At 32.7% G+C, this 52,442-nt stretch overlaps 4 protein-coding genes and 1 pseudogene across 8 annotated transcripts; 1 reads left to right on the top strand and 4 right to left on the bottom strand.

The window, feature by feature from the left end:
- Positions 1–4,329: 4,329 nt before the first annotated feature.
- Positions 4,330–8,842, bottom strand: LOC126694488 (indole-3-acetate O-methyltransferase 1). Its single transcript, XM_050390809.1, has 4 exons — positions 8,594–8,842; positions 7,640–8,059; positions 6,281–6,556; positions 4,330–4,932 (listed from the first exon to the last, which is right to left on the bottom strand). Exons 1-4 carry the CDS (start codon positions 8,702–8,704, stop codon positions 4,579–4,581), a joined length of 1,161 nt encoding a protein of 386 aa, XP_050246766.1. The 5' UTR covers positions 8,705–8,842; the 3' UTR covers positions 4,330–4,578.
- Positions 8,843–21,287: 12,445 nt separating this feature from the next.
- LOC126695818 (probable dolichyl-diphosphooligosaccharide--protein glycosyltransferase subunit 3B) lies at positions 21,288–21,920 on the bottom strand (annotated as a pseudogene).
- A 4,112-nt stretch (positions 21,921–26,032) lies between these two features.
- On the bottom strand, positions 26,033–35,479 carry LOC126694487 (uncharacterized). Of its 2 annotated transcripts, none has more exons than XM_050390808.1 (7): positions 34,770–35,479; positions 32,587–32,941; positions 30,376–31,790; positions 30,016–30,129; positions 29,525–29,679; positions 27,864–27,986; positions 26,033–26,252 (listed from the first exon to the last, which is right to left on the bottom strand). In XM_050390808.1, the coding sequence occupies exons 1-6, from the start codon at positions 35,154–35,156 to the stop codon at positions 27,938–27,940; spliced, it is 2,475 nt and encodes an 824-aa protein (XP_050246765.1). In that variant the 5' UTR covers positions 35,157–35,479; the 3' UTR covers positions 26,033–26,252; positions 27,864–27,937. The 2 variants fall into 2 exon arrangements, with proteins under 2 accessions (XP_050246765.1, XP_050246764.1); XM_050390807.1 differs by having other exon boundaries at positions 26,033–26,247.
- A 6,540-nt stretch (positions 35,480–42,019) lies between these two features.
- LOC126694486 (F-box/LRR-repeat protein At3g48880-like) lies at positions 42,020–45,323 on the top strand. Of its 4 annotated transcripts, none has more exons than XM_050390805.1 (3): positions 42,020–42,321; positions 43,749–43,951; positions 44,528–45,323. In XM_050390805.1, exons 1-3 carry the CDS (start codon positions 42,130–42,132, stop codon positions 45,021–45,023), a joined length of 891 nt encoding a protein of 296 aa, XP_050246762.1. In that variant the 5' UTR covers positions 42,020–42,129; the 3' UTR covers positions 45,024–45,323. The 4 variants fall into 4 exon arrangements, with proteins under 4 accessions (XP_050246762.1, XP_050246761.1, XP_050246760.1 ...); XM_050390804.1 differs by having other exon boundaries at positions 43,647–43,951; XM_050390803.1 differs by having other exon boundaries at positions 42,021–42,321; positions 43,644–43,951.
- Positions 45,324–46,752: 1,429 nt separating this feature from the next.
- Positions 46,753–51,706, bottom strand: LOC126694485 (putative BPI/LBP family protein At1g04970). Its single transcript, XM_050390802.1, has 6 exons — positions 51,039–51,706; positions 50,174–50,313; positions 48,850–49,201; positions 48,276–48,524; positions 47,928–48,053; positions 46,753–47,164 (listed from the first exon to the last, which is right to left on the bottom strand). Exons 1-6 carry the CDS (start codon positions 51,444–51,446, stop codon positions 46,976–46,978), a joined length of 1,464 nt encoding a protein of 487 aa, XP_050246759.1. The 5' UTR covers positions 51,447–51,706; the 3' UTR covers positions 46,753–46,975.
- Between the last annotated feature and the right edge of the window lie 736 nt (positions 51,707–52,442).

Below are 52,442 nucleotides of genomic sequence, written 5' to 3'. Positions count from 1 at the left end.
AAATTTTAATTAGATTTTCTCTAAGTTTTGCCTATTAATAGGCAAAGTTTAGAGAAAGTCCAATTACAATTTCAAATTATAGTCTAATTTTGCGCCATGTGTCCTAAATTATTTATTTTTAGAGAGAAAAATCAAATGTGAGATCACATCATAAATTAATCTCTCTCTCTCTCTCTCTCTCTCTCTCTCTCTCTCTCTCTCTCTCTCTCTCTCTCTCTCTCTATATATATATATATATATTAATAGGTAAAGTTTAGAGAAAGTCCAATTACAATTTCAAATTATAGTCTAATTTTGCGCCATATGTCCTAAATTATTTATTTTTAGAGATGGAAATCAAATGTAAGACCACATCATAAATATTCATCCAAGTGAGTTATTGAGTACAAATATTAAAGAGTCTAGAATAAATGAATCGTAAAAAAAAAAGTGCTTCACAATAACAAAAATTAAGAAGTAATAAAAATAAAGTAAACATAGACAATTTACATTTTATACCTAATAATATTCTTACAAAACTTTTTATCTATATATATATATATATATACACACACTAGCACGTAACCTCATGCATATGCACGAATATAATTAAAAATAATCACAATTATACTATTCAAATTATAAATTTTTTTAGAAGAGGTTAAAATTATACTTAGTATTAGCTTACACTTTTTTTAAACCATAGATTTTTAAAATATGTAATGCTTTCTAATTTTAAACATATAATATATATATATATATGTGTGTGTGTGTGTGTGTGTGTGTGTGTGTGTGGGGGGGGGGGGGGGATGAGTGGCTCGGATAAGGGTATTGGGCCGTGGGCCGTGCCCGAGGATGTCGGAGAGCCCGAGGACAAACTAGTGTTAGTAAAGGTAAGTAGGTTATCGGGCCGAGGATGGGAGCTGGTCATGACAAGCAGGCGATATTGTCCGAGGAGATAAAACTCCCCAGGAAGCAGAGCGGAAACCTAAAGCTCGACCACCCAACAAGTACTAGGAAGTGGACAACCATGCTTGGAAGGAGGATAAGCCTTGGAGAGAAAAGAGTCAGCAGAGAATTGAGAAATATCTAGGAAGAAAGCTGCTACCACCACATTGAATGCTCTGCATCTAACCAACTGACCGCATTAATGTGGTAGTGATACCTACGCAGTGACTTCTAGCCTTACAGCTACCCACAAAGATTTCAAGAAGGTGTTGATGGGACAAGTATCAAGGAGAGTAGAATCTGACCTACATGTGGAAGGCTAAGATGAAAGAAGGGAATGGAGTATAAAAGGAAAATGATTCCATTACAGAAGGGATCATCAGAAAACCAGAAAAGAAACCACTTTGTAACCAAAAACTTGAAATATTTGTATAAGTCTGAAAATATCTATAAGAACATACCATCCTTGGGCATGGCCAATGAGTCTTTTTCTTTTCAACTTGTTCATCTTAGCCATTCCAACACTAATTAACCTATTGTGAGTTACTTTTAACTTATTGAATGTTCAGTAACAAACTCACTCTCTAATAAATCTATTGTTGTGGGCTTATTGGTCATTGTCCGAATCTTTTGAGTTGTGGATCAAATTGCATCCATACAATATATATATATAGACTCTTCGGTTTTTACACCTAATAATTCACTTGTCACAAAAATTAAAAAATTACATGGATTCATGGAGCAAAATTGGACTCCAATTGAAATACAATTTAAAATCTAATTGAATTTAGAATTTTTTATACTCAATAATTCACTTGGAACAAAAATTAAAAATTAAATAAGACACATGACACAATTGGACTCCAATTCATATTCAATTTAGATTCTAATTTGATTTTTTTTTTTAAAAGCTTTGACTTTATATATATATATATATATATATATACAAGAGATAGAGAGAGTTATTAAGTAGTCATACGTGATTTGAGGACCTCTGTACATATATTTATAGTGTGGTCCCACTTGACACGCAAAATTAGAAATTTTTTGACACATATCACGCAAAATTAGACTCCAAACATAAATTTTAATTAGACTTTCTCTGAGTTTTGCCTATTAATAAGCAAAACTTATAGAAAGTCCAATTACAATTTTAAATTATAGTCCAATTTTGCGTCATGTGTCTTAAATTATTTATTTTTAGAGAGAGAGAAATCAAATGTGAGAGCACATCATAAATATTTATCCAAGTAAGTTATTAAATACAAAAACCAATGAGTCTAGAATAAATTAATCGTAAAAAAAAAAAAAAAAAGTTTCTTCACATTAACAAAAATTAAGAAGTAATAAAAAAAATAAATAAACATAGACAGTTTACATTTTATACCAAATAATATTCTTATAAGACTTTTTAAAAAGTTAACAAAATATAAGAATGGTTATCAATAGTATTTAAATTATATATATAAGAATTATATTATGCATCTTATTGTATATCTTTAAGTGTATCTATGCATATGCATGGGATTACAAGCTAGTATATAGGATGAGAAACTATTACATGTTTTAGAAATATATGGTTTAAAAAAAGTGTAAGTTAATACCGTGCATAATTTGAACCTCTTCTAAAAAAAAGTTTAATTTGAATCATATAATTGTAACATATTTTTTTAATTGTACCTGTGCATATGCACATGGCTACATGCTAGTTTAAATAAAAATATAAAGGGAATTTGAGGATTTAATGAGAAGTAATTTTAGCACTAAAATTTATAATCATAGCCACTTTTCGTTTGAATGTAAAGTTACTCCATGAAATTTTAAGATGAAAAACTATGGCCCTTAATTTTATATTGCTGAGCGACAACTGCAACTATGTGAATTTGTATTATATTGTTACACCTCGTTTACTCTTAACCATACTTTTGACAATTTGGTAATAACTAAGCTATTGCACAATGAAATTCTCACTCTTGGAAACCCCGTCAAGTATCCTAACATATAGCCTCATTTATCCTATTATATATAGACTCATTATACACGTTAAGTGCAATATAAAATAGTTACATTTGGTCCTTCATTTATACAAATAGTTACATATTACATTTGATAAGAAAAAAAATGAGGTGTTTTTGTTTCTCTCTTTCTTAAACAACGATTATTGAGTTTATGAAGCCAAAGTGCTTACGGGCCAAGCTCAAGAAGAGGAGGCAAGTACACGCAAAAGAGAAGCAACAGCTGAAAACGATTGGGGAGTACTTTAGCCTAGAGGAGTGCCTGAAAAATTCACCAGGCTATTTTTATGAACAAGATTCTAAATTTGAAGGTGAATACCATGTTCTTAAACAGTTTTCTCACATGGTTTATCCAGACTTAGCTGTAGAAGATGGAGATAAAACTAATACTAGCAGGGACGGTTATTCTTTGGAAAGGCTGTTGAAAGTTGAAGAGATTGGTAGAAGAGAAATGTGTGTTTCTTCATCAATGAGAAGAAGCGATAGTTTAAAGACAAGAGTAAGCTTTAGACTACCTGAAGAGGCTGATACCATCATATTCTATTCACCAAAAGATTAGTTTGAACAGTGAGCTAGGGACGCTTGCCATTGATTTAATTTCTAATACAATCTATGCTTTCTATTGTTGTTGAGGCACCTTTAGTTCTAGATTTTCTTAATGGTTTTATCTATATAAAACCTTGAGTAATACCAATAATTATTTTATTTATCCAGCATATGTATTATCTCTATCAAATATATACTTTACATGTGTTTAGATTTCACACAATAATAGAATTCATATATTGTAAGAGAGACACGATTATATAATTCACATATTGTGAGAAAGAGAATGCATATGTTGAATACACAAAGTACCTTATTGTAATACAGTGGATTACTTGATAAGATAATATTGCAGGTACAATTATGTTTTGTTCTTATCAAGACCTTTTCAAATTCTCAGTTAAGTGAAATAGAAACTCTATATGTAAGGGGACCTAAGTAAGCATTTTCTTTTTCGTTTGAACTTTCTATATGGCAATGATAATTAGCTTAATTAAAAAATAGTAAATAAGAAAGAAAAAAATGAAAAGAGCCAGAATCCTATGGTTGAAGAAAAGAAAGGAGTACCAAAAAGGATGGAAAAATAATAGATATAAGTATAACTTTTGAAAAGAAGGGAGCAAATAAGTCAGTAATAACTGAAATAACTGTCACTGCCCTAGTCAATCCCACCCTCCTACATTTATTGAAAACAAAAAAGTAAAGGAAAATAAAAGTTGAATTCAAATGGAATTTTCACAACTTTTTTTTTACGGCATTTTCACAACTTGTTAGGTAAAAGAAGGGGACCTTTCATTGATACAACAGAAAGACATAATAATGAGCTATAAAGAAAGCAGAATGAAATAGGATTACTAGCTTTTTTTACTCAGTTTGGATTCAAGGGAACACAAAGTCACAAAAGCCATCAAGTAGCTACATTAACACACAGAAACACACAAAAGAGAGAGGGAAAAGAAAAATAATAGGAGATCAAAATTAAAGCCTTTCCTGCTTCTCTCTTTTGTGTGATTGACTTTTTCTTCAATAGAATGACACGCCTAAATAAATAAATAAAAAAGAAAAAAAAAGCTATTTTTTTTTCTTTGCTCTAAGCCAAAGAAAGGGATGCCACTATATGAAAGAACTGTAATTGCTCTAGAAGCACTTTAGCATGACTCGTGCCTCGGCGTTCTACTCTTGAAAACAACTCCTCACTAAGTTTGTCACCAATGTGAGCATCAACTAGGACCCCAGACACACTCCTACAGCTGTTGGCTAAGGCTCGGCCGACTTCTGCCGCGTCATCAGGCTGGTTAACCACAAGGGGGCTTCCTCCTTTGAAAACCTGAAGCTTGTTAATGGCAAATGAACCATCAGCTTCAACTACCTCCTTGAAGTCTTGTAGGCTTGGTGCATACACAGGAATGTTGAAGTTGTCACGTTTCTCAGCACTTATAAGGCCCTATATTGATTTCATGCATAGGAATAGTTAGGGACAATTAATGCAACAATATCAAAACAATGAGTCTTTGTTGTACCAAATTTTCAAGTGTGGTAGGTATATGAAAAATGATGTTACTACAATTATAATGTACAATCTTAACTAGTTGAATAAATTATGTTTTCAGCATCACTTATATCAAAATCATGCTAAATCTAATTTCTCAAATCATGGAGTGGCACTATTGATAATGTATAAACCACCATTTCATTTAAAAAATGAATAGCATAGCCTCATTTATGTTTCTTGAATGGTTGCGAACCTTTTAAAGGCTGAAAGAGTGTTATTTTATTTATTTTTTACTTCATTAAGATTTCCAATTATGAAGTTGAGATTTAGATTTTTTTTTTTTTTTTCCCTCTGAATATGGATAAAATTTATTAACAAAACAAAGAAAGATATAATTCACAAGGGGCAGGATGATCCTGAACCCTCTTTATATCACATGCTATAAATTGGCGTGGACTAAACCTAATAAAACCCTTGTGTTACCAAAGTCAACTTGTAAGTACATGCAGCCCATCTAAAGGATGATTTACTTTTAATCAATTACATGGGCTGGCCTAATGGTAATGGGCTATGTATACTATTTTGTGTGATTTTACTATTAAACTTCATCAACATTTAATGATGCATACTATCCTAGAGCAGTTGATTAAAAGACAGGATCTTACCTTTGTTTATAAAGGCAGTAAATGTTGGGCCCTCGAATAAATCATTTTCTGATCAACAATGATCAGATGGATCCAAATGGCCCTATTGCCATGCTACAAGGTATGATTATGTTGTGCCACAACACTCAAATCCAATTCCCTGGTCAAAAATGTGGACTGCCCACCTGCCAAACAGTACTTATGCTGCCGAGTGCCGACACAAGAAATGGATTCCAGTTTTTCAGAGACTATCGGACGGCCATAATTGATTATTTTTAATCATGACTAGGTGAAATTCACAAGGCATTGAAACCCAACACCACCACTTAATCATTTCCCCTTTTATGGTGTTTTTTTTTTTTTTTTTTTTTTTTTTTTTTTTTTTTTTTTTTTTTGAGTTTGCCAATGATAAAAGAACCTATAGTGTGCACTATTCAGCGTCCACAAGAAGCATGAATTTATGGGCATGGGTATATTTTTGTCTGTTCAGCTTGACATTTTTTTTCCCTTACTTTATTTATATATTTGTTTATTTTTATGTACAATACTAACATTTTCTAGGTTAATATGTTTTAAAATTTTAGATTCTCTTTAAGAAAGAAAATAAGTAAAACTAAAATGTGCTTAATTATATGTTTGAAATTTTTTTTTTTTACCTCTTGGACAAGATCATCCCAAGCATCCTGAAAGTGGGTCCCAAAGAGGAGGCCGGCCCCACCGTGGTCAGTGGGGTCCACAGAAGTTCTCCCTAAGCAAACAAGAAACATGGACCCACCTCTCTTCATCTCCTGTGATCTTGATCTCAGGAACACTGCCAAATCAGTCTGGAACTGTTTCTTGTATGCATTTGCTGTGCTCTCACTTGCACCGTGGATGAACACCCTTCCTTTGTTATACGCCGTTGATCTCTTGTCTAGCACACTCTCAGGCACCTGAAGTTATTTCTCAAAGTGTCATGCACATGAAGATATTTTATAATCCTCAAATTCTAAGATTCCAAAGTATTTCTTTATTTTAAAGTATTTATGAATTCAATTGTGTGTTTAAATCAAAGTTAATGAACTCTCTTTCCTAAAAATGTACTCAAAAGTATCCCTTAGTTGAGGAGCCAAGTAATAATAGGGTGCTCTACCTACGTTAAAAAATATACACAAGTTTTCTTTTCTTGTTCCTTCTTTTTTTGGCCCTCATTCTTAGTAGGATTGAGAGCAACCCTACTAACTTTTTGAGTTAAGAGCACTAATAACCCAATAAGCTTATAATAATGTTTTAAAATTTGATGAGCTCCAAAGAAGTATTCATAAGGTATTCATAAGATATCATTGAATTTAGCTTTGTTCATGATCCCAACAACTGTTGTTAATTACTTAGCTACAATAGTTTCTCCCTAAAGTTTTCAATTAATTTCCCTTTCCCAAACAAATCAAATCATATTTTTTTTCAAGGCTTAAAAGTTAAGAGTGCAACACTAAAGAATTCATTGGAAAGAAACTATATAATTAAAATATGTTGGGACACAATAATATGATCCACAGTTTGTTTACTAAAAGCTAGAAGCATTTTTATGGTTTGTCTTCTTTTGATAGGATAAAATTTCAAAACATGTCATTTTCTTTTTGAAAACAGGTTCAGTTCATTTCGACCCTAAGGACCATAATTAATTGACTTGTTGCATTAACCCTTTTGACCTTTTAAAAGCCAGCAATTAATCTGACGGCTAAGATCTTTTACTATCTAGGGCTGCATATATTATTGTACCAAACAACCTATGTACCATATTAAATGTCAGCATAGAATATATATCATGTACCTATAATATGGTATTAAAGTGCACACCAAAAGAAAATGAATGCTATAGGTCTAAACCTTCTACCTATTTTATTACTTATAAATGCACATATTAACTGAGGTAATTACTATCACATCAATAATATAATAAATAAATAATTGAATTACTTTTTTTGAGATCAGTGATATCAATTTTTAAGATTAATGGAGTCAAATTTATAATTAACCTGAGATAGCCAATGCAAAGAAAATGCGGAGTGAAAGACATCAATGGACTTAGCCGGAAAAAGTCTCCGGTAGAAAGAGCCAGGCACCCCAGCCGCAAAGTAAGACCGATGATTATCGGCAGCTAGGCACTCCTCCATGCTACCACCACCATAATTGGCTAGAGGAGGTAGGAGCTGAAATAGGGTGTTGAAGTCATTGCTAGGGAGGTCTGAGAAAAAAGCTGAGAACTCTGGTGGTTCTTGTCCCAAGGCCTCATAGCGCTTGGTCATGTGCTTGATGATCACATTAACTATGTAGATGGTGTTATCGCCACTTGAGCATCCAAGGTCCACGACCACAAAGGGAACTTCTGGTGAGTTTAGTTGAACCCCATCTAGGGTTTCTTCAAGAAGGTGAAGCATGGATCTAGCATGTCTAGCCTGCATGGATAACAACCATATATGAGAACATGAATATAATGAACATGAGGAACAACTTTTTCTTTTCTTTTTTGATTGGTGGTATTTTAAGTGCTAATATGATAGACAACTTAAATATATAGGATATTTAAGATGGTGTTTTTATCAAGATAAAAAAAATAAATAAATAAATAAAAGAGGGTGTTTTATCATAAAGTTTCTCAGAGAAATTCAAGAATATACTAAGGACAAAACATGAATATATATATATATATTGACAACACAAAACATGAATATTTGATTAGGAAATAAAGGTTATTGTATTTTTTAAGTGACATTAAGGTAAAAGCTTTGGAAGGAATGATGACTTTTTTTTTCTTTTGAGAGAATTAAACTACTATAAAGATGGTAAATTTCAGATCAAGAGGAAAAAGGGGTAGAGAGAGAGAGAGGTCGAGAGAAGAGGAACAAGCTGACAAGAGCTTTTTAAAAGAAATATGGAGGTGAAAAAAAAAACAAATAGAAGAAAGTCAAGATAGCAGGGAAAAGGCAAACCTGGGCTTGGGAATTGTTGGCATAGCTGGTCTCTCCTTTGCCTCCTTTCATGCTAAAAATCCTCTCAAGCTTCATATTAGAAACCACAACATTGTCTCCTTTGAGAGCCATAGTGCAATAGTGCTATATGTGTTTGATATGATATAGCTAGAAATGAGAAATTTTTATGGCTTGTGGGGTAGTAAAATGAGGCTAGCTAGAGTGGAATATATAGAGCTTGAGAGGAAGAGATAGGACTAAGGAAGTTTGTGTTTGTACTCTGGTTGGGATACAAAAGGTAAGCTATTATCCAATCTAATCAATACCACGATAATAAATTGTAAAAAAAAAAGCTGACTAGTTTACCTATGATCTTTTGTGGGTCCTCTGTAACTCTTTTCTTTTTGGTCGGGGATCTTTTATTTCTTTTTCTCTCTAAAATGAAACCTCTTTTCTTTTTCTTTTCTTTTTTTTGATAGGAGAATGAAACCCTTTTCGAAAAAAGTACATATTAACCATGGAATTATACACCCCCAAAAAAAATAAAAAATAAAAGGGATAAATTGGTTGGTGGGCTTGATGACTTGTACGATATAGATACTCTCCTTTATTTTCATTATTTTGTTTGTTAAAGGATGCTTTTAAAGCAATTGAATGGTGCTTTTGTTTTTTAGAGAATTGAATGGTATTTAAAAGTTCAAAAATACACAACTACCCAACTGGAATCATGGTCTGAATTGCCACCTTTGTATTTATTTTACTCTTCATTGGATTTATTTATTTCTTTTTCTCTTTTTTTTTTTTTGGGCTAAATAAAGAGGATCTAAATAAAAAGGATAGGGGCAATTCCATTCACCAGTAATAATTTAGGGTACGTTTGGTACACTGAATGTGGATTACAACATGAATGGTAATTTTTATTACCATGAATAATATATGTTGTAATGGAATAACTAAACCTATTCATTAGTTTGGTTGTGAGTTGTAACATTAGAATAAAACTTATGATCTATTTTAGGAAATATCTCATTCATACAATTATATTTCCTAGAAAATAATATATTTTAAATTTTAGAGAGATGAGTTTTTTTTAATGATTTTTTATTTCCATAATTGTTAGGTGAATATGGAAAGTTGATTTATTTGGAAATATATTAGTGTTGGAAATTATTATATCTACTAAGGAATAGCTATTACAACCCTTTTAGAGATTATCTACTAAGAAATTATTATATCTACTAAGTTGATTTATTTATTTCTTTTTCTCTTTTTTTTTTTTTTGGGCTAAATAAAGAGGATCTAAATAAAAAGGATAGGGGCAATTCCATTCACCAGTAATAATTTAGGGCACGTTTGGTACACTGAATGTGGATTACAACATGAATGGTAATTTTTATTACCATGAATAAAATATGTTGTAATGGAATAACTAAACGTATTCATTAGTTTGGTTGTGAGTTGTAACATTAGAATAAAACTTATGATTTATTTTAGGAAATATCTCATTCATGCAATTATATTTCCTAGAAAATAATATATTTTAAATTTTAGAGAGATGAGTTTTTTTTAATGATTTTTTATTTCCATAATTGTTAGGTGGATATGGAAAGTTGATTTATTTGGAAATATATTAGTGTTGGAAATTATTATATCTACTAAGGAATAGCTATTACAACCCTTTTAGAGATTATCTACTAAGAAATTATTATATCTACTAAGTTGATTTATTTATTTCTTTTTCTCTTTTTTTTTTTTTTTGGGCTAAATAAAGAGGATCTAAATAAAAAGGATAGGGGCAATTCCATTCACCAGTAATAATTTAGGGTACGTTTGGTACACTGAATGTGGATTACAACATGAATGGTAATTTTTATTACCATGAATAAAATATGTTGTAATGGAATAACTAAACCTATTCATTAGTTTGGTTGTGAGTTGTAACATTAGAATAAAACTTATGATCTATTTTAGGAAATATCTCATTCATAGTATATTTTAAATTTTAGAGAGATGAGTTTTTTTTAATGATTTTTTATTTCCATAATTGTTAGGTGGATATGGAAAGTTGATTTATTTGGAAATATATTAGTGTTGGAAATTATTATATCTACTAAGGAATAGCTATTACAACCCTTTTAGAGAGGAATAGTTATTCTTCATTTTAAAGAATAGCTATTCATAAGGAATAATTATTCCCTGTAATAAAAACATAACCAAACTATTGAATAACTAAACCATAGGAATAACTATTACATTACAATGCCTATTACAGTCTACCAAACGTGCCCTAAGTAAAAAATAATCTCTAAATAAAAGTCATACTTTATTAAGATTTTCTATTAACTATAGATAATTTTTCATTGACCCCTTTTTTTAAACTACCAAATATAAAAAAAAAAATACAAAAAAAAAACCTATTTTTATGTAAGATTTCTCATCATAATAAAGGGAGCATCAAATCCCTAATAACAAGTCATAAACCATTATTGGTTCTAAAAAATTCATAAACCATTTCTTTTACTAATTAACTATGTAATGATTAACGATGATCTTGTAACTTAAATGTTACTTCTCTTTCATAAAAAACAGGTCTCATATTAAGAATACTTACAAACAGATCCATATTATAGTCAAACTTAAATATTAAGAATATTCGTCAATGAACTTGTAGCTAAATTGTCACTTCTCCATACATAAAGTGTCTGGGGCTCTAAAGGAGAAAGTATTTGAATTACCAAGTTAATAACATATTGTAATTATTTTTCAAAAAAAAAAAATCTCAAGAATATTTTTGTCAATTCAAAGTGTTCATCAAATCATAATATAATATTGCAAGCTTTTATAAAAACAAAGTTAGAGGAAATTCACATTTTGAGGATGTCAAAACCCCCTTTAGTTAATTATGTGGAATTTTCAAATTGATTTAGCATAGTTAGTTTCATCATAGGGACCAAATGGTTACCGTAATAGAAATTGGAAAGTGGCACCCACGCTCTAATGAAGGCTCGTGGGGGTGGCTTGAAATGCTTGCTTAAATACCAACATTAATCCAACAAAGACTAAGGGTCTAGTTAGAAAGTTATAAAAAGGTTAGGTACAAACAGAACCTTGATTTCTGGGGTGATAGTTTAATAAACCAGTGAATAAGCAAAAAAAAAAAAAGTAATCATCATTTGGCTTTAATTGATCTTCTTGATCTCCAATTATCTCTTCAAAGGTTTCTTATGCTCTCAATAAACATAAATTTAGAAGATTTGAAGAATAAAAGTTATGTGATGGACTAGTAATATGACTTGAATTGCTATGATGGAGCGACCTAATGACTGACCTCAAGCTATACTTGAAGCCCAAAAAAATAAATAATCGTATGTAGCTTTAAGTAACATAATTGTCATCTTTCGTTTGTAATCAGTTTGCTAGGGCTGTGTGTGTATTGTTGATTGTGGATTATTAGTCAATAATTATCTCTAAATTATTTTAAGATCCTGTTAATGAGTATTCTTAGGACATTTGTTAATAAACTATTTTAGAAAAATTTTAATACTATTTTCATGAGAAATATAATAAATTTTTTCTTTTTCCATAAAAAATTTCTAAAAATATTTTATAAACCAATGCTCTTAGAACATTTGTTAATTTCACCACTATTTTATATAGTAAGTAAGACGGTAAGAAGACACACTTATATATCATTCATAATACTGTCAAACATTTCAAGCTTATCACGTATATCTACAAATAATGGGATGCTTGTTTCCCTAATTGGAAGCTAATTATGGTGGTTCATGGTGGTCTTTTTTTTTTTTTTTAATTTATTTATAAAGTTCCTTTATCCGGTACTTCTTGTTTGTTTATTCTTTCTTTCTTTCTTTTATTTATTTATTTTTATTTTTTTTCGAATTGCTGGGGCACGATGCTTCAAGGTTACATTTACCTCGTTAGGCTTATTTGAGGCGAGGTTAGACTTGCAAAAGGGGTGCTCCTTTTGTAATAGTAAAAATGTACGTTATACATTGTAGGCAAAATTTTGCCTTCAATGTATAACGTACATTCTTACAATTAAGCAAAGCTATACATTATTTATCATTCTTACAAAATGGTAAATATTAGCCCCATTTTTGCCTACAATATAAAATTTATATTGTACTCTTTATGAAAACTAATCAATATTAAGAGAACTCTTTCAATTAATCATCCAACTTATCATCTTCTGATTACCACCACGTGTCACTTATTAGCTTTCCAATTAAACAAGGCTTTAAATGAAGGGTTATGTTAACAAGTATCCTTAGAGCAATGGTTAACAATCCATTTTAGGAAAGTTTTGACACAACTTTTATGGAAAATGAAAAAAACTGTCAAAACATTAATTTTTTTTCCTTTTCCCATAAAAACTTTCTTTAAATGGATTGTTAACCATTGCCCTAAGGGCATTCGTTAGCATTTCCCTTAAATGAATGTATTTCCATTTAACTAACTTTTCAACTATGTATGCTTACTCTATTACAGATATATACCGTTAATACTTAATAGTAAGCTTTAAATGACTCTATATCCATTTGTTGAGGAGTCAATACCACTGTTTTAAAAACCGGACCGGACCGGCCGGTCCGACCGGTTCAACCGGGAACCGGAGGCCAATCCGGTCCGGTTAAAAGGTCAATAACCGGTCAATAACCGGTCAATAACCGGAAAACCGGCCAAAAATCGGTCAAAAACCGAGGTTGAACCGGAAATTAAAAAAAAAACGGTTCTTTGACCGGTTCGGTTTTTAAAACCATGGTCAATACTTACCATTATGTGTTACTCCTAATTTCCTTCGGGGCAAAGTTTGGTTATAAATTTGGTTGTAGTTAATGACTACAACTCCACTTAATATCTTTTTCTTAGATGTGAATTTTGACGAATCTACCTTTTGATTATATTTTCTTTTTATATTCTTCATGCTTATAAAATTTGTAGAAAATCAAAGATCAATAACTATGTCATCAATCAAATGTTTAAATTTCAAGTTTTTGTTGTCTAAAATTATGAATAAAAAATAAACTCTTGAATCGAATAGTAAATATATAACATCTGATTGGCACAAAATGTGACATACGTGTTAATCACATAAAGAACATGTAATCCAACGATTAGATTTTCAAAATATATATCATGTTAATTTTTTAGTGAAAATTGTGGTCATTGGCTATAAGCAAGTTTGATCAAACTTTGTCCTTCCCTTGGTGTCACAAATCTTACTCTTATTTGTACTTGGATAATGAGTATCAACTGACTTTTCAACAAATACACCCTTGTGTGTGTGAATCTTAAACCCAAAACCTAAGTCTTATATTAAATGGTTTAATCAGATCGAGATGTCAATTTTTTACTCTTCGTGTGATTCTTTTATCTCCATAAATCTTTGTCTTCCTCTTATCTCTTATGTCTTATTTGATGGTCATAGAATTTTAGTTATTATCTTATTAAGACATTAATTGTAAAGTTAAATGCAATTATGAGGTTACATTGAAGGATTATATGGATAGATAGGATAGATTTATTAGAGAATTTTTTTTTTTTTTTAATACAAGATAGAAATTTTATTCTAGTATAATTTAAGTGTATATGTGTATGAACCTCTTTCCTGGAGACTTGAACCTTGACCCTTACCCACCACACCCCACAAGCATTTATACTTGTGGAGTGACCATCACACTAAGGATGTGCAGTGGTATTAGAGAATTCTTATATCATGTGTAGCACTCATTATTTGTCTAGTGTTATCTAAACAAAAGAAATTCACAAAACCCTTGGGTTTAAGTTGGGTGACACGGTTAAGCTGGAGCAAGGTTCAGTCAATTAGGGCACGTTTAGTACACTAAATGAAAATTATGACAGGAATAGTAATCTCTATTACTGGAAATAAAATGCGTTGTAATTGAATAGCTAAACCTATTTATAATTAAGTTTGGTTGTGAGTTGTAACATTATAATAAATATTAAGAATTATTTTTAGGAAATATCTTACTCATACAATTGTATTTGCCTAAAAATAGTTTTTTTTTTTTTTTTTTAATTGAAGAGAGAGATGAGTTATTTTTTATGATTTTTATTTTTATAATTTTTATGTACATATGGACGTTGCCAAGCATGCTGAGGACGTTGCAAAGCATGCCGAGGACGGCCAAGGACATTGCAAGCATGCCAAGGACGTTGCAAGCATGCCTAAGCATGCCTTAGGTACCCACAGTAATAAACACTCATGTAATGTAAGTTATTCATATGGTTTAACTATTATTTAGTTTGATTATGTTTTTATTATAAAAAATAGTCATTCCATGTGAATAGTTATTTTTTATAATAAATAATAACTATTCATTTCTAAAGGGTTGTAATAACTATTTCTTACTTCTTAGTGAGATATGATACATCCACAAATCTAGTGTAAAATAGGTAATGGAATATTTTCTAAAATTAATATATTTCAATGATGGATTCGGATTAAAAGCCCGTAAGGCCGTAACAACCTATCACCTAGCTAGGTTTATTGTGAATGTAGCACTTCTCTTAATTGTAAAGTGTTTTTTTTTTTTTTTTTTTTTTTTTTTGAGTCTTAGTTGTAAAGTTAAATGCAATTACGAGGTTCCTTTGAAGGATTATATGGACAAATAGAATAGGCTTATTAGATAATTCTTATCTCGTGCGTAGCATGGGTTATTTGTCTAGTGTTACCTAAACAAAAAATAAATAAAAATTACCAAACCAACCATTGGTTTAAGTCGGGTGGCATGGCTGGCCGTCAAGCTGGAGCAATAAAGTTCAGCCAATTAGTTGCTTAGAGATGTAAACATCAAAATCCGGCATCAATCAATCTTGAACCTGTTAGCTTTCTCTGCATGTGAGGCCCATATATATTTATGGATATTTATATGTTTGTGCCCACTGTATCTCTTTTTGACTTAGTTGAGCCTTTATATTTATGTCCAAAAGAACAATTGAGTAATGGACAATGAGTTTCTATCATATTGTTATGAACAACTAGTCTATATGCACAAAAATAATAATAAAAAAGTTTACACGAAAGAAAAAGATTCAAACTATGATGATAATCTATATGTCACCCCAAATATTGGGATTAACTTTATATATCAGACTTGATCCTATCAATTAGAGAATAAGAGTCTTTACTCTTTAGAGGCGTTAAGAGTAACTTCCCATGAGGTTTCTAAAATTCTATCCATCTTTTTTAAGATGAGTGGATTGAATTTTTTACATGATCAATATTTAAATAAATATTACTAATTAACTTTTATCATTTTGATATCCATTTAATAAATTAATAATGATATGACAAAATTCAATCCATATATTTCAAAAATAATAAATAAGAATGTAAATCTAAAGAGAAATGATATGTTCACTATATTTTTACAATATTTTTACAACAAATTCTATGTGGCAAGCTGTTATAGATTGTTATTGGTAGGGTAGAAAAGTAATTTTAGTGGTAAGTTCAAATTAGAACCAATAACAACTAACCACCTGTGATTTGTTATAAAAATGTTGTGAAAATGTTGTGGACGTAGCATCCCTCAAATCTAAAAACCTATGATAGAGTTACTCTAAGAACTTTAGTAAAGTTCAACCCATATCATATCTAGAGTAAAATAGGCAGGACAAGTACACATTTTTCAATATTCTTTAATTGAAAAAATGACTCACTTAATGTCTAAAATTCATTTAAAAATATTCACATTTAAGAAAAATTGGTATCTTAAGAAATTCAATCTCAAGAGGTTGGCTTAGTATTTTCTAAGACCTCGTGATATCCATATGAGATCTTAGGTTTGAAACATCTTGCCATGTAATAACCTGGTGGATGGTGCATGTGAGACGGGAAACTGCATACACTCAGAGACGAAGCCAGAACTTTAAGTTAGGAGGGGCGATTTTACTGCTGGCTATATGTAGTGATTTCAACCTCTAATTCTGTTACTTAGTTGCTGAGATTTTTTTTTTTTTTTTTGGTATAGTTAAGAACAAAATTATTTTTGTTTAGAATTTTTTTAAAGGGTAGGGTTATTTATTTTGGATAAAATTAGTTAATTAAGTTTAATTTTGTTTTTAGTTTTACTGGTAATTTTTGTTGTTGAGCTAATTTTTTTTTGTTTTTGGCTTGAATATTTTGTTTTAGATTTTACATCTATAAATTTTTTTATGGTCACTAAAATGGGGAAAATACTAAAGCTGCAAGTTTTTTTATAAATTACTTATTAATAAGTGGTTACTAGTAAGTAAAAAAATGATGTAAATGGTGTGCCCATATGCGAACCAATAAAAATTTGCTACCAAAAAGGTTTGTAAAAATGTTATAAAAAATTTTGTGAGTATAGCATTACTCTTAAAAGAACCAATGATATTGTTAAAGGGAAATAAAATGTAATTTTATAGAACAAAATTACTAAAATTAATACACATATATAATAATATTTTTTTTTTAAATTAGGGGGGTCATTGTCCCCCGGTCCAAGGTAGTTCCACCCCTGCATACACCTGAGAGAATAGTTGGATACTCAAAGAAATATAGACACTCTCGTTTGTGTTTGTCGAAAAAAAAAAATTTGAAGGATACCATTCTTCTTTTCAAATCCAAATGAAGGCAATGTTGATTATTATGGAGAAGAGCCAAAAAAAGCTTTCATCCCCATCATACGCATGCTCTATAATAATGGAATAGGAAAGGTACGTACCAATTTTCACAAAACTAATCACTATTACTGTGTCTGTGTGTGACTCTTTTTTTCTTTCAAATCTTAAGACCCGGAATCTTGTTCTCTATTTTTCACCCTTTTTCTTTTCTTTATCATCTCTCTAAAAGTCTAAAACGCCGTGATAGTCGCTGATTCACGTGAAACTAGGCTCAACTATTTCTTAATTTTTTTTCTTTCTTCTTCTTCTTCTTAGCTTTTATCTTTAACGTACTAACTAACCCTATACCATAGGTTTTTGCTTCTTTCTTACTTTTAATACTATATACTTTTAACCAAGCCATGCAAATGTTAAGATATAAAAGTAAACATGTACGTGTCTTCTTCTGTTATAATGGTGGGTTGGCCTTACTTCAAGATTCAAATCTATCATGGCCATTGAATAGCTAGCTAGGGGCCTAGCCTAAGGGTTTTTTATTATTTTATATTCATGAAATTAAGTACTTAGATTGATCATAATCCCATTACTTAATTATTATGCTAGTTTTTCAAACAAAAATATTGAGGGTGATGATAAAGTTTGTGTTTTACTAAAGAGAAGTGTGGTGGAATGGTCAAAAAAGATGTTAGTTTTATATATTCCTTTTAATGTTATTAGTATCATGACTCTTGAGGTTTTGTCTAGTATTCACTATGGCCCCCCCTATATAGATTTTGAATGGAGGCATATATAATAGAGTCTCAAAATATATATATATATATATATAATGTAAATTTGAGAGGGACGGTTGCTTTTGATTCTTTCTTTCTCGAAGGGTATAAGAGATTGGACCAAGTGCAAATTAGTCTAAAGAATAGAAGGAATGTGATTGTCATAAGAGGCTTTAAGGTTTAAAATAAGATAAAAGTCTACTGTTTATTACAAAAGCCACGTGATTACCCTCTTTTGTTGTCTAAGACGTAAGATCATCAGCTCAGCAAAGAAAAATGAATCAAGGCCCATCTATTTGACTAATGATGAGACTGTTTTTGTCCACACAATCATGTTATGGACACAAATTTATTCACATTTTTTATAATTATTTGATGTCCTAAATTATGATTGGATTAATGTTATTTTTACTTAAGTCTATCACCATTGACTGCAGAACTAAGATTTTGATCTGAGGGGTAGGGTTGAGATTATAAGATAAAAAGAAAAAGGTTTTAATTCCAAAATATTAATTAATATAAGTAAAAAGTACATAGTTAATTAAACAAAAAATTTGTTTAACATAGAAAATATAATATAAATGTAAGTTATGATTTTTTTTTATTATGTCAAGTATCAAATTTTGTACAATATTATTATTCTTAAGGTATTTCATAATTTAAGATCAATGGTTGTAAGTATATATTTCAAAAAAATAATAATAATAATAATCAATTTATAGTCAATTAATATATGAAGTTAAAAATTAATATAAACATAAGTTATTTGAACAAGTCATCTAATTACTTAAAAAGTAAATGAAAAAAATAAATTGACTTAGAAGTATTAAAAGTGTGATATATACTCAAAAATTTTAAAAATTTTCTATGTTGCCTTGATTTTTCTAAAGAGATTATATGGTGTTTTCTTTTTTTTGATAACAGAATATATGGTGTTTTATTTTTAACTCCACCTTTTGATAGTTAGAAATAAATTCTAAGATGAAAAAAATGATCATTGATGCTTTAAGTTGATTATATGGTGTTTTATTTTTAAATTAACTTAAAAGCATCAATGATCATTTTTTTTTCATCTTAGAATTTATTTCTAACTATCAAAAGGTGGAGTTAAAAATAAAACACCATATAATCTCTTATCAAAAAAAAAAAAAAAACCATATAATCTCTTTAGAAAAATCAAGGCAACATAGAAAATTTTTAAAATTTTTGAGTATATATCACACTTTTAATACTTCTAAGTCAATTTATTTTTTATTACAAGAATGCACTAAGCCCTTTTTTTCCTTTTCTTTTTAAACTTCACTTAGAATCTTAGAAAGAGGTACTATCTTTGAATAACATAGGTTGGTATATATTTAATAGACCAGATCCCTGGCCTCTTAAAGATAGATCATTAATTTGAATATAAATGTCCAATCTGAGAACCTCATCCACGCATGGCTTTGCAACCCTTAAGAGGAGCAGCCTTCCTACAATCATTCAAAGATAGTAATGGTTTGGTACTATATTTACCTAGCAAAATGAAACATGGTCTGGGTTTTGTCACAACAAAGATGAGTCTATATTATTGTTTTTCAGAAACAAACAATTACTAGGTCCGTTATAGCATGTACTACCTCCTCATAAATTTTTTATTTCTTTATTAAAAAAAATGTTATAGTTTACAGATTGTTCCTAGAGAGGTGAGAGTTTTCTTTACGTTGATTGATTAAGGAGTAGAGATTTCCAGATCCCTATATATATACTTGGTTTTTCCTACAAATGAGTGTCAGAATTAGGATGAAAATGAGGCTATTTTCCATGGATTCCATGTGGCAATTAATTTATAATATTAAGATATATGGTGGCGACATAATAAAATTGTTGTCTGATCAGTTGCATTGCCTTTAAGTCCACGGACACACAGAGAGATTCAAGAAATAATAATTCTATAAGGTATTAATGCGAATGGATCCATCCACGTCTAAAGTGACCATAAAACTTCCAAGAGGCATAAGGGCCTATAGCTGTAATAACTTCATTCAACGGTTTTGGGAATAATAGGTCTGCATGAAATTTAGGATTTTGAACTATTATAGTAAGGTGAAGGGATAGGATCATGGACAAACAGACATCTAGCAGTTTTTTCTTCTCTTCTCTGTCTTTCTTTTCAGACTAAGCAAAGGTGTAGCTACAATACTTAAGTCAAGAGTTTTATAGTTTGTATTTGATCCCAAATTAAAAAACCAGTTTATTTTACTATTCAGCATATTTTTGCTATTATTTATAGGCCCTATTGCACTTTTTGATACTATTCATGAGTCTCACTGTACTATTTCAGCTAATTTTTACCTTTATCTACAGTACTTTCAGAAAGATAAGCGGATCCCAAACAGACCCATAGTTTGATATATTTGTAATGGAGACATTCATTATTCAAATCATTCTATTCCTGCCCCAATTATCAAATTATCTATAATAAAAACTTTAAAAAACTAATTTTACTTTTTTTTTTTGTGCAAATGCACTTTTAATCCCTACATTTTGGCCTTTTTTCCATTTTAGTCCCTACATTTTAATTTTACTACTTTTAGTCCCTAAACCAATAAGTACGTGTTATTTTCGTCCTTTTCGTCAGTCAACCAATGGAAATAGCTGAGGTGGCAGCCGGAGGAATTAAAATAATAATTAAAAATTCTATTTTGGCATTAAAAAATGTCACATCAGCATCTAAATTAATTTTAATTAAATAAAAAAAATTAAAAAAAAATGAATTGAGATCTAAGAATATAAGAACTTGTTCTTCAATGTTCTTCTTAAATCAAGAAATAAACCCAACAACGACATCAAACCCAGAATCAAAGAGCAAACCCAGAATAAAAGAACATGAACATCAAAGAACATGAACATCAAACCTACAGAAAAAAAAAAAAAAACATGAACATCACCAAATCAAAGAGCATGAACAAGAGCAAACACAGGAAAACCCACACGAAACCACACCCAAACCAAACCATCAAAAGAATAGAAACCCAACAAAGCACCCAACTCATCCACTCCCAAACCAAACCATAATCAAAGAAATTTCGAATACCACAACAAGTTAATAACTTAGAAAACAAAAAGAAATTTCAAAATGCGATATTCCCAGCAAACGCCAAAACCAAATCTCCAGCAAACCCCAAACCCCAAATGTCTAGAAACGATCATCAATCAAACCAACAACAATAACAAACCCTGCAATCCCAACCAACGAACCCAGCACCCGCCAACATCTCTTTCTCTAAACCCAGATCCAATCAAACCCAGTCAAACCCACCAACGATCACTGATCAAAGCCGAAGAGAAACCCCAGATCCCAACAAACCCAATCGAACCCAGCACCCACCATCTCTTTCTCTAAACCCAGATCCAAAGAGAAAGCTGAAGAAGTAAACGAAAACCGAGCAGACGAGCTAGAGCTTGGGATCGTGAAGCAAGGTCTCGCCTTTCACGATCTTCTTAATCGCGAAGGGGATCCAAACCAGGGTCGCAAACACGATGAAGCCCAATTGCCTGGTGTAGAGGAACAGAGGCCAATGAATCGGACCGATGTTGAGCTTGGTCTTGGCCTGGACGAAATCAGCCATCGACTCGGCGAGTCTCGAGAAATCGCCCTAGTCCATCTACTCCTATTGCTTCGAGGACTGGTGCAGAGCGACGAGGCGGATGTGAGGGAGGGCATTGACGCCGAAAAGAGCGAAGCTCTACTGAGACTCTTTGAACTCGATGTCGCAAAAGAAAAGGTTTGGGTTGCTAGGGCTAGGGTTAGGGTTGTTGGTGGCGAAGGATTGGGGGAGGAGAGAGAATTCGGAGTGGAGGGTTTTGAGCTGGAGCTTCAACTTATCGTGGAGCTGGGTGGCGTCAAAGAAGATGAGGAGGTAGTAAGGTCTTGAGGTTTTTGTGGAGGTGAGGTAGAGATTTTGAGTTTTTTTATGTGTTTGTTTATGAAGAAAAATTCTGAGTTTTTTGTGTGTTTGATTCAAATATGATGTATTTTTATGTTTTAAATTTTGTTTTTATATTTTTTAATTTTGTTAAAATTAATAAATTAATTTTTTAAATTTATATGCTAATGTGTCATGGGTGATGTGGCATTTTTATAATATTTTAATTCCTTCGGCTGCCACCTCAACTATTTTTGTCGGTTGACTGACGAAAAGGACGAAAATAACACGCGTTAATTGGTTTAGGGACTAGTGGTAAAATTAAAATGTAGGGACTAAAATGAAAAAAAAAAAAGTCAAAATATAGGGACTAAAAGTGCATTTATACCTTTTTTTTTTTTTTTAATGTAATAATATATAGGAATCCTCAAGAACCTACTCCAATGGTTTATATGCTCTCTTATGTCTACTTAATATGTACTAGTAGAGCAGTGGTGTGTATATAGACTGCACATTGATAGGGAGTTACAACTCAGAACTTACAAACCCTAATTTTGGCTGGAGTCTGGTGTTATTGGGCCTAAGCCTGTGTTCTTCAACACACCTTGTAACACCTGGCTTAAATCTCTAATGCATGTGATCCTTCTACTTTCCCCACCAAACCCTACAACTGGAACACTTTCTTTCTCGTTGGTATATGGAATTTATGGCTTCAGAGAAATAGATGTACTTTTTAACGTGCTAGAATAAACCCCTCCCTCCTCTACAATGTTGAACATCTTACATCTGAATTCTCTTACCTGGCTCCCAACTAAGCTGTTGCAAGACCAAAATTTACAATTCTAGTGAGAGTAAGGATGGCCTTGAATCAGGCATGTCGAGTACACCAATACCCAACCCAATTCTCATTCTCAATTGTTATCCAGTTCTTTTACCCATAGATATTTATACTCACTCCAAACCTGATTAATTTTTTCATTGATGGAATTTTAAACTGACATTTTTTTTATATAGTAATTTTAACTTTATTCTTAAACTATTCATAAATAAATAAATAAACCTTCCATTTTTACTTTAATTTTGCTTGATTGTATCATAGGGATAAATTTAAAAAAATCTATTAGCAACTTTTTTTTTTTCTTTTTGAGAAACCAAACTGGAAGTTTATTGAAAGAAAATTCAAGGTACATCAAAAGAAGCTAAAAAAAAGCTATATCCTCAGTTAAGGTTTCTAACCAAACCTGTAGCTCGTTACAGTTTTTGGCTTTTTTGGCCAAAGCATAAGCTACGCAATTACAGTTGTGTTTGATATGGCAAAAATCTGTAAGGTTGAATTTAATCAACCATCTTGTTGGCTTTATTCCGTGCCAAATTTGCTTGTATTTCAGCTTTTAGTAACCCTGTATTTAGGTGGGTTTTGTTGTAAGGGTAGTGAGTGAGATAGAGTGATTGAATGCTCAAGAGTGTGCAAGAAAATAGAGTCTCGTGGCTGGATCTCGCGGGTGACTCGCAGCTACAAGCCGCCAGATGCAGCACACGTGCCAAGCATGCCAGAAGGTGAACAGTCATGCTAGCTGGAGCACTACAGGACAAAATAGGACAACTAGCCATACGGTTATCTCGCGACTGGATCTCGCAACTCAGTCAAGTCGCGAGGCCAAGCCGCGAGCCACCCCTGTTTTGAAAAACCTGACGTTTCACATTCGCTTCTCACCCCAGTATAAATACCCCTTATACCCACAAATGAAAGAGAGCTTCCAAAGAGAATTTTGAGAGAGAAACCCTAGAGTAAAACAAGATTGATTCATCTACAATCTATACATTAGAGTCTCTTCAAATTCCTCAACTCTCTTCCTCTCCATTGTCAAACCCTTGAAAGGCATTTTACCAAAACCTTGTTCTCACCATATTCATTACTGTGAGAGGGCTGTTTGGTGTTCTGGGAAGCAGTTAGGAAGGAACCAATTTACATTGGTTGATGCTATGGTCAAGTAGCGGAATTCGAGAAGTTAGAAAAGAAAAAGGTTCGGCGCAACCTCGTTGGAGCAAGAAGCTTGGAGGGCTTAGGTGCACTGGGTAGATTAGGCTTGGAGGGTCTATTGCTGTCCATGTATCCCAATTACATTTTTTAGTGGATTGTTTACCGCTTGAAGGGCGGCGGAGAGGTTTTACGCCAAGGGCTTCGGTTTCCTCTTCGATAACACATCGCATGTTGTCTTTGTGTTTGCATCTTCCTTCCCTTGTATCTATGCCTTTTATTATCTGCTATGGGTTGTGATTTTAATTTGGCTTAGATTGTTTACCAATTCTGTTTTATAGCTTTTATTCATTTTCCGCACACTAGTTGTTTGACATAAATTTTGAATTGGTTAATTTGTAAATTGGGGGTCTAAACATTCAAGGGTGTTTTTACACTATTTGAACTTTCAAAATCAAAAGAACGTAACCCACTAGTCTAACAGAGAATATCATCAATCACCAGACCAATCACATTAGCAACTCTTCTATGGAGGTAAATATTGTCCAAAGAAAATTTTCCTTGTTTGTTTAAAATATTTAACCATTTATTTTACATTGACATTAGCCATTAGTTTGATATTTTTCAAATATTACTTGATATTCAATTGCTATTAGTCTATTAAAGTGTCAAATGCATGTTTAAATTTTTTTTAATTCTTTAAGCTATAAACAACAACTCTACTTAAAGTGTCAAACAAACTAATTTAAACCTTCTAAATATGTACAAATGATCAAATAAGTTAAGAAAATAAAATAGACATGATTATCTTGATCTTCCAAATTGCTTCACAATAAAACTTATAGGAACGTTATCACCACATACCCTTGGTGCGATGATCATTCTACAAGTATAAGTACTTATGAGATGTGGGAGGAGGGGAAGGGCTGGGGTTGGAGGGAGTTTCACACACATATACACTTAAATTAGACTAGAGTAAAATTTCTATCTTGTAAAAAATAAAAATAAAAAATAAATAAATAAAAACTTAACATGCACAAACAAAAGCAATTAGTAATTAATAGGAAGATTGATGTAATATGTTCTTATATAACATATTCCCCTATAAATTCTTTTTTTTTTTTAAAAAAAATTGTGAGCAAATTACGTTAATCTAGTATTTTATGTTATGTAATTATACTAATGACTTCAATACTTTCCATACAAGTGAAAGTCAAAATCATGCAATCATGACCTCTTCTACATCAGTACATGGCTAAGAGTATTCATCTCTTGATGGATTCAAAGAGCAATGCAATTCGATCACAATGGATATGATATTTAGTATAAGTGGGAGAATAATAAATTTGATCTCATTTCTTTTACAGGGTATATTTGGATACCGCTTATTTGGGTATGTTTGGATACCGCTTATTTTGCTGAAAACTAAAAATTGAAAACACTGTAGTGAAATAATTTTTAAATATATGAATAGTACTGTGTGACCCATTTTTAATGAAAGTTTCGTTGAAAAAAAAGGTTTGAGGGTCCTATGAATAGTGCATGAGACCCATTGGAAACACACCACAGCCACAAAACACATATCTAATAAAAACATTGTAAAATAATTTGTGTCTGTAGCATACCGTTGACTCTATTTCACTTTTGATTCCTATATGGAATTATAATTTTTTTTTTAATGAATATATGAAATTATAATTGTCGGCAGTTCTACAACTTCTACGTATTGATTGATTAGAGACTTTAGAGGTACATTTGATTAGAGACTTCTACGTATTTTTCCTTTTGTTTTCCCTCTTTTCCTTTTATTTTATAATTTTTCATAAATATAACATAGTTGAATTCAAATCCATTGCCATGTACACATGGTGTTCCAACATATGCATTCACAAAGTCTTGCCTGAAGAACTTCAGAAGTCGCATCACTCCCTAACTCTACATTCTTTTTTTGTGTCCATATTACGGTAACTAAATGAAAAGGGGTTGAAAGAGAAGGGGTGGATTCCCCATTATCCTTGAATAGGCAATCCTAATATTTGTGCTGACTCTTTGCTGTATAACAGGGAGGTTGCTTCTTACTTTACAGAGTACCAGTAAAAGGAATCAAATTAAAACCACTAAATTTTTTCGCATAAGAAAATGGTATCTTAAAAAATAAATGGAATATTTCAAGAAGTCCAAGAAAATCTGCGGAAATTCCTTCTATAATTTACGGGTGAGATAATGTAATTGTGGGCATGAAGCACCAAAGAGGCATAAAAAATTACAATTTGAATTGCTATTGAAAGATAATACAAGCTAAGATCACAGCTACATATTGTACAGGAAATGAATATTGAAACTTCCTTAACCGTCAATTCACTGAATACCACATCTGCTATAGACTACCTGTACTGACACACAGTTTATTAGATCCTTCACAGAAACTCAGCAAAGAGCAATATGAACTTTAAGAAGAAGAAGAAGAAGAAGAAGAAGAAGAGAGAGAGGTAAACAAATAAAAGCGCATATAGCATGCTACACATCAGTTCCTAGCATTCTCAATTCACACCTAAGATTTTCAACAATGACAACCAACTGAATAAATATGAAAACCACACCATATATTGCAAGATTAGATGAAAACTTATACACATTATTATCAAACAAACTTTTCCCTCTGGGGTTCTATCAAATTATTCCACGCCACTCCAGGATTTTTGATACAAAGAGAGCACTCTGTGCAAGTGTGTGTCATGCGTGCACACATCTTGGGTTGTTTCACATAGCATGGCAATCGATCTCAATCTTGACATTTCTCTAACCAAAACCAACCTCTAAAACATCTTCACATCAGCTAGAATATGCAAGAAACTGTAGCAGGAAACTGCACCCCCAAATTTCTTAAAGATTGTATGGAAATCATATCCAATAAACACTAATTGAAGGCATATGAATCCAAATTACAAATTGTATTTGTAGCCTTGATTTGTTTGATCATTACCAGATTCATCAATAAAGAGTTTTTTCTTTTTTTATTTTTGGTAAAAGGAAGATTTGAACTAGTGACTTCCACTTCATGAGTCGAGATCCCCACTTAATTGTGTTAACTCTTGGGGTTATCATAGAAAGGTTGAAAAGGTTTCTAAGCAGACTAGTCAACAAGATGGTCCAAGCACAGCCATTTGAAATTCCAATAAACACATACTCAAAGAGAGAAGGGGAAGTCACCCATTTGTTTTGGCCATAAGACAAAGAATGTGTATTAAATCTCACAAATTAAAAATGGGGAAAAATGGAGAAGAGAGAAGAACTATAAAGTAAGAATTTACAAGAACATCTGATACAGCATAAATGAAATTGTTCAAAAGCAAGCAGCATTCATGTTTAATGAAATTAAGGTATAACTAATGTACTCCATTAAGTGGCAATATTTTTTTTCTTGTTTCCATAATTAAAAAATCACTAGTTGGACTAAAGTCAGTGGCCAGCATATCCAGGAAAAACATACTACTTTCCTGGTAAATTACTAAACCATGTTATGTGTAACAGGATTTTGGATATAGCCTCTAAAATTTTGGAATACTATTATGAATACCTAAGCCTATAAGAAAATATTTTAAAAAAATTTATTTTAACCTTCTCCCTTTGCACATCCTTCCCACCGCCCCGCCCTAGCTCTGCCTCTCACTTTTTGTACTCAAGGTCAATGGAATTAGAGCATATTATCTCCATGTTCTCACATAAAAGTGAAAAAAGTATTCCTTGTTGACTCAATTAACCACATAGTGATCTGAATCATCAACCAAAAAGCCCCCATCCATAATTATCATTTTATGAATTTTTTTTTTCCCCAGAAAGCATTCTACATTACAGAAGAACATTATCATGCCAAAAAAATTTGTTTCTACAGCTAATTCTTATGAGTCCCATACTCCCATTCTATAAATGACCAAAGATTATTGACATAAATAAAAGGGCTAGAAATAAATAAGGAATCAGTTAGAAAAACACATATCAAATACCTGATCAGAGGGAGCACCTAAAAGGTGCAACAAACAAAAACCAAATCAGCCACCAAAATATTAGCATGACCAGATTAACTGTAAACAGGTTGAAACAGCCCTTTAAATTCATCATAAACCCATCTGCAAAACAACATCATTCTCCCGTTAAAGAAGAGCCAAGATCATCCAATTAATTCTCTACTTAGACATATAAAAAAAGTGCTGGTTATTTTGATAATAGCCATCAGTTCTAATATGCCATGTCTAAACTTACCTCTCTACCTTATCCATTTGTTACGTCTCCTTATGGTCACATACACAAAGCATATACTAATGCAGTTTAGTAAACATCCAAAGATCTATGGGGTGTTTACTGTTTAGCAAACCACAAAATTGGTTTAGTTCTGCAATAGCTGAGCCTGAACCAAAGAAATCTGGTTTTGTTTTATGCCTAGTTTGTCTAGACTCAACTTAGAACCGGGTTTGGGTTAACTTGTAGTTTGTCTAAACTTATATTAAAACTTGTTTTTAGTTTATATTTAGTTTGTGTAGACTCTATATTGTAATTAACTTTTAATAGGAAAATATGTGTGTGTATATATGTATATCTTACATAAATATATAATGTAAAGATAAGTGACAAAGTTAATATATGATATTTGGAAACATAAAAATAAAAAAGAAGTTTAAAAACTAATATTTGAGTAAAAAATAACCTTAATTGTAATTTTAACAAGTAAAAGTTATGTCTTGTGTATTCTTATAGCTATTGGCGTCAATTTGTTTAGTGGCAGGTTGTCAAACTGAATATTCGGGTATCAAATTTGGTTTGACAAAGATAAAAAAAAAAACATAAATATTATGCAAAACTGCATTGTTACTTGTTAGTTATTACCACAATACTAAGCACTGGATTGTCTTCATCTAGCACGATGGGATTTGCACATAAATCACAGCGAGACCAGCACCCACCCACATGGGGATGATGGCAATGGGGCACATTTAACTGGACCACTGCCCCCACACCCCAATGGAGTGGATAAAAGACTTTATTAAGGGTAGGGGTGAGTTGGAGAGTAAAATTATCACAAACAAATGTCAAGCGGAAAGATTTAGGAAAAGTACTCTTTAACAAGAAAGTCATTTGAGAAGGCATGTCATGATAATTGTTGTTCTTCTTTTAGAAGTGACATGTCATAATAATTGTTATCTCACTAAAAATAGGAACATTTTCATAATTTCACCAGAATAGTGTAATAAACTTCAAATATATGTAAATCTATTTGCAGTATTTTCCCTCAATCTCTTCCATATCTTTGCTTTCCATATAAACTAATGGTTTATATATATATATATATATATTCATTATTGATAAGTTGAACTTGCACCAAGAAAGTTTTCAACCCACAACCTCATCCACCACCCTTGTGAGGGTTCACTTGAGCCAGAGCTCATTGACAACCTAAGGGTTTAATAAGATCAATAAAATATATTATAAATTACATATACACTTCAAATAATGCATATTTTCAGAAATATCATTACAAAAAAATGTTATGTTTCCATGTGTTGCACACTCCTATAACCATGTACAAGAAACATTCTCTCTACTCTTCCTTTAGAAGGAAAACATAAGTACTGAAGCAATTGCATGAAGAGTAGGTAATGATGAAACATACTTGCACAGGAAAACAGGCTGTAATCCCATATTTGCATCAGGTCCTGCCTGGCTTCGTCTTTCATTTTCCTCACTAAACTTGGCAGGAGGGAGAACTTCACATGGGCCTTGGATCAAACCAGCCATTATTGTGCTTTCATGATTTGATTCATACACCTATGACAGAGCAACGAGTTTGTATCAACATTGCATAATGTATTCTTGCATACCATCCATTCATATGCCAAATTAAGAAGGGGGAGAGAGCAGAATTCCAATTAACTAACATAACAGACTACATTGAATGCAACCCCAATGGAGTATGCTACTTTTAGACCACAAAGGACTATGCTACTTTTAAATAAGTTCCATCTGGCTGTGGGTGCATCTATGACCAAAATCTCAATAGGTCAATCAACTAGTCAACCAATTAAACAACCACAGAATTTTCATATTGACATGAAATCTTAAAAAATTAATACAGAAATACATCTATATAAGAGAATAGTTCACCTCATTGTTTTCAGGAGCACATGGGCGTCCAACATTCTCTGGCAAGTCACGAGGAAAGTAGCACCTTGTAACTATAACCCACTTTGACCCAGTTTTGCTATCCTCCCACATGGACTGCAATCAAAGAACAAAAATAAAGCATTTTCCATATTATAACCTATAGTAGATAAAATTTACTTGGAAGATGAAACAAATGATAAGCAATTCCAAGACAGAAAAGATCTAAAACAGTTCAATACAAATTGTAACCCAGAGAAATGGCTCGTATCAGATCTAAAAACCAAATTTAGTGGTCTCCTGGTTGTAAGTGCACAAGCAATAAAGCTAAAAGTGTCATAGAATGTCTGATAATTCACTTGCCTGAAGCTTAGAGGGTATCAATTCACCATGGCTCGCACGGAAAAGGGCATGATCCTGCAGCTTATAGGTTACTCCATTGACCCTGCAGGACTGGTAAAATGATTTCCCATCTAAAACTTGAACAACATTGTCAATCCATTCAACACCACGCAAGCCATCCGAAGGAAACCCAAAGCGTTCACTAGCCTCAGTACCAGTTTGAGAACCTCCTGAAGGATTTGCCTGAGCAACAAGTTGGTCATCTTGCTTGATATCATTTCCTGAAGTACAGTCAAGATTTTCTCTTGTATGTGATTTTTCTGATTCTTTGACATTGAGGTCTTTGTCATGACAATTCTTTGATGGAACATCAGCACAGTCTGGCAAGACTGCCCGGTCAACAACTTGTGAATTGTGTGAGGGTTGAGAATCATCAGACTTATTACTAACAGTTTCATCTACTTTAGGAGGAAGCTCTATTTTTTGCTCACAAGATTTCTCTTCATGTATAGATGATTCAGAGTCTTTTATTTGTTCAGCAGACATTAAAATTGACGAGGCAACAGAAGGAGAACCAGAAGCTGGCCCAGACAAAGGTTTGTCATCAGTAATTTTACTACTTGATATAACATCATTCCCTTGAGTTTCTCTTGCATTTGAAATCTTCATATCAGATGCTGATTCAACATGATTGGTGCCTGCACTACCAGTACATGTGGGGCTTTGTAGATCAGAGCTTCCATTTGCTGTAATCTTCTGCTGATTGACCTTTGGATCTAAAGTTTCCACTTTCTTCTCAGAAGATGATGCCTTTGTAGCTATGTTGGGAGGCACATTTAATTGATTTGTACTACTTCTCATGACACGGCCATATTTAGGGGGCAAAGGTTTCCCTTGGGTCAAGGTCATGCACCTCATGCAGTGCCACTCACCTCTAGGAATTCCCTTTTGAGTAGGCTGCAGACACTTTAAGTGATACCCTTTCTCACAAGCATCACAAAGAAGTACATTGTCCACCTCATTGATGGTAACCTGGCAATATTGGCAAGTTAAAGCCTTATTCATGTAATCCCTTGATGGGGGAGTCCATTTAGGATGATCTGGACGCTGTGGATGTAAAAACTTCTGAATAAGCTTAGCGATTTCATTGTGATTATGACCAAGAGAAGGGGGTTGGACAAAGCTCATGCCCTGCATGGGCTGATGTGTAGCAGGCAAATTTCCAGCTGCTGGCTGAGTTATAAATGGCCTAAAGCTCTGATCTCTCACTACCTGAGGAGCAACACGTGACGCACTTACATCAACAGTTCCCTCAACCTTGGTAGGCGTATGATTTGGAACCTTGTTTTCTTGCACACTTTTAGCTGTTGAGGAAGATTGGGTTTGTATGGACCATGTAGGAGCATTTACCAGTGGATGGTTCACAGAAGAATTTGCTGCAAACAGAAAATATATGAAGATTAAAGAATTATAACATTCAATAGCTTAAGGAAATGGAAAGAACCATCACAGTAGTTCTAGCAAACCCCATGCTCACATGAGAAAATGGGCAATGTTGACTGAAAGTTACCATCCTAAGCCAATGAGATCTAACTTATATGGCACCTCCCCCCCTTATAAGTTCTAGGTGGAGAGTGAGGTTGTGGGTTCAATACCCATTGGGTGTGTGTGTACCTCACCAATAAAATAAAAAGTTACCATCCTAACTCTTCCTCCCACAACCACCCCAACCCCGACACCACCCCAAATAAAAAAGAAAAAGTTAAGCATGTGCAAAAACCCAACCATCTTAACAAGCTACTTTCTTTTCTTTCTTTTTTTTGATAAGTAAGAAGAAAATATTATTGAAAAATGAATAGCAGGAAAAATACATAGAGTTCACAGTAGTGAACAAAGAGTAAAAAGAAACAAAAAGTAACAAGCAGCCAATAAGCTATTCTAAGAGACAAGAAAATCCATAAGTGTAGAACAATCCGAGAGACTCCAACACCGAGACCAATCAAAGAGAAATAATAGCTTTTTAATAAATATATATTCATTATGGCAAAGGGCATGCCTTGTCATGTGTAATATGCCTGCTAGATATCTCAAAGCAGGCTATCTAAGCTTTTCCTGGTTGATATTTTTTTCATTTCTATATTAAGTAGCAAACATAACAAACTCAGAAATCTTAAGATTATTTTGCAGAATGGAAGTGTATTTCCATCAAAGTTTATAAGAGGGGAAAGTTACCTTGTACTTGTGATGCAAAAGAAGACCCATTTAATCCTCCATCCGATTTGAACTGTGGTTTTTCAACTTTCTGCAATGGCAAGGAAGAAGAGTCTCTTCCTAAATTACTGCTAGGCAATCCTCTAGAAACCATAACTGGTCGAACTTCATTGGTTGGCAAGGATGTAGAAGTTGCTGGAGAAGCATGACCTAAAGGTGAAGAAGCCGGGATGGCTCCAGAAGAAATTGGCGGATTACTTGGTTTATCTGATGGAAAGATACGGGCAGTATGCGGTGCCCCACGGATGTCGCTTAATGTAGAGGGGTGAGAAGTATATGTAGTAGCATGTGCAGTAAAATGCTTGGACTCATCCATCTAGGGGAAAGGAACCCAAAAAATAAAGCATAAAAAATCCATCATTTTCTGCTGTATATTAACTTGTATATCAGAGAATAATTTCATCATTTAGCACATTATCGATTAAAAACTAAACCCTTGAAAGTAGTTTGATAATTTGGAAGAACGCTAATAAGTTATTGTTATTATCGATTTAATATATATATAGGGGCATAGTATAAACATAGACTAGAAGATTAAAAGAATAATTCTATGACCTAAGTACGCTCGTATGATTGCATGACTTTGAACTACCTGACCAACGTAGCAGCTTAGAAATAACATAATTGCACACACACACACACAAAATTACTATACCTATCCAAATAACAATAATTCTCTTCAACCTAAGCCATGACTCACGCCACCACTTTCAGTTTGTCAGCAACAGCTTTGTCCACTATATTTTTGCATTAGCAACATCAAATAAAAAAAAAATTCAAGAAATATATGAAATCCATTGAAAAACAAAAAAATACATGTCAGATGAGACAACCATCATTGCTATCTCTTATAATAAATAACAAATCATTGGATTAACTGGATAACTAAATAAAATAAATCATTGAAATGCAAAGAAGTTGTGTTGGATTGGTATTGCATGTGCAAGAAGGATGGGGAGTCCATTGATCATTTTATGTTACATTGCCATGTAGGTAGAGAGTTGTGGGATATGGTTTTTTCTTTATTTGGGATTCACTAGGTTATGCCATTACATGTTGTGGATCTTCTAGCAAGTTGGTTGTATAAATGTAGCAGACATAAGTCTATGGTGATTTGGAGTATGATTCCTCATTGCCTTATGTGGGGTATTTGGCAGAAGAAGAATGGTCATACTTTTGAAGGGTGTGAGAGATCAACTCATGATATGAAACTGTTTTTTCTCCAGACATTGCTAGAGTGGACAAATGCTTCGGATCTTTTTAATTTTAGTTCTTTGACGGATTTGTTAGATAGTTGTACTTTCTTTGCTTTATAGTTTTTTTTTCTGGTTCCTTAGTACACAGCCTATGTGCTTTCATTCCCTGTATTGATTTCTTTATTCAATGAAGTTATATTACTTATCAAAAAAATAAAAAAAGAGACCTTTCTCTTTATCTCTCAAGTCGACGGATCTATATGATTGACAATACACATTCAAGCCTAATTCTAATTGTTTTGTTTCTAAAACAAAGATTTTATTCACAACCAAGAATCACTAGATCATCTTTCAATCGAAAATCCTAAGATGTCCAACAAAAATATCTAAAACTTAAAAGACATTGATTGCATATCTTAATTCTTCTAATCGTTTTTGTCCTGAAGCAAATATTATTCAAAACCGATTCTCTTTCAATTGAAAATCCAAATATACCGGAAAAAAGAAACCAAAAACTGAAAACAGCTATTGAATTGCATATCGTAATTTTTTTTTTTTTTTTTTTTCTGAAGCAAAGATTTTATTCATGACGAATAAACGCAAAACTCTCTCTTTCAATTGAAAATCCTAATATATCCAAAACAAAGAAACCTAAGAATCAAAACAACTATTAGATATTGCATATTATATTTCTTCTAACTGTTTTTGTTCCTATGCAAAGATATAATTCATGACCAATAATCACAAAACTATCTTTCAATTGAAAGTATCCAAATATATCCAATCCAAAGAAACCTAAGAATCAAAAGCAACTATTAAATTGCAAATTCAAATTCTTCAAATCGTTTTTGTTCCTAATATATTCAAATAAATCCCTAAATTCTCTTTCAGTTGAAAATCCTAATACATCCTATACAGAAAACAAAGGTGTAGGATTTGAAGGCGTACCTTTCGCTTGGCATTGTCGAGCTTCTCCTTGATAGTGAACTTAGGAGGACCACGAAACCCTAGCCTCTGATCCCTGAGCTTCGCATTGAGTCCCAAATCCTCCATAACCGACCCAATCGCTTCCCTACCTATCAAATCCTTAGGAGCAAAGCAAGCACAAGCTTCCGCAAGCTTCGTCCTCGCCTCCGCCATCAACTCCATCTCCGCCGCCGTGGGACTCTTACCACCGCCTCGCATCCTCGCCATCGTCGACAACACCAAAACAATCTCCGCCACTCTCTTCAGCTCCGGCCCAGGCCCAGTCTTGGCCCGCTTGCTCGACCGGGTCAATTCTCCCTCTCCCGCCGACGGGTCGGGTATTTCCATGGGCTCCACCGTCGGATCCATTCGGTTTAAAACGCAGACGACGCCGTTTTAGACAGAGAGAGGGAGAGGGAGAGGTTGTGCGTGCGTGCGTGTGTGTGGGGGGGGTTTTGAAATTTGGTTCGTGTGTGGGTTTTTTAAAATTAGGGTACGTTAATTAGAGACCTTTTTGGCGGGTAATTTAGAGAGCAAGAGAGAGAGTATGTGTAATTGTAATTTGTGTGTTTGGGTTTTAAGTGGGAGTATGAGTTTTGTGTGTGTGTGTATGTGTGTGAGAGAGAGAGAGAGGAAGAGGTGGTAGCAGAGCGATTTTGTGAGAGAGAGAAAGAGAGAAAGCGAGAGAGGGTTATTTGGGAAGTACAAGTATTTTGTTATATAAAACCCGGTTATGAGTTTGAGAACCGGATCTCAAAGTACAAGGCCTTGGGAGCGTGCGCTGGTGTGGATCGTATGAACTGTGGACTTTTTTATTTTTTTTATATGAAGATTATTTTTTTTTAAATAAGTAAATTTGTTAGTTTTTTGTCACATTTTTTTTAAAAGCTTTTTTTTTAGAAGAAATATTTATTTGAAAGCTAAAATGCAAAATTCACCATCTATTTTTTACCAAAATTTATTCCAGCCTTCTAATTTTTTTTTTTTTCATTCATTTCAGTCCTTTAAATTTCAAGTCTATTCAATTAAAGCCTCTACATCAAATTTTGTTAAATATTGCGATTAATTATCTAAATGTTATTCTTCTTTTTTTTCAAAATTTTTAAATTAATAAATGTTTTCCATAATTAAAAATAATAATAAAAATTTTGACGAAGAGACTTTAATTGAATAAACTTGGGACTTAGATGACATAAATTAGGGGTGTGCAGCAAAAACCGACCTGATGTAATCCAACCAGCCATGTTAGGTCAGCTTTTAGGGGTTAGTGGGTTGGGTTGGGTTGTAAAAAAAAATTTTACAGTGGCTTAGGTTGGGTTCAGATCATAAAATTCACAAATCTACATAATTCAACCCAATCCACCTATATTTAATATATATTTAAATTTAAAAATATATTATACAATTTTGTTATTTACTTTTTTACTCCTCTTCCTAAATTAAAATTAAACCCTAAGTTTTTCTCATATAGTTTATGTTGGTTTGGTGTTATGTTCAGGATTATTTGGTTATAAATTTGCTTTTATTTGTGGTCATGTTGTTTTAATTCTCAATTTAATATTAATAATAGTAATTAAAAATATTTGTCCAACCCATGGGTCCAACCCAATCCAACCTATCCACGTGGGTTGGGTTGGGCCCCTATGATGAGTTGTGTTGAGTTGAATTTCTTAACCCACCATGGTGATTGAGGTTTAAAAAACTTCTCAACCCAACCCATACACACCCTTAACTGAAATGAACGAAAACAAAATTAGAGAACTAAAATGAATTCTGGTAAAACTTAGAGGGTTTGTTTTGCATTTTAGCCTTTGCCTAATATAAAAGTTATCAAAAACTATATTTACCCAAATAAGTCACTAGAGAACTAAAGATAACAAGCGAACCCTAAGAATTAGAGTGCTGTAATTTCTTAAATTATGCCAAGGGTAAAAGCCTTATAATTTCCTCTCTCTTTTTTTTCTTTTTTCTTTTTTTTGGTTCTACTTATGTTGTAAACACAACACTTTTTTCTAAAAAAAAGAAAAGAAATAAAGGGATGTTTTTCATTTTAGATTTGAGTGTAAATTGCCTAAAGAGAGTTTAAGGTAATTTTGATTTTTGTCTGGTAGAATTTAAAATTTTTTATTCTTTTTTGTAAAGTTTATGAATTTCTTATTTTTCCATATAATTAAAATAAGCGAAAAAATTTAATGTAAAATCTTCAATTTAAGAGGAAAAATATTGACAATTGAGCCGTAGTTTATGAGAAATAATAATACACAATTTACGTATTCATTCAAGATCTGAAGGTTGGGGTCTTCTCACATATTGTCTTATATTTTGTTAAATGAAAAATATGAAGAAAAAAAAGTCAAAACTAATCGGTTTTGTTTTTTTTTTTTTTTTTTTTTTTTTTTTTTTTTTTTTTTTTTTGAGAAGTAACTAATAGGTATTTTGGTTGTCATTTTGTAATAGTTTGGTTAACCAACATAAAATTTGCAAACAAAAAAAAATGTCAAATATATTCATATTATCTTCATCATCAAGTTTAATAGTAAAAAAAATTGGTTAAAACACAAAATTCTCCCCTCCCCTAGAGTGAAATTTCAATTAATAATAGCATGTATTACTAAGATTTTAAAAACTATCCATTTTGACCCCCTAAACACAAACAATAATTAACACCATTTGAAAGTTCTCCGATTCCCCCAAGTCCCCTATTTCAATTCTCTCTTTGTGGTTATTATCTATCTACCATTTGTCGCTCAATCACTCTAGTGTATATAATTGACACAATGTAGCCGCTAATTAGCTTTAAGGGAAAAGAGTGCAAACAATGTTAAGAGCATGTTTGGTAGACTGTAATAGGCGTTGTAATGTAATAGTTATTCCTATGGTTTAGTTATTATTTAGTTTGATTATGTTTTTATTATAAGGAATAGTCATTCCTCATGAATAGTTATTCTTCAAAATAAGGAATAACTATTCCTCTTTAAAAGGTTGTGTGAGGCCCAATAATTTATGGGCCAGGCCCACTTACTCATGGGGAGTCCTGAGGCCCAAACCAAAGAAGGCTAGGGCCCAGGCTCAATAATACAAAGCACAAAATGGCTCGGAGAGGCAGCCGAGGACAGTTCAGTCCTCGGCTAACCCAAGGTTTCACCGAGAAGAAGGGCAAACACGGTATAGGAACAAACTTGAAAGAAAATCTAAAATATCTAGGAAAAGCTGCCCTTACTACCCTTCCCATACAATGCTCTACACCGAACAGAGCCATATTCTTCAGCTTTATCAACCATCCCCAACGACTTTGGGTTTGGACTGACGGGACAAGTATCAGTCTTGGAAAGGTCGACCCTACACGTGGACGAAGGAAAGCGAACGCAGGCTAGTATAAAAGAAAAAGTAAGTAATCTGGATAGGAGGCTAGGAAAAATGGCCAAAAGTGAGGGCCTCCCAACCCACCTCTAAGAGAAAGACTCCAGGGGTGAAAACACCTTAAACATGTATGACCACCACAAAAAAAAAAACCCACCGCCAGGTAACCAAGGCCTAGCCTTTCAAACCCACTCTCTACAAATGATATTGTCTGGGCCTTTTTACTTGCGAACCCAACACTGTTGTGGTTCGTTGCGAATCGTGTCCCTACAGGTTGTATTAGCTATTCCTTAGTAAGTGCAATAATTTCAAAACTTAATATATTTCCAAATAAACAAACTTTCCATATACATCTAACAATTATAAAAATAAAAAATAACACATATCTCTCTTAAATTTAAAAATAACAATTTTTAAGAAGATATAATTGTATGAGTAAGAAATTTCCTAAAATAAATGTTAAGTTTCATTCTAATGTTATAACTCACAACCAAACTAATGAATATATTTAGTTATTACATTACAACACACTTTATTGCTAGTAATAAAGATTACAATTCATGTCATAATCTTCATTCAGTGTACCAAACGTAACCTAAGTTTTGTTTGTATTCAAATTCAAGAGGCAAATTGAATGTCTTTGAAAATTCTTGGTAATGCTTGGAAATAAGAGAGGAGTAAAGTAGAGTTGATTCAAAATTAATCTGTTTTCAATTAATTATATTCTACTCCCCTCCACTCCCTTTCCCTCCCCCCTTAATCGAAATAGACCCTAAGGGTTGTGTTTTTTTATTTTTGGTGTAATGCATTATCCCTTGAATTTTTTTGTTGCCAAGTTAACCCTTTTTTTTTCTTTCCATTTTGTCCATTTTCTATCTATTTTAACAATTTTGTTGAGCAAAGTACTGTACTTTAAGTACACAGTTTGTCCTTAAACATTATATGTTGAGGGCTTTTAGTTCCTGACATTTGCTTAAGTCCCTATCATTTCAAATGAGTAATTGTAGTTCCTAAAGTTTTTTAAAAAATATTATTTATTTTTTGTTGTCTAGTTCTATTAATTTTCTTGTATATGTGACTCGATATTTTTTTAGTAACAAGTTATTAATAAAACAAAAATTATTAGTTTACATTGTACTATCAATGTAAAATTTACATTGTCTCTAAACAAATGTGTACAATATTATACACTTTTATGTAAATGTATACAATATTGTACACTTTTATGCAAATGTATAAAATATTATACACTTTTTGCAAATGTGTAAAATGTTGTGCACATTTTGTTAGTTTACAATATAAATCTTACCGTGATAGTACAATGTAAACCTATAATTGTCCAATAAAAAAAATTACACATTGGCAAATCACTCACCAATACAAATATGCATTTGGAACTTTCCCAAATTTAAACCAAAATTTGAACAACATTTGGTGCTTTGCTTTCCCCACCAGTTGAAACCCAAAACTAAACTTATTGTGCTGTTAATCACAAATGAAAAGTAATGGGTAAAATAATATTTTGGTTCCTAAATTTTATCAAATGTTTGTTTTTCATTTCTAAACTTTGAAATTTTTATTTTGCGTTCCTAAACAATTGAAAAATTCATTTTTCATCCCTAAACTATTGAAAATGTTTTACTTTATATCCTACACTTTACTCAAAGTTTGTTTTTAATCCTTAAACTATTGAGAACAATTCTATTTTATCCCTATTTTTGTCTCTAAACTATTAAAAAAAACTCTTTACAAAATTTAAGAATAAAAAAATAATTTTAAAGTTTATGGACGAAAAAGAAATTTTTGGTAAAGTTCAGGGACCAAAATAGTTTTAAATCCATAATAATAATAATTGTGGGGCGTCCGAGGACCAAGAAGAATAAGGAGCGGGATGTCTTGCACCAACTCATTTGAAAAGTGCATCTGACCCGAGGAGTTGGTCTACCCAAGAAGAGGACAAGAAAGGGACTTAGCATCTTATGAGCACCTGAATGGGAGAAATAGAATTTTAGGAGAGGATCGGTACGGTGGGATGAAGCTTCTTGAAAGGGTTTACATTCCACCCCCGCATTGAATGCTCTATAACAATCTTATCAATGGCATTCATGAAGAAGTAGCCCCTGAACAGTGTCTTTACAACTAGCAACCCCTTCTACCACCTTTAGCAGAACCTTGATGGGACAAGTATTCAAGGAAGAGTTTTGAGGCGTACAAGGGGAGGGCTAGGATGATAAGAAGGATGATATATAAGAGGAAAGAAGCTCTGCAGTTTAGGGGAGACTGAGAAAAAGAGAGTAAGAAATAGAAAAGTGAATAGTGTATAACTTGATAAAATCTTTACTAAGACCTACTTAAGAACTCTTCCTCAGAAGTGACCGAGGAGAACTACCTGATTTGTTCCTCTGTATCTGAAATCTACTTCACTAGCCTTAGGCTTAGCCTGCAACTAAATTGTAATTGTCTTCCCACTTCTACACAAAACAATTCTATTGTTTGGGTTTGGGTTAAAATACAACACTAATATTCTAAGTGGGCTTAGGTTGCTAAACCCAGTTCTTACAATAATAATAATAATAGTAACAACAACAACAACATAAATATTCTAATATCATTCTTTTTTTCTTTTCTTTTTTTCATTTAAAATATTAGAGAATTTATATTAGCTCATGCAGAAAATCTTTCATATTATAGCATAAGAACCTACTTTTTCTTTTTATATACTTATTTTTCAAAAATACTTTACATAAGATTATTTATTTTACATTACATTTCATTAAAATATCAAAATTTTATTGATTTTTAAAATTATTTCTCTTTCTTTACACACAACAACCACCATCTATTCTCTTCCTTCATCTTTGAAATGTGTAAAGAAATAATAAAAAATAAATACAAAATAAATAGTATCCATGTAAGAATATACAATTGATGTAAAAATAAATAGTGTCAGTGTAGATTATATAATTATCGTAACAATCATATATTTTTACACAACTTTTTTTTATTTTTTATTTTTTTTATACAAAATAGAAATTATACTCTAACATAATTTAAGGGTATATTTCAACTGATAAAGTCTCTAATAGTTGAATAAGAAATCTGAGATTTAATCCCCACTTATACCAAAAATCAATTGGTGTCTTGGTCTGATGATAAAGAGCATTATCAGGAGCGAACATCATAATTGTTACAACGTTGCTCCCTACACCCTATAAGCATTTATACTTGTGAAGTGACCATTGCGCCAAGAGTGCGCGTTGAGTTTTTCTGCACAACTTTATATTGTGTGATATGGGTGAATTTTGAACTTGGTTGATTAAAAAAATGTGATACTATAATTCAACCCACACAATTCATTTGTTTCCAACAAAAGACTCAAGTAAACACTAGACACACACAACCAATGTGAGATAAACATCTCTATTTTTTTTTAGTAAACAATAATACTTATTAAAACACACACAAAAATAGTAATTTTAGTGTTTTAAATCACGTTTATAACTCCAGTCTACAACTATAAAAATGCATAACTTTTGTAGTTGTACTTTGGTTATGTAATATATTATAAACCTGGTTTAAAACACTAATATTACTATTTTCGTGCTTGTTCTAATAAGTATTGTTGTATTTAAAAAAAAAAAAAACTCAAGTGAATTATTATTATTATTTTTATTTAAAAATCAATAATTATAATAATAAAATTACAGGAGTGTATTTTTTATTTTTTATTTTTTTTGAGGAACACAGGAGTGTATTTTGGTTATTTTATTTTCACCAAATCCAAATCTTAAAAAAAGAAAAAAAGAAAAAAGAAAAAAGAAAAAAAGAAAAAAAGGAGAACGAGAACGAAAAAAACAAAAACAAGAACAAACAAAACACGATACTCGGCAGTCCAAAACGAGAACAAAAACAAAACACACACACAACACTCACGCAGACGCAGTCCAACATTTCCCCAAATTCACGACTCTCTTCCTCCTCCATGGAACTGGAAGGATACTCAGACGAACCCACTTGCTCATTCTCCCTCGGACTCGTTTCGGAGCCCCAAATTGTTCCTGAAGAACACCCGACCCGAACACCAGCTCCCAATGACGAAGACTTCGGACCAGAAGACCTCATGGATTCGAATCCTGAAACACCACCAAAACGCCGTCGTCTCCTTCCTTCAGAGGTAATAATCTGTACTTTTCTTTCTTTCTTTTTGGTTAGGTTCTGTTTTGATTTTGATTACTGGGTGGTCAAGTAGAATTTTGTTTAGTTTAATTAGAATTCCGATTCTGATTTGTTGCTTCACATTTTAGTTCTAATTTGTTTTGATTAAAAACATTGTTGTTGTTGAAAAAATATGTCAAATATTAGTAAGAATTCCTGTTCAAGACTAAAAAAGTAAAAACATTTTCATTTTGTGTTACTTTTTGGTTAAGGTTTGTTTTGATTTTGATTACGTGGTGGTAAAGTAGAATTTGTTTAGTATAATTAAAATCCTGATTGTGATTTTGTTGCTTCACATTTTAGTACTATTTTGTTAATAACATTGTTGTTGTTGAAAATAGAGAAATATGTCAAATATGCATAAGAACATAAATATAAAAACGTACATTTTTTCTTTCCTTTCTTGTTCTAGACTAAAAACATTTTTTCATTTTGCCCGGTTTAAGCTATGGCCAATTGACCCCACCCACTAGAATCAAATGCCGAATAATCCAGGGACATTCACCCCTAATGGGCTAAGCAATTTAGAGTAATGCTGCACAATATTTTTATTATAATTTCACAACAAATCCTAGGTAACAAGTTGTTACTGGTTCTAATTTGGTCCCGTCACTGAAATGACTTTTTTGTCCACCCATAACAACCAATAACAAATTGCCATCTAGGAATTGTTGTAGACGTAGCATTTCTCAAGCAGTTTATTCTCATGCCCATGAGCAACATCCAAATAGATGTATAAATTTAGAGAGTATTTTGTTTTTCATTTCGTTTAGTGCAACTAATATGTTTAAAATATTTTGTAGTAACATTACCCATCGGGTGAAGCTGTCAGTGTTGTCTATGTTTTAATAATAGTCAAAAGTCAAATATGTTTGATATATGTTGGGGTTTTAGAGTACTGTCAGTGAAGCTTTAAAGTCACATTTTAATTAAGGTTTTTGATTAGTGGAAAAGTTGGAGGAGTGGGTTTCTAGACATTCAATTATGTCGTAGAAAAGAAAATCATTTCATGTTCTCTAGCTACTTTATATAAAGAAAGATTTCATCTTCTTCTTCGTTACTTTTCTCAGTACGTATCATATTTCATGAATTTGCAGGAACATCTCTTTAGTCTCTCCCAGATTAAATTGTAGTTTATTGATATTCTCTAATGGATTAATTCTCTATGTCTTTGTTATATTGGACTCTCCCTTGGGGTCCAAGCGTATAACTTAAGTTTGATTTGCTGTTTATTTTGAAAACAATTGTGATCTAGAATATGAGTGATTTGGTATGTTATAGAAGGCTGGTCCAAAATGGGAGGATTTGAACAAGGACTGTTTGGTGAACGTGGTTACAAGATTGGGCACGAAATCACTGCTAATTGTCATTCCTTTTGTGTGCAAGTCATGGTACAGAGTGAGCCTTGATCCTTCATGCTGGCAAACTATTAATTTTCAAGAAATCAAGTATGGTCATCAGTCTTGGTACCATTTTTCTTCAGCTTATGCATTTTTCAAGTCCATTATCAAGCGTAGCCAAGGAAATGCTACTACAGTCATGCTACCTACCTTATGCACAGAGGAGGTGTTAAGATATCTTGCAAACGAGTAAGTTTTATACCTTACCTAATTTTTTTAATTTTTAATTTTTTATTATAAAAGGCATTAATGCTAACTTTTTGTTTAGTTTGAATATTCTTAATGCTTATTAAAAAGTCTCGTGTCCTAAAAAAACTATTAACATAGTGGATAATGCTTGAAACCCACCATGTGAGAGGGATAATTAGAAATATAATGAAAAATAGTTTAACAGATATCATTTCCCATTGTCAACTGCTCACAATGTCATAGTTTTACCCTTTCCTTCGTTCACTGTTCTTATATGTGGTGTCATGGATGTGCACATGGTCAAATGGTTACTTCTAACAGGCGGGTTGGCAATGTTGTTCAGGCTCACTCTTGTATGTCACAAAGAATAAAAATAGGCTAAAGTCCTGAATGATTTTCAGGAATTTTAAACCTAAATTTGAATGAAGGTGCAACATTACTTTTTGTCTCATCCTTGCTGCTTACCTAATCTTTGCAATTGCCCAGGTCATAGTATAGATTTTTAGCAGATCTTGCTAATACGTATTGAAGGTTGCCATTTCTAGTTTTGTCATTGATGCAATTCATTGTTTCCAGGTGCCCTGCATTGAAGGCTCTGTATTTTCCACCTGCGATATGGGACAATTCTTCATTTGTTTTGCCAAAACTCATACGTAAGTGGAAAAATCTAGAGCTGTTGAAACTTGGAAATTCCATTAACATGGTTAAGATACTTGAAGGAATCAGCCTTCACTGCAAGAATTTCTGCCAGTTAGACATTGATTCTACAGCATATATTGGGAGACGTGCAGCAGCAGCCATTCCCACCCTTTTGCCAAACATAAAGTACTTAAACCTGAGACAGGCAAACATCAGTCGGACGAGTTTGAAGAGAATTCTGCGGGGCTGCAAGAAGCTTGTGCATTTGGATGTCAGGGACAGTGTAGGTTTTGAATGTGATGACAAGTTACTGAAGCTTGGTTCACACATTAGTAATTTCCAAATTTTCAAAGATGATGATGCATACATTGTGGGATTAATTGGTGAAGTCGAAATTTATGCTGGTTTTGAAGGAAATGCATCAGAGACGTGACAGTTTCTAACACTAAACAAGAAAGAAGATGATAGGATGAAGAATAGAGCAGGAGGTTTAGAGAGACAGAGAGAGAGTATGATGCTGAATTCTCATTTATTTACTGTTCTGTACAGAGAAGTCCTTATACACCAGAGGAGTAGGATTAATTACAGAAATATATACTAACAAAATCGATGTAATTACAACAGATTAACCAAATTCTTCTAAACAACTCTTAACAACCAACTGCCTAACATGTTCTACAATAGAAAGCTACAGTTAGCGCTGAGAATTTTATCTATTACAAAATTGACTTGATATATGAGAAGCAAAATTGAAATTACCCCATTATTGGAGGACCAAAAGTGTAGTTTGGCACTTTGGCACTTTGGCCTTCATTTTTCCTTTTTTTTTTAAAAAAAAAAAAAAAAAAAAATTTACTAATCACTTTGACATACATAAGTTTTGAAATGAAGTAGGAAATCAAAGCCCATCAAGGTAGTTTTTGTTCTCTCTTCCTACAATAATATGCGCTAATTGAAATAATGTCTGTTAATGTAGTCGCTATTTATTAACTCATTACAATAAATTTCTTTATTGATGAGCCAAACCCCTAATCCTCAACACTCGACTCGCAAGAGAAATGGTATGGCACCAGGGCTCTCCAGCTCGGGCAACTAAGGGCTGGGCCTGGGAATATAAGGGACATGACTCTATGGGAAAGAAGTTCAAGTGAAGCCCAACATAGCTAGGGTCAAGCCCAGAAGGAAATAATGCTGCACTAGGCAATAGTGAGCACTCCAAAACTCAAGTCAACTGCAAATTAGAGAAAATGAAGAGAGAAAATTGAGAGTTATCGCCTACCTCCTTCAGAGAGAGAGAGAGAGAGAGAGAGAGAGAGAGGGGGGGGGGGGTGTTTATCTTTAACGCCAAGTGTAACATGGTAGGGAGCATTATTGCCCTACAAGGCTACTTTCGGCTAATGGGACAATTTGATGGGATGAGATAGGCCAGCCACAGCAAGTGCAGCCTGTGATTATCTCCGACCAGTCTATTACATACTATCTTAGGCTAGTCTTAATAGGATTGAAATTCAGTGCAATAGCATATTCATAATAGTAATATGCTATTGCACCGTGTAATTAACTATAAGTGTGTGAAAGAGAAGTTAAAAAATAAAGTGTAAAAGTGAAATGGTAAAAATTTAAATGTTAAAAACTTTTTTATTCAAAAACTGAGATTAAAAATGACTTTTATAACTTTTAATTGCAACCATTAATTTTCTATTGCATGGTACAATAGCCCTAGCTATTGCACCGGATCTCAATCCGTCCTGTTTCAGATGAATTTCCTCTTATATACCCCTATGTTTATTTGGATGCATCCCACAGTAGGTTTTCTAAAAGTGGCAGGTCAAAAGACACTGGCACACAAAAACAAAAGCGATCAAAGAGGGTGGTCCTTGATCTCCTTGGAGAATATTTTTTTACCCTACTAGGACCAAAAAAAAAAAAATCAACTTGGACTTCAGTTAGAAGCTGAGTTAGATGAAGTAATTGAAACTGATTTGCTAGGCATGTAGTTGATTCGGGTCTGGCCCTTCACAACCCCGGGCCTAATAGGTAAATTAGTTTGATTTTTTTAACCATTTTCACATAGGTTCTTACTCCAAAATGAAAAAAAAAAAAAAAAAAAAAAAAAAAAAAAAAAAAAAAAAAAAAAAACACACACACGCATTCATTTATCCTTCACAAGCAAAATCTCAAATTTTTTACTTTACCAATTTGTGTTATCTTTCCACATTTTTATCTGAGATGTGAACTCGCCACTACCTCTTCCCAGTGCTCCAAATGTTACAAATTTTTTGTACAAGCATCTCTTATACAATATTGATGACAAAACTTAAAACACTTGAAAACACTACATTTACAATTCTAAATTTGTAAGCACAGCATAGAAGTGTATTTTGTTTACATAGCAGCATATAAGTATTGTTTTGTGGAGGCCAGATCGCTGTAAACTATAACCGTTGAATCTGTGTAGACAATTTCAGCATCCTGAAGTGTAAAACCATGAAGGATTGGCAGAGGAAATCCTCTTCTTAGGTGTAAGTTCACATATGGCAAGAAAATGGTTTTCAGGATAGTTGACATTACTGGCTGCAAAGATCAACATTTAATGAGATTTATAGCAAGAAAGTAATGCCCATTTATTTGATTAAGAGAATGCAATAAACAAGAGGAACTAAATTGATTGTTGTCTCAAATACTTTTATCTTACAATAAACATGACATTCACAGTATAATTTGGTAAATATAAAAAATAAAAGTTTCCCAGAACCTATTTTAAACCTCCTTTCCCCCACCCATGGGCCATGGGTGCAGAAGTGCTCACAAGGGATTATTACTGAATGAACAGCTAAGACTAATGAGATCCAGAACTATGCATCTTTTAGCTCACTGACTCAGACTCCTAGATCACCATGTCCATCACTCTCTGAATATTTATGGTGCTTGATATAAATATAAATAGTCAGAGTTTCTGTGCCACTAGGAAGTATGTCTAAATGATTAAAAAAAAAAAAAAAAAAAAAAAAAAAAACAAGAACAGCAACAACACTAACCGAACTGTCAACTTCAGAAACTTGTAACCGCCATGCACCCTTGGCGTGATGGTCACTTCGCAAATACAAGTTCTTATAGGGTGGGGGTAGGGGGGGTAAGGGCCGGAGTTCAAGTTTCCAGGAGAGAGATTCATACACATACACTTAGTTAGGTTAGAGTAGAATTTCTATCTTAGATAAAATAATAAATTATATAAATAAACTTCAAAGAAAATTTTGGTCACTTTTTGGCTTTCTATTTCTCTTCAATTTCCTAACAACAATATGTTTGATCTGACAGAGACCAAGATGGCACTAACCTGAAGAAGATGCATCTGCAAGTCACCAATCTCACTCCACTTCAAGTACATAGAGAAGTCTTTCAATCTGACACTACCAGCTAAATTATTCCTCAAGATTTCTGCAGAGCCCGATGTACTTATCTCCTGCACCAACAAATAGCACACACTGATTCTCATGAAGCACATATTGATATGTCCAATTGTCAACTTTCAGATATAATGTGAAATGGTGATTCTAAATATACATAATAAAAAAGAGACTTAGAAAATGAGAGAAGAAAAGGAGGAAAGAATCAAATAAAGGTAAGGAACTGTAGTGCATAAAAATTTACAACTTCTTCAAACAGATATTTCAAACAAGTTTACCAATGAGATGCAAGCAGCCGGTATAACTTCATCAGAATCAATAACATCAATTGTCACATCTAAGTTAACAAAAGCATTGATGTCATCCTTTGCAACTTTTATGATTGGTGGAGAAGAGACAGAAATATTAAGATTCATGTCATCATTTGGATACTTCTCATACAGTTGAGGAACAATGTATCTCCATCCAGCAGTGTTCAAAATGGACTGATCCGTTACGTTGTCAAAAATCCAGTGCATATAATCTTCCTGACCACAAAAGACACATAAGTTCAGGTGTCCAACTTCATTGCATCACAGAAAATAAAAATTTTCAACTTGGGGATGTCCATTGCAAGTCAGTGCCCAGGCAACTGTTTCAATCCAGTATATGACACTTCGGTGATACTGAGAAAAAGCCAGAGCCAGTTCAAGTAACATGTCCCATCTTGACAACGTAAAAAATGCAACACAGTTTTATAGCTTGATATTTTCAAAATACCATATTGGCACTGTTAAAAGAGCAAAAGAAATCCTTTCAACTACACCTGAATAATGAGTTAGAAAGCAAAGAGTTGACAGTGAAAGAACTTACATCAAAGTAAACTAATGATATAGAATTAAAAAACGTTTCTTGTAATGAGATCTGGATCATCTTAGCAGGACTGCTGCAGGAAGAAGAACCCTTCCATCCTTTATGGTTATAGTTTGAAACTACAAATGCATCCTTTGCGGTTACTAGACCATTAATCTCAAATTCAATGGAAGTATTACTCATCACAGGATTGTCCACAAAAGTAACATTTAAAACAGCAATGCTGTATACTGGGACTTGTTTTGGAATTGATTGCAATGAGGAGTCAAGCTTTATTATCCCTTCTCTGATTTTCTTGGAAATAGCATTTTCAACTGCAGTTGCTATTTTCTTTTCGAAAGCATCCACCACCCTGGAGTAAAAGTAAAGGAGTTTAAGTGCATAAGTAGTTAATCTTTTAAATTAGTAAGACACATTAGAACATGGAATGCAGACTCAGACAGAGAGAATAATAGAGATTAATGTAATAAACAAACAAAATATGATGTGTATTATCAATTAAATGAGGTGTTTTGAAGTTAGTATGATTAAAGTGGGAAGGGATCTCTACCTCTATATGACATGTTTAACTTGAGCTTCCTTAAAGTAAGCTCATTTTTTTTTGTTTTGGGGGGGGTTGAAAAAGTAAGCACTTACATAATAGTAAATACAACTATAAATGCCAGTAACACGATGAAACTACTTTAGGGCAGATATTCTAACCAAGAGAGGTTGACAAATTATCAACTTTACATTTACAGAATGAGCAGGCTAGGAAATCACATGAACACTGATAAGTTGATGATTTAGTACCACACACTTCCAGTCTTGTACTTTTGGCTCTCCAGTTAAAACCGGTTCCCAAAAGAAATCTTGTGTGCTGGATTGAAATTAAGTTAAGGTTTGAAACTGAACAAGAGAAATAAAAGGGAAGCTTCTAACAATATATTCCTATGGTCTACATGTTAGAAGTATGTAGTTAAATGATTAAATTTACCATATCTCAATAGTTTAAACTTTTGGATATGGTAAATATGATCATTTAACCACAAACTTCTACCACTACAATGCTAGTACCTCCAACTGAAGCAACTTCACACTTGAAACCACTTACATATCTATAATATCTATGTAGCTATCAAACTTCCCCCATAAATGAAAATAATCTGATGGAAATCATAACAAATAATTGAAAAATAAAAAATTATGTTGACCAAAGAAGAGAAGCAAATCTGAATTTGAATCTAAGTTGATGCTCCACCACAAGAAAAATAAACCTTCTTACTAGAACAGAGGGAACTGAATGCTTATCGGTAGAACTAGATTATATAGGAAGATTGTGTACCCTTGGTAAAGCCAAGATGCTCCACCATTCACCTTTATTGAGATATATTTTACATGACATCCACATTCTAGCACAGAGAGCTTAAGATTTCCTTCTTGGTTCTCCAGAGATGCAGTTACCCCTACTTCCATACCTTCAACCTTCACAGAAACAGCACTGCTTAATGAGAAAGTAAAGTTCAAGTTAAAAACTCCCTGGACACTTTTTGCTAAGAACAGAGTATTCTTACAGGTTTCATTTCATGTCAGCTACTAAACAGATTTGTTTTTATAATTCGCCCTTACATTATTTGCCATTTTCTTTCATCTTTGAAATCATCTCCTCATTTGGCATTTAAGAATTTTGTTTCATCTTATTTAGTATATCCACCTAATGCTTTGATTGTTAAAGATGCTTGTTTGAAATTAATATGTTAGTCATCAAGATATTTATTTTGTGACAGTAAGGCTTAAATGAACAGACATGATGACATATTAAGATTATTTGCAGATTACTGATCATTGAACCCCTTCATCACATATATTTTGGTAACTTGCAGAACAAAAACAAAAACAGTCAAGCCTTAGTCCCAAAATTTTAGGGTCAGCTATGGATGCTCCACAAACTAATGAGGGATTTTTAGTTACTTGCAGAAATCCTATATAATTTGTTTGGTTTCAGGTGAAATAGGACCAGCAATAAGACTGGAACTTGAAACATAGTGGCAATAAGCACTTTACCCCTACACAGCCCACTCATTTTGAGGTAAACAGACTCCAAATACTATGACAAAGGCAAACCAATAGAAGAAAAACTACATATCTACCATAGCTCAACAATATACCTATTTATTTACTACAATTAGTGCAAAAGTTAAATGAAAAACCTGAACAGATGCATCCCCATCATCTGTAATTGCAATTGGCACCAACCAAGTACGGTAAGAATACAGCCAATTCATGCTCAAATTTGCAGTGGCACCTGAAGCAACTAAGACAATACCTGTCTCTCCAGTATTAACATATGAGGAAGCAATATCAACATGAAAAATTGTAATATTTGAAAGAAGCATATAGACTTTGCCAACAAGTGGGATTTTCACAAACTTCTCAATATCAGGCAGTTGAAGGGGAATAATAGAGGAAATAGCCTTGTCTATGAGCTCATCCTTGGCAAAATCAAGACCCTTTTCTGATATGGTCACAGAAATGAAGCCTTCATCGTTGGATTGAATTTGGGTACTGGTAGGAGTGAATAAAAATGATAAAACTATCAACAAAATAATGGGTGCCATTAATAGGAGAACTCAGAAGAGAAGTTGCTCAAAGAATGATCAAAGACCCTGTTTTTTCTGTTTGTTTTGGTTTTTGGTTTTCAAGAATTTCATATGAAAGTCAACACTCAAATTACACAGTATTTTTCAAATAAGAGCTAACCCGACCACCATGTTTTTCTGATCTTCTTGTGTTGAAGCAACAGGTGGAAATTTTAGGGGTTGTGTTGAAGTTATGGTTGGTTGAAGTTTTTGGAGTTTTCTTCATTAATTTTAGTTTGGTTGGGTGGATTTTTAGAATAGAATTTGTATAAGATACTGTGGCTGCTTGACAACAAGAACCACGCGTATCTGCGTCGCGTTGTAGAGCAACATATGTTACGAAGAGAAAGAGTGGTGCTACATTGCTACGTCTGCTACAAATACAAATGGATCCACCCCGTAATAAATCTTGAAAAATGATTAGATAGTACAGCTACGTGGTTCTCTCTCTTTTCATCTCATTACAGTTTAATTAGTTAAACCTACAATCTTGACACTCAGTGGTGTGTTTTTATTTTTTATTTTTTCTCTTGTGTAGGTTTGTTTTTTTTTTTTTAAAAAAATTACATTCTCACACTTTCAAAATATTTGTTAAATTAATATTTACTCATAAATCTTATAATTACATTACAATTCTTTAACACAAAACAAGAGCGAGATTTTAGGAATGTCATAATTTAATGCATAAACTTTATAATAAGAGTAATGCTAGAAATACAAACATTTTTACAAAAAGTTTTATAAATTGTTGATGTAATGAGTGGTTATTGGTAAATGAAAAAAATGACGTTAATGGTAAGCCTAAATGGAAACCAATAAGAAGTTGAGCATATTAACAATTTGTAAAAATGTTATAAAATAATTTGTAACTTAGCCTTACTCGTACAATAATATTTATCAATTTTTAAAAACAAAACAAAAAGTAATTTGAAGTTTTATTTATTAGGAATATGGCGTGAAATTATAGGACTGCAA

Source organism: Quercus robur, chromosome 8 (genome assembly GCF_932294415.1).
Source record: "Quercus robur chromosome 8, dhQueRobu3.1, whole genome shotgun sequence".
Taxonomy (NCBI): Eukaryota; Viridiplantae; Streptophyta; class Magnoliopsida; order Fagales; family Fagaceae; genus Quercus; species Quercus robur.
This window is presented reverse-complemented; position numbering and strand designations above follow the sequence as displayed.

Bases quoted from the DNA above. Each gene is read 5' to 3' on its own strand.
- LOC126694488 (XM_050390809.1), bottom strand. From the start codon at position 8,704: ATGGCTCTCAAAGGAGACAATGTTGTGGTTTCTAATATGAAGCTTGAG. The intron at 8,060-8,593 runs GTTTGCCTTTTC...TTATCCATGCAG, and splicing joins CCAACAATTCCCAAGCCCAG to GCTAGACATGCTAGATCCAT. The intron at 4,933-6,280 runs GTAAAAAAAAAA...AAATCAATATAG, and splicing joins GGGATGATCTTGTCCAAGAG to GGCCTTATAAGTGCTGAGAA.
- LOC126694487 (XM_050390808.1), bottom strand. From the start codon at position 35,156: ATGGATCCGACGGTGGAGCCCATGGAAATACCCGACCCGTCGGCGGGA. The intron at 31,791-32,586 runs GTAACTTTCCCC...TTCTGTTTGCAG, and splicing joins TTTTGCATCACAAGTACAAG to CAAATTCTTCTGTGAACCAT. The intron at 27,987-29,524 runs GTATGTTTCATC...GTTGTTTTGCAG, and splicing joins CAGCCTGTTTTCCTGTGCAA to ATGGGTTTATGATGAATTTA.
- LOC126694486 (XM_050390803.1), top strand. From the start codon at position 42,130: ATGGAACTGGAAGGATACTCAGACGAACCCACTTGCTCATTCTCCCTC. The intron at 42,322-43,643 runs GTAATAATCTGT...GGTATGTTATAG, and splicing joins GTCGTCTCCTTCCTTCAGAG to AAGGCTGGTCCAAAATGGGA. The intron at 43,952-44,527 runs GTAAGTTTTATA...CATTGTTTCCAG, and splicing joins TTAAGATATCTTGCAAACGA to GTGCCCTGCATTGAAGGCTC.
- LOC126694485 (XM_050390802.1), bottom strand. From the start codon at position 51,446: ATGGCACCCATTATTTTGTTGATAGTTTTATCATTTTTATTCACTCCT. The intron at 49,202-50,173 runs GTACACAATCTT...CTTTTACTCCAG, and splicing joins GCATCTTGGCTTTACCAAGG to GGTGGTGGATGCTTTCGAAA. The intron at 47,165-47,927 runs GTTAGTGCCATC...TGATCTTTGCAG, and splicing joins TGCAGATGCATCTTCTTCAG to CCAGTAATGTCAACTATCCT.